Raw genomic sequence first — 60,948 nt, forward strand, 5'->3', positions numbered from 1 at the left:
AATCTTCTTCCTGTCTGGACAACATGACTTCCCAAGGACTTACAGGACTGAAACTTTATTCCCCTTATTCTCCTCTGTTCCCACTTTGGAGCCATCCATGACAAAGCCATGACATGACCAGAGGAAATTAGAAAGTTTCTGCAGGTGCCCGTGGACAGGGGCAGGTGGGGGGATCAGAAGGAGTCCGAGAAGGCTTCATATCTTACTCAAGCTGATTCTTGTCACAGAGGCAGCCTGAAACAGTAAAACACAAACAAACAAAAAAAGTCAAGCCATCAGAGAGGAGGAGATTCTGAGGTCCAGAGCTACTCCGTTATTAGACTCAAACCTCCAGTTTTCAGGAAGCTGTCACACATGACATGAAAGAGTGACGCTTTCCAGGATGGAAGAGAATTGCAACGGCAGATAAACAGTTGTCACATCAGTAGATGTACCAAGAAAGAAGGGAAGGCATGGCTCAGTGGTAGAGTGCCTGACCAATAAAGGAAGAAATAAATCACTAGGACCTCTATATTACAGCAACTCAGTGGTAGGTCTACTTGACAAAGACTTTAGGCATCTTTAAAATGCCTTAAGAACTAATGGAGGATATAAAAAAGTTTGGGGAATAATGTATGAATGAAATGAAAATGTCAATGAAGATGGGGGCTGGAGAGATGGCTCAGTGGTTAAGAGCATTGCCTGCTCTTCCAAAGGTCCTGAGTTCAATTCCCGGCAACCACATGGTGGCTCACAACCATCTGTAATGAGGTCTGGTACCCTCTTCTGGCCTGCAGGGATACACACAGATAGAATATTGTATACATAATAAATAAATAAATAAATATTTAAAAAAAAAGAAAATGTCAATGAAGAGCCAGAAATAACTAAAAATAAATGAAAAGATCTGAAAAGTACAGAACTGAAATAAAATTTTTTACTAGAGAGAGTCAGAGGCATATCTGCACAATTGGAAGAGAGAATCAGTGAACTTGAAGACAGAAGAAGGGAAATAGTCAACCTGTGGAAAGAGAATTCTTGAGAAAAGTGAACAAAGCCTAGGGGGCCCATGGAGCACCATTGAGATCAACAAAAGCTCTATAGGAGTCTCCTAAGAGGAGAGAGGGCGGGGAGTAGAGAGTTTGAAGAAATGATTTCTGAGGGAACCTCACAGATTTGATTAATGGCACGGATATAAACATCCAAGGAGCTCAAACTCCAAGCAGGATGAACTCAGAGAGGCCTACACTAAGACCCATCATAATTTAACCCCAAGGATCACATCTTGAAAGCCATAAAAAAAAAAAAGACTTGTCAAGTACAAAGGAGCCTTGACAAGTTTACTGGTAGATTTCTCATGGACAATTAAGTCCAGAGGCTGAGGGTCAATACAGTCAAAGTGCTGAGGTAAAACACTATCAGCCAAGAATCCTGTTTCTAGCAAATTGTTCTTTGAAAGTAAGGGAGAAACAGACCTTACTAGAGCAGCAACTGAACAAGTTCATCATCACTTCCCTTCCCCTGAGAAGAATGCTAAGGGAAGCCCAGAAGGCTAACATGAAGGATGACGGACAATAACTAAGCCAATCTCAGAAAAGGGAAATGCGGGCAACTGTTAAAAGCTAGTGTTACTGTAGCCGTGGAGGGAGCTCCAGTGTTTGTTTTCGAAAATTATTTGAAAAGCATTTTAAAGGAAGCAATTATTAGTTTAAGAGCTAGTATTTCTATTTTCATTTGTAATTTCAAAATTTCTTTGCTATATAATTTAAGAAACTAGTACATTAAAATGTTAGTTATGGGGATGGAAAGATGGCTCATCTGTTCAGAGCACTGACTGCTCTTCCAGAGGACCCAGCACCCACGTGGTAGTTCATTACAGTATGTAACTCCCGCTGCAGGGGATTGAACACCCTCTTTTGGCCTCCTTGGGCACCAGGCACACATGTGGCACATATAAATGCATGCTTGCAAAATACCTATCCACATAAAATAAAAATAAAAATTTAAATGTGTATTAGTTATGTTTTTTTTATTTTAAAGACTTATTTATTAATTATGTATACGGGGTTCTTCCTGCATGTATCCCTTCAGGCCAGAAGAGGGCACCAGATCTCATTACAGATGGTTGTGAGCCACAATGTGGTTGCTGGGAATTAAACTCAGAACCTCTGGAAGAGCAGGCAATGCTCTTAACCTCTGAGCCATCTCTCCAGCCCTAGTTATGTTTTGAAATGATAAATGGTCAGCCTTCTGTATTCACTTTTTCCTCATCTATAAATTCAATCAATCACAGATTGAAAATAAAATAGTGTCCATGCTAAATATTGGCAGACCTTTTACTCCCTGTCAGTGTCTTTAAATGTCATATAACAAGTATTTATATAGAATTTCCATTGTACTAAACATAAATACCAGTCTAAAGATGATTTCAAGTGTATAGGAGGATATACATAAGTTATATGCAAATACTGTGGCTTATTATATAAGGGAGATGTGCAGGCAGACAGTGCTGGAGACAGAGTTGAGAGTTCTATATCTTGATCTGTAGGCAACAGGAAGTGAACTGAGTCACTGGGTGTAGCTTGAGCATTAAAGACCTCAGAGCCCGCCCCCCCCCCCCCCACACAGTGACACTCTTTCTCCAACAAGGCCACACCTCCTAATAGCCACTCCCTATGAGCTTATGGGAGCCAATTACATTCAAACTACCACACTCCTGTATAGTCCTATTTCATCTTTTTTTGAGAGAGGATCGTGCTATGTAGGCCAGCTGGTCTTGAGCTCATGGCTTCTGTCTCAGACTCCCAAATGCTGGGATTACAAGTGTGTGTGCAATACCTGATACCTTCCACCCTTAGCATCGAATATGCTGTTTGCTGATGCTACTTATTTTTCAACTAAAATCCTATAACATCTGAAATCTGGAGTTCTTTCTGTGATTGAAGAAATTTTCCAGATGACAAGTTAGGACACAGTCTCCCCAGGAGACCGCCGCAGAGAGTCCAGAGGTTTTGCCGCACCCACAGAAGGGAAAAGGCTGCCCCTAGTCAGCTGGCACCTGGTGGAAAGTTATACTAGAATTCACTGTACCTGACTAACCCTGACCCACTCAGTCCACACCAACGCCCACGTGAAGGAGGATCAGGCTATAGGGAGCGGGTATGCCCGGGTCCCACACTGAGCCTCGGACCTGCCCACGGAGTAGTAAAGTGGGCGTGTGTCTCCCTCCTCCTATTCCCAGTGCAGGCCCTGGAGAGGGATGTGTAAAGAGACATGCTCCCTGGTGTTTCCAACCCACTCAAATGATCCAATCATGTGAACTCTGCCCCCAGACAAAAGGGAAAGGCTGGATGTCTGAATCCAGCCTAGAACTGAGCCCTGCAGCCAACAGAGTTGGAGAGCCACATTTCCCTGTGGGTGGGGTGATAACATGGAGGCCCCTGTTTCCTCAGGCAATTACCAGCTATGTGCACCCCACCCTGGGAGGGCAGCCATGTGTTTGTGGGGGTGTCTGTAAATGGTCCCCTGTTTCATTACAGGACATCAGGACACATGACGGCTGTCAAGATGCTCCAGGGTTCTTTTTCTGTGTTCCTGCTTGGGGGGCTCTTGGGAGTCCTTCACGCTCAGCAGCAGGAAGTCATCTCTCCTGAGATCTCCACCACCGACAGGAACAACAACTGTCCAGGTACCTGGGCGGGGCTCTGGAGTTCTGAGACAGATCTGTATTCATAGGGTGAGGGTGGGCTAGCCCCGACTTGGCAAGCCCTGATGGGTTTAACATTGTCGCGCCCCTTCCCCATGCCCCCAACTCCAGAGAAGGCCGACTGCCCTGTCAATGTCTACTTCGTGTTGGATACGTCAGAGAGCGTGGCCATGCAGTCCCCCACAGACAGCCTGCTCTATCATATGCAGCAGTTCGTACCGCAGTTCATCAGCCAGCTGCAGAATGAATTCTACCTGGACCAGGTGGCCCTGAGCTGGCGTTACGGTGGCCTGCACTTCTCAGACCAGGTGGAGGTGTTCAGCCCACCCGGCAGCGACCGGGCTTCCTTCACTAAGAGCCTCCAAGGCATCCGCTCCTTCCGCAGGGGCACCTTTACTGACTGTGCCCTGGCCAACATGACACAGCAGATCCGGCAGCACGGAAGCCGAGGGGTGGTCCACTTTGCTGTGGTCATCACCGACGGCCACGTCACAGGCAGTCCGTGTGGGGGCATCAAAATGCAGGCCGAGCGGGCCCGTGAGGAGGGCATCCGGCTCTTTGCTGTGGCCCCGAACAGGAACCTAAATGAGCAAGGCCTGCGGGACATTGCTAACCCCCCTCATGAGCTCTACCGCAACAACTACGCCACCATGAGACCCGACTCTACCGAGATTGACCAGGACACCATCAATCGCATCATCAAGGTCATGGTGAGCGCTGGGGCAGAGGTTAAGGATAGTGTCCACTCACTAGTGAGGCAGCAGTCAGAGTTCAGTGGATCCCCCTGTGAGTGAGGCAGTTGGTGGAAGTCAGGGTCAAGTCCTCTCATATCCACGATCCCCAACCAGACTCAGGAAGCATCTCACAGGTCCCCAGGCTCAGGCTAATCCAGTCTCTGTCTTTTCTGCAGAAACACGAAGCCTACGGAGAGGTGAGTTGTCCTGTCACTACAGCCCAGCTTATGCTGCCTGTTGGCAACCAAGACCGCTGACCCAGCAAAGGGCCAGGACCTGATTTCCCAGGACCTTGAGCAGACCAGAGCGGCAGAAGGACTGACGTCCACCTGCTCCATGGGGCCAGATACTCTTGAGCTTGCATGAAGCCCTATTCCATCCCCAATCCAATCCTGGCTGTTGAATCCCTAGAGGGCCAGTACTAGAGTTCTCTACCAAACACATGACTTCTGGAGAAGCTGAGGCATGTCCCAGACTGGGGGCTTTATCCAACCCAGACTGGAAGCCGTGTACCTGTCTCGGGGTCCTACAGCCTTGGGTACCCAAAGTCCCACCCCACTCCTTCTGTGGAAACAAGCCATCCTAGAGCAGCTTCTTCCAAGAACAGCAAATCAGTCCCTGTATACAGATGGGGCCTAGCCATGACCAGAGCTCGTTGGTCCTTGTTGCTGTCTGTCATTGCTTATCGCAGCCTCTCTTACCCCAAACCTGGCTAGATGATTTGACTAATCACTGGCCCCCACCTATCTAGTACCCTGTGTGTCTGGTCCTTCCTTCCACTCTGCTTGTCTGTATGGGTGTTTGGGAGCTTCCTCTGAGAGTCTGAGGTTATGCCTGTCCCCAGTCCATACCCAGCTGGGGACTTGACCCACCAACCTGACCTGCTGTTTGTCCGCCTCATTCCAGTGCTACAAAGTGAGCTGCCTGGAGATTCCTGGGCCCCATGGACCCAAGGGCTACCGAGGACAGAAGGTAAGAGGCCTGGAGAGCGTGTGGCCTGTGCTTCAGGAAGCCCCTGACCTGCGGGAATTCCACAATGAAGGCCAGCTGGCTGTGGATGACTCAGCACTTCCAAGCTTGGAAAACCTAAACTTCGGATTTTATCCATTCCTTTTCAAATGGTATTTTGAGAAAAGTAGGAAATGTTTAAGAAGTTTTTTTTAAAAAAAACTTAAAACTCATTTGTGAAGTAAGCAAGCAAGGTTCCTTTCTGTCAGTGGCGTGGTTGCTGATTGACAAGAGGCATCCACTTGGAGGTTTATTTGATTCTAGGCTTTGAGGACTCTGCTTTGAATGGCTACCTGGTATTTTCCTAACAACAGAGCTGTGTAAAATAAATCCCTTCCGATTTCACTACCTTAGCGTCTTTAACCAACAATTCACGTGTCAGAAAGCAGAGGGGTAGGAAGGAGATGACGCCAGTCACATGCAGAGGCTTAGAAAGGAGGTAGCACATCCTCCTTTCTAAGTGAGTGAGAGCCTCTACAGCAGCGGGTGGCTGGGTGAGGTGTCTCCTGCGCCAGCCACTCCTTGGTCTGGCTTCTTCCAGTCCTGACCGCAAGTCATGCCCACCCTGCTACGGGGCCACCTTACCACTTACACAGAAGTGATCCAGCCCCTTGGGTGACCCAGGGACTTCAGAGCAGAGCACAGCTGTGACCTGCAGGATATCTGACCCCTTGCTCTGCTTGATCTCCTCCATTCTCTTTCCTTTGCCTCTTGACTTCTTCTCTGTCCCTTTGCATTTAAAGTGGAAGGATATTAATAAGTTGGTGCCTTTATTTAGTGTTGTGTGTGTGTGTGTAAGGTTAAAACTTTAGCTCCCTGGGAGTCTAATTTTATGTAGTTTTCTGAAGCTCCAGTCTTTCTAGTTCTGTCAGTCCATGTCGTACCCATGCCAATTCCTTTTCGAGAGGAATTAATGTCCCATGAGTGCCATGCTGGCCTCTGGAGAGCCCAGGGTCAGCTGTGGTCCGGGCTATGGTACAGAGGTCCCAAGCCCCAGCATCCCCAGCTGAGAAGCTGCTCAGCCCCATTTGCAGTGTGGCTTTATGGAGAGCTGCCATCAAGACTCGGAGAAGAGTCAGCAAGAGCCTGGTGGGGACCACCGGGGCTCTCAGGGGCACCTGACCCTGTCCTAAGATGTTCCTACCTGGGGAGGGACCAACAGCTTCTGCCATACCACCTCTCGCAGATGACAGGATTCCTTTGCCTCAATTTACCCTTTACCCTGTCCTCTACTTTTAGGGTGCCAAGGGCAACATGGGAGAGCCCGGAGAGCCTGGACAAAAGGGACGACAGGTAAGGTCCACACATAGCCTCTGGCCCCTGACCCGACTCCCAACTACTCTCCCCACCTCCAGGGTTGGGGTCACACCCAAGGTTCATTGTTCCTTCTTCACAGGGAGACCCTGGCATCGAAGGCCCCATTGGATTCCCAGGACCCAAGGCAAGTTCCCTACCTAGGGCTAGGATGGGGGAAGGGAAGTGGAGGAAGGTCATTTTGGGTCAGTTCCCCACCCTGCCCTTGGGGACGTCCACAGCCCAGCCCCTGTTGCCGAAGAAGAGGAATTCCTCTACAGTTTGAAGATCACTCCAAAACTATGCATCCAGCTGGACCCCTCCTCTCTCAAGCATGCGTTCAGGACCCACATATGATCTCTAGGCATGACAGTCACTGCTGGGTCTCGGCTGTCCTTCGCCATCTGTCTCTTCAGGGTCCCACTGCACTTGCAGGCATGCCCTTGGTAACACACTGTCTTTTCCTTCTGCCCTTAGGGTGTGCCTGGCTTCAAGGGAGAGAAGGTAGGTTGGCATAGAGAGCTACTGTGCCCTGACAGCCCACAGCCTGTGGGCTCCTGGAGGCAGACCTAGGTTCCCCCACCCTGCCCGCCTGGAGGCAGACCTAGGTACCCCCCCTAACCTGGAGGCAGACCTAGGTTCCCCCCCCTGCCTGGAAGCAGACCTAGGTCCCCCCCCAACTGCCTGGAGGCAGATGGAGGTTTCCCCCCTGCCTGGAGGCAGACCTAGGTTTCTGGCCTCATGTTTGGGCTGGGGGCGGGGGTGGGAATCTACATTTGCACCCCAAAGACAACAGTGTCTGTGAAGCTTGGAAACTCACTAACACTTCACTTGCCTCCTGCACAGGGTGAATTTGGATCAGATGGTCGGAAGGTAAGCCTGAGGGGATGGGTGTGCCCTGTCATGCTGCTCGGAGGGAACACGGATTGGGGCTAACCAGTCCTTTCTCTGTCTTCTCTAGGGAGCCCCCGGCCTAGCTGGCAAGAATGGAACTGATGGACAGAAGGTAGAGTCCCCAGCCCCACCCTGACTGCTAGCCGCTGCCTTTCCCCACATGCTTATAAGTCTATTCGCACAGATACGTACTACACACCCACACACCCACACACACACACACTTGTGCGTGTGGTGAGGACAGTCCACACCCATGCCCTGGCCTGGTCCTGGGAGTCTGCCATGGAGACAGAATGCAGCAAAGTGGGAATCACCTCACCGTTCTGTGCTCTGACTAGGGTATAGCTGGAGCCATCACTGATGCGTGTAGACCCCCAGATCTACCCTCTGATATTCCCTCTTCTTCTTTCAGGGAAAACTGGGCCGCATTGGACCTCCAGGTTGCAAGGGAGACCCAGGAAGTCGGGTGGGTAACTTCACCATCCTCCCTGTCTATCACATGAAACGTCATTCAGGGGACATGGCTACCAGGCTGGACTGGAAGCAAGTCTTTGGATTCGCTCTTCTGCCCAACCTCTCCCTGCCTGGTCTTCACCCCAGTCTGGAGCTCTTCTAGTCTTGGGGTCCCAACCCACCCGCCCCCAGGAGCCTATGAGCCAACCCTTGGACATACACAATTTCCAGACCAGGTGGAGCTTGAGGTCCTAGGCTGGGAAGTTCTGAAACCTGGATGCCCATCAAGGGCAGTGTTAGGCATGGCTCCTGTGGAGCCAGGACCTCATAGCCTGAGTGAGCAGCATCTCTGGCGGCAGCTCTGTGTCAGTGTTCTTGACCCATGGGAAGCATAGTCCACTGTGGCAGCATTCAGAGAAGCCTTTCTCACCTCCCTCAGGGCCCCGATGGATACCCTGGAGAAGCCGGAAGCCCAGGCGAGCAAGGAGACCAAGGTGCCAAGGTAAGGACTTGGCTAATAGCTCTAGAACACACTGTCACCACCCTCAGGAATCCCTGCCTTGGGACTCCCTATGCCAGCTCACACTGGGGTGAGGGGACAGCCCAGGCTGTGAAGCCTAGCAGGGAGGTCCCATCCTCAGATTCACTATTCAAGAGCAGGGTCACCAGTCACCTGTGGCACAGCTTGCCCACCTCCCCTTCCAATCTGGCAGAGACCCTGTGTCTCCCACCCCCACACACTGCTCTTGGTAGCCTAGACCTTTAGCCACAGAATAGGCAGCCTTCCCTAGGAGACCAGACCATGCCCCTTCTGCCTGCTTCCTCCTTTGACTCCCCTCCCTAGCAATCCTGCCATCACCAGGTCCTCTCACACAGGGCCCCTTCCCCAGAGGGGGCAGCAGACTTTACACTGGGCTCATGGGCTGGTCTTTTGGGTACCATGGCAAGTTCTTCCCCCATTATGCCTGGCATTCTGCGTGCTCCAAGAATATGAGGGAATTTAGATGATCCTGCCCCACTGCCCAGTACCTGTCCATGCGAAAAGCTGATGTCATCCTCAACCCTTCCAGGGGGATGCTGGCCGCCCAGGACGCAGGGGACCACCAGGAGATCCTGGAGATAAGGGAAGCAAGGTGAGTTGCTGGCCTGCTCACTACCCTTGCCCAGGATGTGATCCACACGGTTCTATGCCCTCACACGTGTGGGGAGGGACGGTACAGAATGACTAAGGGAGACATCATGTCCCGGCCCTGGTGCATTCCTCAGCCATGCTCCCAGCCCTGCTGAATTGTCCCTGCCCCACACAGGGATACCAAGGCAACAACGGAGCTCCTGGAAGTCCCGGAGTGAAAGGAGGCAAGGGAGCACCTGGTCCCCGTGGACCAAAAGGAGAACCCGTGAGTTTACCCTAAGTCTCTCAGCCTGAACCAGGCCCCTGCTTTGGGCTCTTCTGGGGCACCACTTTGGGCAGCAAGGTTGATGAAGGGCCATTGGCAAATGGCACTGAGGATGGGCAGAACCCTCTGTTGCTCGTCAACCCTTTCACTACCATCCCAACAAAGCTTCCCCAGGGCTGAACATGGCATTGGGAACCCTATCCCAGGGCTGATCCTTAGAAGAGACAGTCTGAGGAGGCCTAGTCAGGGAATGATCAGGAATGACCATACTGGTTATCCAAGGCACATCTCAGCCATTGACCAGGACTTCTAGCCTGACCAGGAGCACCCCCACACCGAGCCCTGACTCCTCCAACTGGGACAAAGCTGGCACAGAAACAGTATGAAGACAGAGCCACAACCCCAAGCAGATATCATCGGGAGGCAACACCAGGCTCAGGGTCCCCAGCATCCTAGGGAGAGCAGGGCTACAGGTGACCCACGTGGCCCTCCCGGCCATCTCACTCCTCCCTTGTCCTCACGTCCATTCTCTGCAGGGGCGCAGGGGAGATCCTGGAACCAAGGGCGGCCCAGGCAGTGACGGTCCAAAGGGGGAGAAGGTGAGTTGCTCTGTAAGGACCCAAGGGGTCTGCTCTGGACTCTCCCCAGAAAGCTGAGGGGCTTTGGTCCCTGCACTGTCTGAGACAGGAAGAACCAGACAGGCGAGCTCCCACTCCTAGCTGTCTGTCGGGCTTCTGGAAGGGCGCCGCCCATCCTATATGTGCCCTATACAACTACTTAGGCTGCATACTGCTCCGTCTTCCAGCGTCTCCACGGCAGACATACACGTTCCCACAGCTCCAACTGCCACAGTGGAAGGTGGTGAAGGAGTTCTCCCCTGAGCTGGCTAGGGTCCCTTCGCCCCTGGAGTGGCCTCAGTAGGTCTGTGGAGATGAGGGGATATCAGGAGGAAGGACACTGCCATTCTGACACCGCCCTTCGCACACCAGTGTCTTTGTCCTAGTGGACTGAATAGCTCGTTCATCTAACCCCATCACCCCATCCCCCTAATACTGCCTCTGGAGAGGGGAACTCCGAGTTACTCCCTGGCAAAGCCTGACCAGACCTGTCTTCTCACAGGGAGACCCTGGTCCTGAGGGGCCCCGAGGCCTGGCTGGAGAAGTTGGCAGCAAAGGAGCCAAGGTATGTAAGGCAGAGGGTGGCAGATACCAGACAGAAGGGGGCTATCTCCAGGACAGGAGGAGCAAAGGCCAGGGTGGGGGAGGCCACACCCAGGACAGGGAGTAACAAAGGCCAGGCTGGAGGAAACTGTGCCCATAGTCTTCCTGCCCCACTTAACCTCGCAGATCCAGCCAAGGCAAGACCACTGGTGGGCAGTGGGCCCAGGGCAGGTTGGCCTCACCCTGAACCACGGGGTTGAGGCCAGGACTCTAGATGCACTATTAGACCGCAGCAACTCACTGTCTTCCCCTCATTGCATTTCTTCTTAGGGAGACAGAGGTTTACCTGGACCCAGAGGCCCCCAGGGCGCTATTGGGGAGCCTGGAAAACAGGTTGGTAGCAGGACACTAGAAGCCCTGAGGCCATGACAGCACCCTGCCCCCCAGCTCCCACCCACTCCTAACCCCATTCTTTTTTTTTTAAGATTTATTTATTTATTATATATACAACATTCCTTATAGATGGCTGTGAGCCACCATGTGGTTGCTGGGAATTGAACTCAGGACCTCTGGAAGAGCAGTCAGTGCTCTTAACCTCTGAGCCATCTCTCCAGCCCCGTCCTAACCCCATTCTTAATCCCTAACTTGTCCACCCACTTCAACCCTCCACCTGTCCCCTATCTTGTTCCATGACTCCCTACTCCCTACCCTTCCCCCAACCCTTTATCAAGTCCCCACTCTGCTCCCAGGCCCCTAGCCCACTCCCAACTCTGCCCCCAGGCCCCTAGCCCACTCCCCACTCTGCCCCAGACCTCCTACCCACTTCCCACCCTACTCCACAGTCCTACAAACCCATATTTACCTACTCCCCACTCATCTCAACCCCTAACCTCAGGCAAGGTGGTGGCCCTGGTGCCAAGACCTACCATCTTCTCCGAGCTGGTCAAAGCAGGTTAGGTCATCACCATTTCAGGTGACAAGGCCACCTCTGACTGCTCTCCTGCTCTCAGGGATCTCGAGGAGACCCTGGTGATGCTGGGCCCCGTGGAGATTCAGGACAGCCAGGTCCCAAGGTACGTCCCTTCCTCCGGTCGATATGGGATGGGGCCCAAAGCAATTGCCTGTGGAGGAACCCCAACAGAAAGGTTTCAGGAGAAGCTTGGAGGCCTGGAGGAAGAGCTTGGAGGCCTGGAGGAAGAGAGAGGCCTCCAGTGAGCCTCCTGTTCCCAGCTCCTAGTGAAACTGGAGAGAGCAGCAGGAGACCATGCAACCTGTCTTCTGCCCTCCCCAGCAATGACCTGCCTGAGAAGATGGCAGGGTCCTGAGGGACGGACAGCCATTTGGGTACTGCATGATCCTAGTGGCCTCTCTAGTGTGTGCCACAGCCCCTGGCTTATCTGGCATATCAATCACACACACTCCCGTCCAGAGGTGGACAAGCAAGGCGAGGCTCACACTTTGTATTTTTACCCTACTCAAGATACCCCCAGTCTTCATCTGCACTATTTGGAAACCACCTCCTCCTCAGTCATTTCAACTAATTCAACCTTCTCCTTCAGGGAGATCCTGGAAGGCCTGGATTCAGCTACCCAGGACCCCGAGGAACACCCGTGAGTCATGGCGTAGAAGAAGAACCCCCAGGAAAACCCTATGGACTGGGTCCCAAGGCTTCTGTGGTTCCCTTGATGTGGGGACTAGGAATAGGGAGGGGGCGGGGGCCACCTGTCACTTGGTGCAAAGGCAGATCCAGCCAGCACCCAGAGACACCAGGGGTTAGATATAGCTCAGGATTGGCTCAGCATGTGTGGGTTCTGTGGCCTTTACCTGAGGTGTGTGTGAGCTTCTATACAAATTCTGATATCCAAGAAATCATAAGGGGTGACCCCAGCTCCAGGGGATGGTGGGCTTCTCTGCCTGTACTTAGACTTGGGGTCTGTGACTGAGCCACCTGTCGGACCTTTGCTTGCTTCACAGGGTGAAAAAGGAGAGCCCGGCCCACCAGGCCCTGAGGTACTTGGGGGTCTTGTCCTGGTTAGCCTTTTCCTGGTGGGGTCGTGGAAGTCCTGCATGCCATGTCCACTTGGGAACCGTCTTTCGGGCATGTCCTTGATCCAAGACAGGTCACATGAGCCCTGGCTGGGCTTTAACTGGTGGTGGTTCCTGTGTTGTGTCCTTTTCCAAACAAAACCCAGGGCTTCCCTGAAAATGCCCAGAACTCTGAGTGTGGTTTGTGCTACCTCCGAGCTCCTGGAGGTCTGTGGAAGGTCCTGTCATGTGGGGTGGGTGGGTGTATGCCACCCACTGCCCACAACTAACATGTGTCCTGTGTCACAGGGAGGCCGAGGAGACTTTGGCCTGAAAGGAGCACCCGGAAGGAAGGGAGACAAAGGCGAGCCAGTGAGTGTCACCATCCTATGCCCAGGACAACAGGCTAGCGCATGAGGAGGGCCTAAGATTCCTGGGAAAACACCCAGCCTGTCTGCCACCAAGCCCTTTATGGGAACGGTCAGACTCAGAGGCCTCCTCTACTCTTCACCCCATCCTCAGCCAGCACCTCCTACTGGTCCTTTGGCACAAGCCTGGCCCATATCGTCTTCACTTCCATGTCCCTAGCACCCTTGGGTATCTAGATGGATGTATGGATGCAAGAGGAACAGTGAGGGCAAGATAGAACAAATAAGGACAGGTGGCAGATGATGGTGGATGGATGGATGGATGGATGGATGGATGATGGGTGGATGGGTGGATGGATGGGTGGATGGGTAGATGGGTGGATGGATGGATGGATGAATGGGTGGGTGGGTGGATGGATGGATGGGGTTGGCAGTTCAGTGGAGGGATGGTAGGCTGGTGGACAGGTAATGGATAAATGGGTAGGTAGATTAGGCACACAGAGTGACTAGACGACCCTGGGATGTAGCAGCGTGAGTTATCCTGTTACTATCTTTGAGGTCCTCAGTGGCCTTCTACTCTCTCTTGCCTACCAGGCTCTGATAACAGCAGCTCAGGACGTCCCTGGGGTGATATCAGATTCAGGATAAAATGGGTGATGCAGTCCTTCATGTCACTATACTCCCAGCAAAAGCCATTGACAGGGGAATCAATACTTCTATGGGGCAAAGAGACCTGCCAGGGCTATACTGAGCCTACTTCCCTATTCCCCACAGGCTGATCCTGGTCCCCCTGGTGAACCTGGACCTCGAGGACCAAGAGGCATCCCAGGACCTGAGGTAAGCCACCTCTATCCCTTAGGTCCATAGCTCCTGGGCCAGCCAGGCTGATGTACACAGAGCATCCTGGTTCTGCCCTTAGTGGGCCCATGAGTCGGTACACACTGAGTGGTGGCACCAGGAGCAACTTGAACCCATCAGTCTCACCTCTCACTGCTGTCCTTTGTCTTCTAGGGAGAACCTGGCCCTCCTGGAGACCCTGGTCTCACGGTAGGTATCACGTAGTGTGGAGTCAGGACCCTTGTTTGTAAGTGTCCTTCTCTCTTCTGAAAAGCAAAATCCAAGAGCATCAAGTATACGGGTTTGGCAGGGCAAAGTCAGAGGAGGAGCTCAGAGGGCAAAGTTAGCAGGCATCCAGGCAGAGGTCAAAACCAACAGGTTTGAGGTTGACCAGGGACAAGGTCAGAAGATGAATCAAGGCTGGCAGGAGGTTGAGAGGGCAAAGGTAGCAGTGATCAAGTTGGCAAGGACAAGACCATTGGGTAGGAGTTAGTGGCATGGGTAAGGTCATAGGGCAAAGCTGGAGATGTAGGTACCTCTACTCCACATATTGGCACAGACACCAGCAGACATGGGGTCAGGGACTCCTATGGAAGCTCTCATGTGATGGCAGGTGCTCCCTGCCTAAATGCACCCACTGGGGCTGTGTTGCAGGAATGTGACGTCATGACCTATGTGAGGGAAACCTGCGGGTGCTGCGGTGAGTTGGCCTAGTGCAAGAGTGCAGGAGGGATGGAGTGTATGGGGCGGGATCACTCAGGGTATCCCTGGCCCTGTACCCTAAGGGTCTTCGCACTCTCTACGCCTCACCCTGTCATCCCCCCCCCCACATACTTCCAGACTGTGAGAAGCGTTGTGGTGCCCTGGATGTGGTCTTCGTCATTGACAGCTCTGAGAGTATTGGCTACACCAACTTCACCTTGGAAAAGAACTTCGTCATCAATGTGGTCAACAGGCTGGGCGCCATTGCCAAGGACCCCAAGTCTGAAACAGGTCAGTGAAGACCATGAAGGACCCTGAGGCAGAAACCAGATCCCTGCCTCTAGCCAGGATCATGGCTTTGCCTGTGATTTCATTCAGGGTGGCTAAGCCCAGGTCACCAAGGTGGGAAAACAGGCTGGTAGACACTGTTCCCGTTTTTTGTACCCTTGTAGGCACACGCGTGGGTGTGGTGCAGTACAGCCACGAGGGCACTTTTGAGGCCATCCGGCTGGACGACGAACGAGTCAACTCCCTATCCAGTTTCAAGGAGGCTGTCAAAAACCTCGAGTGGATTGCCGGTGGCACCTGGACGCCCTCTGCCCTCAAGTTCGCCTACAATCAGCTCATCAAGGAGAGCCGGCGCCAGAAGACCCGGGTGTTCGCAGTGGTCATCACAGATGGGCGCCACGACCCCCGCGATGATGACCTCAATCTCCGGGCCCTGTGTGACCGAGATGTCACCGTGACAGCCATCGGCATTGGTGACATGTTCCACGAGACGCACGAGAGTGAAAACCTCTACTCCATCGCCTGTGACAAGCCACAGCAGGTGCGCAACATGACACTGTTCTCTGACCTGGTGGCTGAGAAGTTCATCGATGACATGGAAGATGTCCTTTGCCCAGGTGCGTGGTGACACCCGGTACCTTTTCCCCTAGCAGGCTAGTAGGTGACCACCGAGGGCCCAGCAGGAACTAATAGAGACCTGTTCTCTTTTCTCTCTTCTAGACCCCCAGATCGTGTGTCCAGAACTTCCCTGCCAAACAGGTAACACGGGTGCCTGAGACCCTAACCCCAGACAAGCAGAGCAGACCCAACATCCTTCCTGTTCTAATAGCCAGGGATGCAGCAAGGAACTGTGCAGCCTCAAGGGTGTACCATTGTGGAGGTGCTTCCTTGGGGAGAAACCCTTGAAGTTCACCCCTGGCATGGTAGAGTCAGGAGCTCAGGGTGAGGACTGGCTGCTGGGTGCATCTAGTGTCATTCTGAACTCCTGTATGGTACCATCTGGGCAGAGACTGCTGGCCTGGCTGTCCTTGATGCTTAGCCATTGGCCAAAAAGACATTTCAAGACAAAGGGAGTCTCATCCAAGAGTCTAAAGTCTCCCTACCACTGGGGACTCTTCTTTTGGTCCATGGGGGCCAGGCCCTGGACAGACTTAGCTGGAACCATCTATTTGCCAGGGCCTGGCAAGCTCTTGCCAAAAGATACAGCCCTAAAACTGATGGGCAGAATGGCTGGTGTAAGATGGGGGGGGGGGACAAGCATGCTGCTGCCCACCAGTAGTGGCTTTGCTTCTAACCCTGCGGCTGCCTTTGTGGCCTTCGTGGTAGGAGGCTGGAACCCAAGCTGCTACTCCCAAGGGAGCATAGAGGGGGTCCCTGATGTGCTGAGAGTCCCTGCCAATGCCTCCCCAGACACTGCTGCAGAATAACTGGGCAAGAGCCTCAGGGAGATGCCCTGGGGCCTCGGGAGCCTTGCAGTCTGCTCTACAAGCCTTGCCCCTCCCAGGAGCATTGAGTAGGGGGTGGGGTGGTTTTGATGGCCTAAGGCCCACACTATGCAGCTGCATCTCCTTGCAAAGTCTTGACTTTCTTGGCCCCTCCCAAAGACAAGGTGGCCACTGAGCATGTGCACAGGCCCTGAAACCACTCAACAGAAGGGACCATGTGGACTGGGAGTCAGGGTCTCACATTATTCAGCAGAGATCATTACCAAGAAAACACTCTCAGGGTATACCTTGGCCTTAGCCACCCCGGGGAGGATTGTGTGAGTCTCAGAGCACGGGCCTCAAGTTGCCGGTTCTGGTATCTGTCAAAGGCTAGGGCTCTGTCTGCAGGGAGACCCCCAACCCCAGCTCCTGGCACCTTGATTAGCTCCCAAGTGAACTATACCTTTGGTGTTGGACTGTAGCGCAGTGTTGTACAGGATATAAACCTTTAGTGAGGTTTGTGTAAGGGAGGCTGAAGTCATAGATGGCTCCATCCCCCACAAGGCAGAAGCCTGACCTTGGCCCCTGAGTCTTGCTCCTGATCTCAGTGGGAAACGTCCAGAGTGTGACAGCAGCTGTGTCTTTAGGGAGTAGAAAGTTCCCCCTTGTTGAGCTTCCTCATCAGGACAGGAGGTGTTGAATCTTGTCACGGGCTTGTTCGTTGGTGACTCGTCGTGAGGTTTCTTTAGCTTTGAAAGCGATGGTCGATGGTCGGTCATGTTGATTTTCTATTGTTGGGTGAGCCTTGTTCCTTGAGGCATAGCCCTGGCTCTTTGAAAGCGATGGTCGGTCATGTTGATTTTTTATTGTTGGCTGAGCCTTGTTCCTTGAAGCATAGCCCTGGCTCTTTGAAAGCGATGGTCAGTCATGTTGATTTTTTATTGTTGGCTGAGCCTTGTTCCTTGAGGCATAGCCCTGGCTCTTGGTCTACCTTGGTTTTGCCTGCTGAATGTGGTCAGTTCATGCCTTATAGAGGAGAGTTTGCTTCTGTGTTCAAAGAGCTGTCTCTCTGCATCTTCCTTTCTGGTGATGTCTGTGTCTGGCTTGTATAGAATGACCGTGGGTGACAGGGTGCAGTGGCCCAGGATGGGGGCCAGGATCAGACAGTTTCTACCTGTGGGCACACCAGTTCTGGAGGGTGGCAAGATCAGGAGGAAATGGGGATGGCAGCCTACACTAAGAGCTTAGGACCCCACATTTCCCAGCTCCCTAACCCCCTTCTACTGACCTTCTAAAGCACATCTGCATTCACTGCTATATGAAATTTCAAGGTGAATTATGGTGTCTGGGGACACAGTGACTGTAGACGGTGTCTTTACAAGTGAGGTCGTGGGTGAGCGTCCTTGTGAGCATTTCTGATGTGAATACAGTGTTAACAACACACTTCCAACTCTGACATAGCCCTGACCCTCTGAACCAAGTAGCCAGCCCTACCTCAGGCCAGGCATGGGGTCAGTCCTTAGGGACTGCTGAGAGTGTCTGACAAGCTCAAAACTGCAGGGAAAAAATTGGTAATGACCATAGCATCAAATACTGCAGTGAGACTTGAGCACTGGTTGTGAGAAAAGAAACAAGAGCCTTTAGAGAAGGAAGTGTCCTCAGGGAGGCCCCGGGGTCCTGGGGCCTAGTTCTGTGTTGGACACATTTGGGTTTCCTCGTGGCTCCTTGATTACCAGAGAAAAGGGAGTGAGTTTGGCCATGACATCCATTGAGTGATCCCTTCTCATCCAGCAGGCGCTGGAAGCCAGACAGAGGGAGGAGTAAGGGGGGAGGGTAAAAGAGGCAGGGAGAGGAAGATGCAACAAAGGAGAGAGGAAGGAACAAAGAAAGAAAAAAGAGAAATAGAGGCACAAAGGGAGGGGATAGGACAAAGGGACAGAAGCAGAAAGGGATGGAGAGAAAGAGGCAGATGGAGTCACAAAAAGAGAAGAGAAAATAAGAGACAGGGGAAGAAGGGGGAAGAGAGAGGGGGTGGCGAGGAAGAGAGGAGGGAGGAAGAGAGGCTCTTGCTCTCCCATGATGTCTGTACCACTATCCTGGACCCTCAAGGACAGGTCCTGGGATAGCAGATCATGTCTGGGACAAAGTGTCAGCAGTGTGGTTCTGTCTGTGGGCGCTTTCCGGAGCTGACTCATCTAGGGGTGCCGAGACAGAGCACTGAACTGGAGGAGCTTACAAGATTTGTGCACATCTCTCAGTTGGGTTTGGGTGCTAATGCTCCATGCTGAGTTTCCCTCGAGCTCTATGGACACCCCCAAACTGCTACAAGGCTAACTCTCCTGGGCTGTGTTGCTTGCTCTCAGCTTCTTTACCCCAGCAGGCCTCCCGCCTAGGTCAGATACCACACCTGCTCAGTCTCTCCCTGGCTCAGTCTCTTTGGTCCTAACTACTGTCTGTGGTCAGAGGCCTAAGGAGGGCTGGAGGCCAGCCATATCCACTGGAGCCCCTAAAGTCTTCTCTGGACACTCCCTTACAGATGAACCATGGCCTGGCAGCAAGCCCCCGGTCACCTTCCTCCGCACGGAAGAGGGTCCGGACCCTACCTTCCCCAAGACCATCCCCCTGATCCAGCAATTGCTAAACGCCACGGAGTTCACTCAGAACCCATCTGCCTACTCCCAACTGGTGGCTGTGATGGTCTACACCGCCGAGAGGGCCAAGTTCTCCACAGGGGTCGAGCGGCAGGACTGGATGCAACTGTTTATTGACACCTTTAAGCTGGTGCACAGGGATATCACAGGGGACCCAGAGAGTGCCCTGGCACTCTGCTAAAGCCCTGAGGTTTACCATGAGCAAACAGCCCGAGCTAACCCCTCAATTCTTACAGCTTCCCAGGGCTGCCACCATAAGCTTAGGCCTTAGGCAACGGGGACCTGCCCTCCTAGTCCTGAGGCCAGAGTCTAAGTCTTTACTGTTATTCTCTCTGGAGGGTCCCTCCTACTCCCTCCAGCCACTGGCAGAGCTGCCATCCTTAGCTTGTGGTCACACTACTCCACTGTCATTTCCGTCTTCCCATAGCCTCTCTTTGTGTCTGTGTCCCCTCCTCTTTTGTTCCCCTCGTTCCTCTTTTTTTTTTTTTTAACAAGGACATCAGTGATTGGATTGAAGGCCCACCTTAAACCCCAGAAGTTCACATCTGGCAAAGAACTGTAAAGGGCATTAATATTGAGGTTCTTGAGATGTAAACTTCTGGGAATCTTTCAGCTGAGCACATCGCCTCAGTCAACCTGAACTATCCTGTGTTTGAAAGCACAGATTGGGATGGGGTGCTATCTGAGTGCTTGGGGAGGTCTTCTCCTTTCCTGCTTCTGATTTGGTGTCCATGTATGTGTTTATAGCCTGCAAAAACCATAGGGATGTAACAAGGACCTTAAGGTACCTCCGCTTCTGTCACGCCCAGTAAATCAAAGTACCAAAGGTACCAGAGCAGGTCTACCACTGTGCCCCCAACACCTGCATGTCCAGCCAGGTCTCTGGATATAGGAAGGCATCTCAGTCACATTACCAAGAACCATAAAGGCATCCTCTCCCCGTGTGGGGTGAGACCTATCCTCCTGGGAGGGTGACATCCCCTCCTTGCTATGAGGTCACAGATAGAAGAAAGGACCCCCACAGACATGGAACGCAGAGATCCCTGAGTCCCCAAACTCACAATTACAAATGGATTTTCACCAGACTTTCCTGGTTTCCCCCAGGCCCTGTAGCTGTTGATGTTAAGAAAAAGTCCCCAAGCCAACCACCCCTACTGTATGTCTGCCTCGGAGTTTGCGGTAGTAGCTGTGAGGGTGCCTGTCAGTTATGAGGAGCTAAGAAATCCAGTTGTCTCCCAGAGACAACTTTCTAGACACTCTGAGAAGATTTGAGCAGATCCCAGGAATGGTGAAGGGTCAATAAATAAGTTATGTGACTAGCAAGCTCTGAAAGAAAGTCTGACCCTATCTGCAGGCATTTCCTGGCTCAGGGCTCAGTCTCAGGGGGAGTGTGAGCTGTGTTAAACATGTTATAAAAAGCTGAAACCTGTAACTTAATGCATTGCTGTGGTCAAATGGCAAGCTGGGCTAGTATACACAGGGATGGACCCTCATGCACCACTGGGGTTGGGTGGGGTGGGGGGTAAGCACTCTGGCAGCTGGGGCCTGCCTCATTTCTGTGGTCATACATGATTGGAGTCAGGCTATTCTCAATGCGATTCCCTGGGGTCCCAAATGGCTGGGTCATGGCAGTATGTACAGGTGAGCCGAGCTCATCTTCCTCTAGGGAGAGCCTAGATGGATGCCCAGTGAATAGGGAGCCAGGCCCTAGCCCGTGGTCTCTGACACATGCGTGGCGGTGTAAGTGTGGTCTCAGCTTCCATAGTACTGCGTGTCAGGGCTGGTGACCATCCCCTAGAGGAAAGCATCTCTTGGTGTCAGTGAGGCCATAAAGGGCCTACCTGTACTCCTTCAGCCATACCCTAGCAGCATACCAAAGCTACAGTGAGTGCCAGGACACATGGGCTCTTTCTCTTTCTGGGCAATGTGTGACTCAGACAGACAGCTCAGAAGTAAGTGGCCCCTGGGAGAGGGAGTCAGGTCCAGAGGCCCTATCATGCCTCCCAACAAAGATGGCCTTTATATGAGTAACTTTATCTTTGGCTGAGGGTGGTCTTTGGGCTGTTGAGGGTCCCAGAGGTAGCTGGTTTAGGATGAGACGTGCTTGGTGACAAAAGATGGATCTTCTGGCCTCTAGCCAGATCTCTAGTCCTCTAGTTTGGGACCACTTAAGAGACAGTCTCAGGGAAAGGCAAGTAGACTCCCAAAGGAGCCTGAGCCAATTACATCACCTGAGATGGCTCTGCTGAGGTCCATTGTGGCTGTGGGCAAAGCCCCAAAGTCCCATGATCTGGGATCCAGTGGGCAGAGTGTAGGCAGAGATGGGATGAGTCTGGAGCTGGCCACCCCTTGCCCGCCTGGGCCCACCTTACGTCTTCCCTGCAGAGCTATATGTGGCCCAGTGCACACAGCGCCCTGTGGACATTGTCTTCCTGCTGGATGGCTCGGAGCGGTTGGGCGAGCAGAATTTCCACAAGGCCCGGCGCTTCGTGGAGGAGGTATCGCGGCGCCTGACTCTGGCACGGAGGGACGATGACCCACTCAACGCCCGCATGGCCCTGTTGCAGTACGGCAGCCAGAATCAGCAGCAGGTGGCCTTCCCACTGACCTACAACCTGACCACCATCCATGAGGCACTGGAGAGAACTGACTACCTCAATTCCTTTTCTCACGTGGGTGCCGGCATCGTGCATGCCATCAACAATGTGGTGCAGGGTGCACGGGGCGGGGCGCGGCGTCACGCAGAGCTCTCCTTTGTCTTCCTCACCGACGGCGTCACGGGTAATGACAGCCTGGAGGAGTCGGTGCACTCCATGCGCAAGCAGAATGTGGTGCCCACCGTGATCGCTGTGGGCAGCGACGTGGACATGGATGTGCTTACCAAGATCAGCCTGGGTGACAGGGCGGCCATCTTCCGGGAGAAAGACTTTGACAGTCTGGCCCAGCCCAGCTTCTTTGACAGGTTCATCCGCTGGATCTGTTAGCGCCTGCCCACCGTGCCCACCCATCCTTCCTCCATCTCCTCTCTGTGGTGCTAACAGGACCCCAGCTGGGCCAGTCCATGCTGGACTGTACACTGGGTCTTCCTGGAGAGTGAAAGCCCTTCTCCCAAGGTCAGGACAGGAGGACTCTGGACCCAAGTCCCCTTGCCCTCTTCAGCTCCTTCGGTGTTCCCTCCCACTTCTCCATCCTACTATATCTTGCTCTCCAACATTGGAGGACCCCAGAGTTCTCCCGCTGCCTTTGCCCCTCCACTCCCCCCCCCTCCTTTTCATGCATCCCACATTCCCTTCCGAGGCTGTCTGCTGGCCTGCACCAGTCTTGCCCAGGGCCCTGCCCTTCTCTGCCCATTATTTCCTATATCAGATCAGACCTGAGAGCCCTGTGTCACACACCCATTGGCCCAATAAAGGTTTTAAACCTCCCTGCTGCTGCCAGATCCCCAGTGTCTGTGCCCAACCGGGCCTTACCCCAGGCATGTACCATGTACCACACTGGGCCTTCTCCTAACGCTAAGGGGACACTTGGGCTAGCTACATGCCCAACAGAATCCACCATTCCCTGGCTCCCAGCTCCAGTTGCCCTATCTTCATGGGGCAAGGACTCCCCAAAGGTGCTAACTGTCTACAGTGTCCCTAGTGAGGATTCAGCAAAGCCTCAACATGGACCCCACCCTGGCCAGTGAGCACTCAGCTAGATTTGCCACCCTGTGATTGTGAGCTGTCTCTTAGTCCCCAGTCAGGGCAAGATGCTAAGAGACTACCCCGTAGCTTGAGTGAGATACTCACAGAAGGACATATAATTAGTGAATTGTGGATGGACAAGATAAATAATCACCAAAAGTCAGCCTTACTTCAGGTGAGTGATTTCCCCTTCCTCATACCCTGAGGCCTTCCACACTTACAGCCATGGAGGCTCCACAGAGAACTGTGGTTTCTCCAGGACAGGTGGGTCCTGGGCTGTGTCCCACCTACATGACTGAGCATGGCACCTGAGTGGCCTAGAGTTTATTCTCTGCAGAGAGAGAGGGGCTGGCCTGGTGTTTGTGAGGCCCTGGGCTCGAACCCAGCACAGGAAGAAAAGACAAAAGAACTAGAAAGGGGAAGCTCATGGGGTCACAGACATGGAGGCCAGCAGTCCAGGTGTGAAGTTGGCAGGGCTGGGGGCCCTGCCTGCACCATGGAGGATCTGTCCTAGCTCTGAGGCCTGAGAGGTGGCACTCCCCTTGTCTTCGGAAGCCATCAGCACCACAGCAGGCCTCGTGAGATGTTCTCCCTGTGTCTGTCTGCCCAGATTCCCCGTTTTTCCATTGCTTTTCAGAACTGGATACATTTTTCCTGCGCCTCCTGGTTTACAACAGGAGCCGATAGGAAAGACAGTTCTACTTCACAGTATATGTAGGGAACTACTTCCAGCTCCGGGGACTTAGAAGGATTTTTTTCCCCCAAAAGTTGGACCAAGGAAAACTGGTGTTGACTCCTTGAGTTTTCCACTGGCTCTTCCCTCCTAATAGTAACAAGTTCTAATTAGTTATGCAGCTCTCGAGGCCGATTTTGCCTCTACTTTTGGTACTGTAGATCTAAAGCCCTGCTATTTCGATCAACAGCCTCTAATTCCACTTCAAAAGTGGGCTGCATTGGTGGAATCTTGGCATCTCCCTCTCTCCAACTTCTCCCATTCTGGCTCACTCTTCAGCCTTTTTCCTGCTCACAGCCATACTGACATCTAGTGTCCTCTGATAAGTTTGCCTGCTCCTGCCTAAGGACAAGGACTTGGCGTCTTTGAACTTATTTGTTTATCGCTATCAAAAGCAGCCACATCCTGTTGCATTCCTGGACGTGCAGTGAGCAACTCTCTCTGGGAGGGCAGTCGGGCTTATCTCCCTTTTGTGCATTTTTGTGCGTTTGGTGGACCCTTCCCATTTCTTTTGGTTTATCTTCACTAAGTACCTTATTTTTCAGTTGCTGAACACTTAGGCTTTGTGTATACTGAAACCGCTTGCTTTAAGAAATGTTTATAATCACATGACTCTCACTAGTGTGCTTGGCTACATCTGAGTGTTTCCTAATAACTTAGGCTTTGTAAGAAATGGATCTCAGTTGTGGTACTGCCAAAACTTGGCAATGTCCTCCTCAGGCAGCTGTTCCACAGTCTTCAGCTGCTGAGGAATTGCCACTGTCTCCCAGCTTTACTCCAGATTTCCCTTTTAAAAAAAAAAAAAAAAACTGCTAATCTTAGTGGGCCAGGGCCCTCTATATTCCAGGAAAACTTCTTCTCTTTGCAATGGGTGACATTTACAAAGACCTTCTCTCAGTGTTGGGCCATACTCTGAAGTACAGGCCTTTGGAAGTCAACACATGCATTTAGACATAAGCATCCCTGCTGTAACTCACACTCTCTAACGTCATGTCATGTCATCGACACTCCCCCGGTGCCATCTGGCCACACAGCCTGCAGCAGAAAGGCCCTAACCCTCTGTCTCCCTACAAAGAATCACACAGAGTCCTAGCAATAAGCCCTGCAAATAAGTCCCCACAATCAGAGTGTTCACCCAAGACCCTTATACATTTCATTAGCAATCCTAGAAGCTGGGAATGTGGGATGACATGGAGGACCCCTCCACTTTCCAGAGTGTGGACCACAGGACTATAACCAGGACCTCTCAGAGGAAAGGAACACCCTTCACTGTGACACCAGTTCCTACAGCTTCGGACCCAGGATGGTATGAAAGCCAATCTCACAGAAGGGATTTTCACATACTAATGATATGGGAAAGGGTTCTGTTTCAGTTGGGGTTTCCATTGCTTTGGAGAGACACCATGACCACAACAACTCTTATAAAGGAAAACATTTAACTGGGGTGGCAACTCACAGTTTCAGAGGTTTACTCCATTATCATGGTGGGACATGGCGGCATGCAAGCAGACCTGGTACTGGAGCTGGGAGTCCTCCATCTTAATCAGCAGGCAACAGGAAGTGAACTAAGACACTGGGATGACTTGAGCATATATGAGACCTCAAAGCCCACTTCCACAGTGACACACTTTCTCCAATAAGGCCATACCCACTCCAACAAAGCCACACCTCCTACAGTACCAGTCCCTTTGGACGCCATTTTCTTTCAAACCACCACAGGTTCCATTCACCAGTGTCTCTTCAACAGTCACCCCACACCAGTAAATGCTACAAAGCTCCCTCACCAACACCCCTACTCAATGTGCCCATACCATAGTTCCTTTACCAACATAGCATCACACTCTTCTTATTTTTTATTATTATTATTTCGGGGTGGGGGGCGCGGTTCAAGACAGGGTTTCTCTGTAGCTTTGGAGCCTGTCCTGGAACTCGCTCTTATAGACCAGGCTGGCCTCAAACTCACAGAGATCCACCTGTGTCTGCCTCCCGAGTGCTGGGATTAAAGGCGTGCGCCACCACCGCTCAGCAACATCACACTCTTACCAACATTCCATTGCAGCATCCCCTCACCTACATCTCCTTGCCAGTATTCTCCTGTCAACACTCCATAACAGTCATGCAGTCATCAGCATCCCATCTCTGATCTACAAGCCATCACTACATCAATAACCTTCTACCAACACCCACACCCCTTCATCCTCAACAACATTTGTTACACACAGCTCCAAAACAAAGTTCCCTCACCATTGTGCTCCTGCCAATGATCTCTCACAAGTGTCCTGTTACCAGATTCCCTCGCCATAGCACCCACAACATCCTCACCAAATCATACCTCCCAAATCCAGTGATGTCACTACCTCTAGACACAAGCTATCTGCTTTCCCCATACTAGCCTCCCTGCCACTGTCCCCTCCTCTAGACAGAAGCTATCTGCTTTCCCCATGCCAGCATCCCTGCCACTGTCCCCTCCTCACATTTCCTTACATCAAGGTTCTCTTAGCTCTGTCTACCAATTTCCCTTCACTGTCTTCCCCTTACAGTTATCCTCCTTCAACACTGTCTCTTCACTGCCTTCCCCACACCATCTTCCAATCATGGCTTTCCAATCGCTACCTTCCCTTGCCACCATCCCCTTCCCTTTATCAGAATCCTTTCACCACTTCCCCTCAAGATCCTCTCCCCATGACCTTCCCCCAACTATCTTCCCCCATCAACATCTCCTCTCTGATATTCCCCCCAAGAAAACCCCTCGCAAATATGACAAAACCATGATTTTTTTCACTGTTGTGGTCCTTCTGATGTCCTCTTGCTTATGTGCCTTTAGACCTCTATGTGTCCAGGAACCTGCACATCAATGGACAGCCCCTAAGTGTTGTAGCCTGTGAGACAAGCTCTCAAGACTACACCCAGGATTCAAGGAGAAAGTCCACAGTGTAGCGAAACAACGTAAAGTTTTTCTGTCTGAGGGGCACTGAATAAATTCATATCTGTGCTGTTCAAGTCATGCTATTTATTGTTCTGTCTATTCTTTTGCTATAGCTGTAATTCTACCTCTGCAGCTTCAGTTCTATCTAAGTTATAATTCCTACTAGTTCATAATTCCTTCTAAGTTCTAATTTTTTCTCTTTCTCCTCTGTCTTACACACGCACACACACACACACACACACACACATATTTATATTTATATTTACTGCAGGAGGCTTTTTGCAATAATAAAAAAATATAAAGCTACCTCTGAAGATCATAGCACATTCCTCAAATAAATGATAAGGAACAGAACCATTTACCATGGCAACGCAAGGTTTCAAGGTTCCTGGTGTAAGACTGTGACCAGAGGCTGGGGGCACAGTACCAGGTGAGACAAGCTGCAGAGAGATCTGTAAAGAGACTCAGGTCTTTACCAGCCAGACTTTAGCAAGCAAAGAATTGGCACAGTTTCTTAGGTTTCTTTGTGTTAACAACTTTGGTTAGGCATCTGTGGCTTTGTCCTTGTGTGTATCTGTAAAGTTTTTAACTTATGATCTGTTCACAGAAACATTCAGCCTAGTTTGAACTTGCTCTGAGGTAAAAACAAGTTAATTTTGTGGTTTGTCTTAGACTGGGGAGAAACTTGTTTTCTATGATAGTTTGTGTTAAAGGAACAAAGCAGGTTTTTAAGAGTCTGATAGTTCTCGTGGGACAATAAATCTAGTTCTGAATATATCATAGTATATTTTCTATATATCAAAATTATACAGATTAATGCAAAATCATCTTCCTGACCATCCATGGATATATGTGCCCATATGATTGTGATGTAATCATGAGATTACATATACACATTACATGAGATTACACATTATAGTGCAGGTATTGGGGAGATGCCATAGCTGTCTTTGTACATGTGTATTTACAGACAGAAGCAGTCAGTATTTATAGGTAATATTTTCATAAGCCTTGCCTATGAATTTCCCCCATCAGATTAGTTGATCCCCTGGTGAGTCAGCCTTAGGAATATCAGCTGTCATCTGTTTTAATTGCACAAGAGCTCTTGACACCTACACTCCTCCACCCCCAAAATACACACAGGAGCATTTTTGGAGATTCCCAGAATCCTATTTCATTCTATACGAGGCTATACCATACTAGGCTTCTCTCCACCATGGTGGGAACAGCCCATCTCCCACCCTGCTTTGGGTCCGTCATAGCCATTGTTCTAGTTGGTTTTCTTCCTATGCTGAATAACTAACAAAAAGCAATTTGGGAAGGGAAGAGTATGCTTGACTTATATTTTGATGTCACAATCCATCAATGAGGGAGGTTGTAGCAGGAGCTCAAGCAGAAACCATAGAGGGCTCACTCCCCCTGGCTCATACCCAGCCAGCTTTCTTATACAACCCATGACCACCTGCATAGGGGTGGCACCGCCCACAGTGGTCATGGTCTTCTCACATCAACCGACAATCAAGCAATTCCCCACAGACAAAGACACAGGCCAGTCAGATCTCAGCGTTCCTCAGCTAAGATTTCCTCTGACTCAGGTGACTCTTGGTTGTCAACAAACTAAGCAGGATGCCTCTTCATGAAAATGATAACACACCCAACTCCTCCGCCTACACACTACACACCCAGGAACACACGTGCTGGAAGGCAGAGTGTCAACCCAACCCTCTCTGCTGTCCTGCAGCCTCTCTGAGTTGCCACTCCATCTCTGGGTTACAGTGCTGGGGATGTGGCTAGGGTTAGGGCCCTAAGTCCAGGAGGCCTAGCAGAATCTCTTTGCCTGAGGAAGGGCTAAAGGAAGCTGTACCCTGGAGAAGTAAGTCTTCTGGGCCACTGTTGTGTGTCTCCTCAGTATGAAGTGCAAAGCCTGGGCCCGGGAACTGGATGGGATCAAGTTCTCTGTCCTCAATATACTTGGATATCAGGGAAAGAATAGAGAATCATCACCTGACTGCCCCACCCCAAGACATCCCCAACCCTGGGCAGGACACACATTTGAGACTAGCAGCTCAGACAGCCATGAAAGATCCCATGGGACAGAGCAATATACCAATATACCTCCAAATGTTCTTTGGGGGCAGCAAGGGGCAAACCCCCAGAGTCATCCTTGCTCTGTCTTGGACAGGAGCACAGGCATTTGTTATACATAAGTTAGCCAGGACCCCTCACTGGAACTGGGCTGCTCCCCCCCCAAGCACCTTGTTAGGTTCAGTCTAATTTGTAGGACTTCCCGCAATGAAGGATTCCACCCCTTTGCCTGCAACACATGTGAACCATCTGTTCATGTTGCTTCCCCTGGTCGATGACTCTTCCCAGAAACAAGTGACTTAAATTTTCAGATAGCAAATCTGTCCTAAAAGGCATTTAGATTTTCTGCCTCACTTAAGAAGAATGTACCCACAAGCTGTTTTCTTTTTATGTACTGTGTTGATAACTACAATCATACTTGGGAGACTTTCTCATCGAGTGGCTCATCTGAAAGTCATTGGGGTGAGGGTTTTTTTTTTTTTTTTTTTTTTTGGTTTTTCGAGACAGGGTTTCGCTGTGGCTTTGGAGCCTGTCCTGGAACTAGCTCTGTAGACCAGGCTGGTCTCGAACTCACAGAGATCCGCCTGCCTCTGCCTCCCGAGTGCTGGGATTAAAGGCATGCGCCACCACCGCCCGGCTGAGGGTTTTTATTAGTAATGGAGAATAGAGAGGAATAGTAGGAAATGCCCATGCTAGAGGCCATGGATAAGCAGTGCCCATGCCTGCCCGTGCTGCCACATCCCAGGACACAGAGAACTATGGAACATCTGAGGATGGAGGACGGGGAGAGCTCTGTGATGGTGACATGGAAGCTAGGAGCAGACTGTCCAGTGAAGGGAGAGAATGTCCTCATAGCCCTCAGGAGCCAGACTTTCCCCAGTGTGAGGGCTTGGAGCACTACAGTCTCTGCCCCTTGCTACATGGCTGCTCTTATGTCAACCTGACACAAACTAGAGTCACCAGCGAGGAAAGAACCTCAATTGAGAAAATGTTTCCATAAGATCCGACTGTAGGACATTTTCTTAAACACTCCATCTGGGAATCTGGAGCTGGGGCTTCATTACTCACAAACGAAGGAGTCCCCTGGTCCTGCTCCCGATTCCATTCTCAGCTTTGCCTTGCCCCCAAACCCAAGCACACCAGGCAGGTTTGTGTTCAGAATTTACTAGAAGCCACAGATAACAGAGGGTATCAGGCTAAATGCCTGCAGTAGACCACCGCCAATCAGACCCTACTCCCTACCCCAAACCACCTCCGTTGCATCTACAGCATCCTACACAAACAGTTGTATGTAGAGCCCCAACCTGACACTGCTGACGTCATGGCTGAATCTTCCCTCCAAGGAGGCTTGGGTCACTTAGGATAGGTAAAGACCCCTGGAAGTTGGACCATTCGTGGCGCAGGGGAAAGGGGGCATCTCTTTATTCCCTCCGTGCTTCTAGGCTATCCAACACGAGTGCAGCCTGGGTCTTGGCTTCCTGCAGAAGGCTGGAGATTCGATGGTGCATCTGACAGACATAGAGAGATATGTCACCCTACCCCCTCCGTGCTTGCTGTGACCTGCTGCTCCTAACAGAAAAATCCCAGGCTCCTACTGCCACCTCCCCATGGCATACCCACCTCACAGTGACTAGGGTCATCTTGAACAGCCACTCCTAGATGTATCAGTGTGGGTAGAAGTTTTGGGGACAGCCATACCCACTGACCCTCCACAAACTCCCATCCCGTTTCTTCTACTTCTGCCCAGACTGCTGAGGGGACAGCTGTATCCATAAGACTCAGAGGGCTCACTCACAGAGGTCATATTATCTAAAGTTGGTCAGGGAGGGGCTAGACCCCAAAGATGCCCAATTGCTAGCATTCTACTTAAGAACTGAGCCCTTAAAAAAGCTTTTTCAAAGTTGTCACAAATATCTAGGAGACAGATGCTTAAGAATGGCTGTCAGAGCTAGGGTATGGAACAGTGTGTCTGCTAATTGACAGAGGGTTCCTTTGAAGCAATAAAAATGTCCTGGAACTTGCTAGAATGATGGCTATACAATACTGAGAACGTGCAAAAATCCTACCGAATTCTATGTTTTAATATAGGAATTTGTATGTTTTGTGATTTTTACCTCAATAATACAATAAAATTGCCATGCAGCTGTTATAAATGCTGAGATTGGGTTCATTGTTTAAAGCCATTATTTTTCCAGTGCCTGGGGTGTTGGTGCTTGGGGGTCCCCAGCCTGGAATTGCCAAGCCTTCAATTCTACTATAAGAGCAGGGTAGGTGGTAAGGGCACTGGGGTACTATTTAGCAACTTTTCATCTCCTAGTCAGGTCTGGACCCATGGGAAGGGGGATGTCAATGTATGCCCGCAGACACCTGATCACCCTGTACCCATGGCTCCAGGAGAGACAGCAAGAGCCTGTTCCTTCAGGTGACCAGCAAGAGTCATCCCTGCCCACGGCAGACATTGCAGGTCCCTGGGTGGGGCCTGGCATCAAGTCTTGCCCCTGCCCACCTTCTCTTTAAATGCATCATCGGTCATGTCCTTCAGGTTGATGAGCACATTGAAGTACGCACCAAACACGCCTGTCTCCAAGGCTTTGGCTGCCACCTGAAGAGACACCGGTGAAAGGGGATGGTTCTGGACCCACAATGCCTCTGTGCCTCTTGAAAATATCAACAACCCTCCTGTTGAGACTGAGCAAGCTGACCCATCCTATGGGTTGACAGGCAAGGGCTTCATGCAGGGACCTGCATTCTTCAACCACTAAGCCTGACCCTACCCAGAGATCGGGCTACCATGGCCATGTTGGTCTGAGACCTGAACTGAGAAAAGGAACCCACTACTAATTTGAAAATGCGGCTCCTGGAGGCCTGAGGAGGCTATGAAGGTATAATTTAGAGGCTGTGGATCCCTCTGAACCTGCCCTCAGCGGTTATCTGCCTGCAAACTAGAGCCACTCCCAGTAGAGAGGATCAGTTCGCTGGGGCCTCCAGGCCATACTCTGAAATACACTGCATACTATAGGGTTCCTGGGTTAGTTGTAGGGGCCATAGGTCATGCCTCTGCTTTGTCCCATCCCCCATACAGGATGAGTGATGTCCACTTCCACAGGCTGGCTCAGGTATCTCCCCGTATCTCCCTGTACGTAAGCTCTGAAGATACCCAAGTTGCTGTTAACTGTGGAACAACATTGAACAAGAATGTGGATACCACCCTGAGCTGCTCTGACACCCTGGAACCCTCATACCTGCAGGTCAGACAAGCAGGCCAGGTTCCCACATAGGGCCAGCTCCTTCAGCACTGGCCACAGCTGGGACACAGTCTCTGCCAGCTTCAGTGGCACAGCAACCGCCTGTCTCAGCCCCTCCTGCAGAGCACAGGCCCGCCTAGAACCCAGGCGGCGATACGTGAGTTAGGGGTTGAGTGCATTCTGACCACAACCATCATGGTCCCTTCCCAAAGGCTGAGCGCACCGACTCAGGAGTGACAAAATGATCATTACTCACTACCCATGGTGCACCTGTGCCAACCCCCACCCCCAGACACTGAGACCCATGGCCCAGAGGGTCCAGCAGGCCCACCTGGCCAATACAGTGCTCACCTGTCCCTTTCTTCGGCTGTGTTCTTGGGCAGCTTTATTGCCTCCTATAGGGAAAAAAAAAAAAAAGACCAAAACACACATGGTGAGTGGCCACGAAGAACTGGCTGTGTCCCCTGGCCATGCTGGGATAGCAGTGAGGACTGTGTCCTGGGATGTGGCAGCATGGGCACTGCTTATCCATGGCCTCTAGCATGGGCATTTCCTACTGAAGCGCATCATATGCTACAGGCCACAGGCAGGGACACCTTCTGTGGGGATGATGTTTCTGTTGGTATCTGTGGTCTCCAGCACTTGGTGCCTGGGTCTGGGTGTCAAAGGTCCCCACAGCCACCTGGAGAAGACAGGTGAGTGGCGTTCTCTGGGGACCTTTAAAGGCTCCTGGATTCTTCCAGTCATCCTCCCTACAGTACCAAGTTCTGATGGTGTGAACGACTTTACCGTAGGCAGTCTAAACACACAAGGGCGGCGCTGACATTGGAAGCTCTAAGGCCTTTTCCACCACGGTGCCACATCCCTTGTCCCTGGCCATCTGTAGACCTGGCCTTTTTCCTGAATGGTGACAGGTAGCGTTTGTGATTTCATGAGAAGAGACTCTGTGTGTGGTGAGTGCTGCAGGTCTCAGCTTTCCATAACACCCTCCAATCTTGCAGGATGGGACAGGGCACGAGAAAGCTGGGTAGGTCGTACGCACACTGGTGTTGGTGTATTCACCCAGATCTCAACCAGTTATTATCGTGGCCCTTCTCTCAGCCAGGAGGGACAGCAGAGGCTAAGCAGACACTCTGCGTCCCCAGCCAGCTTGTCACTGTCATAACATGTACCTCTCCTCCCGCCTGGGGAATGTGGCACTTGACTTAGCCTCTTGTCTTTGCTGTGACCTCCCTGCTACATCCCACGTAATCAGTTCTGTTTCCTGATTTAGTGTAAGTTTTACCATGTTTTCATTTTTGATTGTTTTTTATGTTTCATTGTCTCCATGAGAAAAGTACATTATCTGTGACTTTCCTAAAATCCATCTTCTTGCTGCACATGAAAGACATTAATCAACACAAACTTCATCTCATATTATTTAAATCTTCTCCTATGCTTTGCTGTCTTCAGTTAATTTTCATTTATCTGACTTTCTCTTATAGTTGTGTTTTTTAACATATATCTTATTTCTTACTTCTAATATCTAATGTTAGGGTTGTCTCTGAATTGCTAATATTTATATCTAAACTAACATTTCCCTTTAAATGCCTGTCTCTCTTTGTCTTTATACCTCTGCCTGTGGCTGTGTATGTCTGTCTATGTCTCTGTGTGTTCACATGTCTCGGTTACTCTTCATCTCTGTCACTCTCCCCTTATCTCTCTGTCTCTACCTCCACCTCTCCGTGTCTCTGTATCTCTGTCTCTGTGTGTCTATTGCTGTGTGTGCAGTCACTGTATTTGATTCATGTGCATGTCTCTGTCTCTGTGTATATCCCTGTCTCTATCTCTGTGTATGTCTCTGTCTCTCTGTCTCCGTGTGTATCCCTGTCTCTGTCTCTGTGTATATCCCTGTCTCTGTGTATATCCCTGTCTCTGTGTATATCCCTGTCTCTGTGTCTCTGTATATCTCTCTTTATTTCTCTGTGTGTATCTCTCACTTCTAATCATTTCTTTCACCTTTTCAGCGTCTGGCCCTGCATCCTTGCCATGTCCGCTCATCTGACCACACCTGTAATTATTTCTCAAGATGGGTTTTCCATCTCCGAACTCTCCTGGTGGCACCTGTATGTTGTGGCTGAAGGGTTTTTTCTAGTCTAAGTCCTTAATCTTCATGGTTGTTCTGTTAAGGTTTCTATGACCTCAGAGCTCTAGCCTGCTAAAGAGGTCAGAACAGGGGGCTGCCCCGGCAGTTTGCCCCTCATCAGGGTATAGTGCTGACCTTCACGATGACCCAGGTGACCTACAGGCAAGAGGCTCCTTCCTGCAGGTCTCTAGAATCTGGGGTCCAGCTCTCACATATCTCTGGCCTGGAAGCCAAGATCCTGGCTGGCCAATCTGAGACGTGTCTGCTGTTACCTTCAATGTTACCAACTAGTATCCCTCCAGGATCCCCAACCCCAGGGCACCCCATTCTGGGGTCCTGCCCTCCTAAGTTCCCTTTCCTGGGGCAAGGTCTATGCTCTCCAGACCTAGACCCTCAAGGTTGCGAAAGCAGGGGCTCCTAAAAATATTGGCAGATCATGCCACCTTCTCAGTGTCTTGCCCCTGGCTCCAAATTTGCAGGTTACTAAGGCTAGCAAGTCCAGGCCTGGCCATTGAGCATGCTTACCAGACAGGCAGCAAAAGCCTGGGCATCAGCATCCACCAATGGGATTAGCTGGGCGGAGGCCGCATGGAATGGTGGGATCAGGCGCCGCATGGTGGAGTCCAGGTGATCAAACTGGCGCCGCCCGTAGGTCATCTGGCCCACCATAGAGGCCAGGGCTGCACCCTGGTAAGGGGCAAGCTGTGGGAGCTACCCGGGGGGCCTAGCCACCCCAAGCCAGAGCCCAACAGGGAACCCCAAGTGTAGGGAGATCAAGTGTGGAATCTCACCCTGCAGGGTCCCCCACTACAGAGTCCCCCACCCCTGAATCCCACTCTCCAGAATCCCCCACTATCAACCCGCGCCCGCCTGGGTCCTGCCATCTGTGGCTCTGCCCTCGGTGGGTTATCTCAGGTGCTCACCATGGCTGCAACAGCCGCTGCTACAGAGCCGCCACCTGGGGCAGCAGAGCGGGCGCCCACCTCCCGAACAAAATTGAGCAATGACTTGTTCATCAGGCTCTGCTCTGGTCCACTAGCTGGAACCAGGTACCTACCAATGGGAGCCGTTTAAAGAAGCGGAGACACACCCCTTTACCACCAGCCCCAAGCTGATAGGCTGGAGAGAAGAGCAGAAGGCGGGCCGGGAGGGGTCAGGACCAAAGCATGCAGAGAAGTTGGAGGATCAGGCACCTGGTTTAAGATTTGGTGACCAGAGATGTGAAGATGAGGAGGAAGTGGAAGAGGAGGGAAAGGAGTAAAAGAAGGAAAGGAGGGGCAGGGAGCGGGCAGGGTGGAAGAGTGGGGAAGAGATGCGAGGCCTCACTCAATGATCCTCTCCTTCGGGTCGAAGGGTGCCAGGGAATCCAGGCCCAGCCGGTTCACCACCTGCAGAGAGGACATCACACCCACTGCTCAGCTTGGCGCCACCTTAACAAGTTTTTCCCACCCTCCCTTCCCAGGAACCTTGCCAGTTCACTTCCTAACAGGTTGGTATACAGACAGAAACACTCCATGCTCCCAGGGCAAACAGGACAAAGAAAGGGTTGCCTGCCCTTCCCTCACAACAGAGCCTAGGTGGCCATGGGAAGGGCCAGCTAAGTCCTCTTCTTGGGATTAGATTCTAATTCAGAATCTAATAGATTCTTACAAACAGGGGCAACCTTGATTCCTCTGCACATTAATGTGAGGGAAACCGAGTTTCACCCAAATTCAGGATACAGTGAAAACAGTCCCATCTAAGATTCGAATTCATCTCAGCAAAACCATTCGACCCATTATGAAGCCATGCACCGGGGACAACACATTTCACTTTCTGAAAGCAGAAAGGGACACACACACACTCGAAGGACACAAGCAGGGTGCACTTCAAAGATGGTTCTGGGGGCGGGTAAAGGATGCCGCCTAAGAGTGGGGTCACAGAATCAGCAAGCAGTGAAGGATGGATACTCTAGGGAAGGACGGGTACTCTAGGGAAGGACGGGCACTCTAGGGAAGGACGGGTACTCTAGGGAAGGACGGGTACTCTAGGGAAGGACGGGTACTCTAGGGAAGGACGGGTACTCTAGGGAAGGACGGGTACTCTAGGGAAGGACGGACACTCTAGGGAAGGACGGACACTCTAGGGAAGGACGGGTACTCTAGGGAAGGACGGGTACTCTAGGGAAGGACGGATACTCTAGTGAAGGACCAGATACTCTAGGGAAGGACGGATACTCTCGGAAAGGATGGGAAAACAATATCGCTGGAGATGCGGCCACCCCCAGAGCAGATCCTGGGCTCAACAAGACGAGCAAATGTGCTGTAGCCAAGCAGAACTGTTTTCAGAGAGACTCATGTGTAGATGGGACCAGGGGAGAGACGCCTGGGACATATCTACCCAAATCCGTGGACTGTGTTTTACTGGGGTGTAAGGAACCCGACGGGGGTGGGGGCTGGCTTCAGAGAAGCAGCCAGCCTAGGAATTAAGAAGGCAGAGAACATAAAGTTTATGTAGTACCAGTTCCAGAGGAACCCTTCATGAGGTTCTACAGGGCCATGAAAGTGGAAAATCTTCTACCTACGAGTCAAGAGCTGGCCACAGGGCTTGCTCAGTAAAGTGCTTGCCATGCAAGGACAAAACCTTGAGTCAGGCCCCAGGACCCCTATCAAAATCAATTAATTGGTTAATAATTAATTAATTAAAAAATCCTGGCATGGTGGTAAGTCCATTACTTGTAATTTCAGTGCTGGGGAAGTGAAGACAGAAGAAGTAGCCTACTTGGTGAGTTCCAGTGAGAGACCCTATTTCAAAAAAAAAAAAAGATGGATGGCCCCTTAGAAATACACACACACACATGCATGCATCCACACACGCACGTGCACACACACACACACACACACACACGCCAATAAAACAAAGGAACTGAAGGAAGAAGAGGGTATTGGATTTGGGGTGGGCCCATCTGGAAGCATGAGCTTGCTCCTGGAGCAGCTGAAGGCCTACAGCCCCCATGCCTCCCTTGGCATCTCACTCCCAAAGGAGCACAGCCCACCAGCCGTATCCGGTGCTCCTCCTCCAGAACAAACAACTTCTCCTTGTCGCAGTAGAAGGCCGCGGCGTCCAGCAAGGCCTTCAGAGGCACCAGGCCCACCAGCTGCGAGCCCACCACTGGGAGGTTCAGCTCCTGTGAGACAGGGGCAGTGAGGTCAGCGGCTGGGGGTTTCCCAGTGTGAGAAGGGTGGGGGCAGCTGCTCTTCTACCCACCTGAGCCTCTCTGCAGGCCTCCTCGTAGACTGTGTGCAGAGCTGTGACCTCAAAGTCCAGGAGGTTTGTGGACACCTGAGCCAGGTTCTTTTCATCCAGGTACCAACCGATGCCCTGAACCTTTTTCAGACGTCCTGGCTATGAAGAGATGCATTCCCCAGCCTGGGCTAAGAATCTGGGCTCTGAATGGCCCCTGCCCAGCCTTCATCATGCCTAGCTCTGAGAGCCTCTTGTGCTTGTGTCCCCTAGCCAGATGAGTCAGGCGAGGTGGCCCCCCGATAGCTGGGTTGGCACTGTGACTTTCCTTGCTCGATCATCCTTGGTCTGGCTAGAGAGACGAGGCAAAACCTCACCCACCACATGAAAACTGAGACCAGGTTTGGTGCAGGTCTTTGATCAAACCATGTCTGAGAGACCTAGGGACACTGATGTGGGAAGCCAGGGAAAGTCCCAACTCCCCTTGTCATCCATACCTTACCTGCTTGTCACTCTGATCATCTCTTTGATGATCTAAGAGAGGCAGACACTCTGACCTCATCTTTGGAACAGACATAATGGACTCGAGGGTCCCTGTGCTTTGTGTTGTACTTACAGGCTGCTGGTTCTGCAGGCAGCTAGGCTCCTGGAGCCTCCCTGTCTAGCAAGATGTGAGGCTGGGACAGATGGGAAGATGACTTCCTGTATCTGATACGGACTCTGAGAAGTGATGCTCAAGCTAGCTGACAGTTTCTATGCAGACCTGGCAGGGCAGCCTTCACAACACATAAAGCTTTACTGAGGCATTGTGGGGAGGGGGGCATATTTAGAGCAACTAAAGAGATGTGAAGACATCTCGGGCAACTGAGGCAGTTGTCAACACAGAAGCCTGACCCTGTCTGCTTCTGTGGAAAAGTCTGTTAAAATAAGGGCAGCTGGGGTTGCCGGAGAGAGATGGCTCAGTGGTTAAGAACGCTTGCTGCTTTTCCAGAGGACCTGGGTTCCCAGCATCTACATAATGACTTCTAACCATTAACTTCAGTCCCAAGGGACCCAGCACCCTCTTCTGGCACATATGCAGGCAAAACACATACAATTTTTAAAGGGGATCCTCAGATTCAAACACTGAACTCTGAGGCTGAGCCCCGCCCCCCAGGGCTGTGACACTAAAGGGAACAGTTTCCCCGGGATTCCAAGGAAGACCCCTGGGGCATAGGGCAGCAAGCCAGAGGCTACCCACCTGGTCTTTCCCGCGGCCCTGCTCCCGCAGGTTGAGAGCAATGCGATGGGCCTGTTCCTTGGTGCTGAGCAGGTTGATGTTGAATGCAATGAGGAATTTCCGCGCACCTGTGACAGTGGCACCCCAACTGGGGACAAAGGAGCTAGGGCCGAAGTCAGGCACCCACTCTGCCTGTTTGAGCTGCAGGAACATTCGTGTGGGGTGAGGTGGAGGGGCCCCAGGCCTGCCCACTCTCCCCAGGGGGAAAAAAACGGCAGGGAGACCACCCTCTCACACCCAGGCACCTATTGGGGCAGCACCTTCTCAGGCAGGGCCTCATACTCTCCAGCCCGGATAGCCGGCAGGGTCTGCCGACTGGGTGTCTGCGCTGCCTCACCATAGAGGTACACTGCAAAGGAACCCAAGTGGTCAGATGCTTAGCCAGGCAGAATCCAGTATATCCTCGGTCCCACAGGGGCCCAGGCAGGGCGGGTCCTTCCAACTTCAACTGGGGGTAGATCTTCCTTAGCTGGTTCTCTCTGAGGAGCCCCCGCCTTCTCCACACTCTTGGAGTGGGTACAGTGGTGAGGATGGCATAGCATAGACCTCCTACCCACGCAAAACCAGTGCCCCTGAAGAGGGCATGCTTATAGGGGTTAGGGTAGGATATGTGGGGAGTGATGATGGATACACTCGGTTTTTTTTTTTTAATGTGTTTTTACCATGTGGTGAACCTGTTCTCATAGGAGAAAAAAGCAGAACTTGCCATACACATGGGCCTTAGTCTCAGATGTTAGCTTGTGTTCATGGCAACAACAGGGCCTGGTGGGGCCCCACCCTGTGCTGCCATATGGATGGTCTATCCTGGTGTCTCCCCACCCTGTGCTGCCATATGGATGGTCTATCCTGGTGTCTCCCCATCCTGTGCTGCAGTATGGACAGTCTATCCTGGTGTCCCCCACCCTGTGCTGCCATATGGACAGTATATCCTGGTGTCCCCCACCCTGTGCTGCCATATGGATGGTCTATCCTGGTGTCTCCCCATCCTGTGCTGCAGTATGGACAGTCTATCCTGGTGTCCCCCACCCTGTGCTGCCATATGGACAGTATATCCTGGTGTCCCCCACCCTGTGCTGCCATATGGATGGTCTATCCTGGGGTCTCCCCACCCTGTGCTGCAATATGGACAGTATATCCTGGTGGGGCCCCACCCTGTGCTGCCATATGGATGGTCTATCCTGGTGTCTCCCCACAACACCATGTTGTGTTTGTTTCTAGTTTGTCTCCTATCATTTTCTTCATCTAATTCCCCAAATGAAATCTTCCCCTCATTTTTCATGTCTATATGGTATGCATTTGTGTATGCAAGCCTATGCCTTTGTATGAGCTCATTACATGTGTGCAGATGCCTGGGGAGGCCCAGGGTTGGTCATTCTTCTTCAGTGTCGTTCTTTGAGAATTCCCTGGCATGCTAATAAGTTTCTTCTTACATAGCTGGGATGACAGGTGGGTCATCACACCCATTGCATGTATGGAGGTTTCTAGAAATCTGAACTCTGGTCCTCATGTTTGAGTGGCAGGTGCTTAGACCAGTGAGCCATCTCTCCAGCCCTGAATTCTTTCTATTTAGTAGGCATGGACTTTTTAGTCTCCAGGCTCAGCAAGCTAAACTGTGGTCAAATAATGTCTGTTATGGAGTAACCTTTTTGTACACTGTGAAGATACATCTTTGCTAAGGTGCCTTCTGATTGGTTTAATAAAAGGTTGACTGGCCAATAGCTAGGCAGGAAGAGGTTAGGTGGGAAAGCCAAACTGAGAGGGTGCTGGGAAGAAGGGTAGCGTGACAAGGAGTCACCAGCAAGATGGAGACAAACATGCTATGCTGAAAAAGGGTGCCGCCATGTGGTAGAGCACAGATAAGAAATGTGGGTTAAGTTGTAAAGGCCAGATAGTAACAAGCCTAAGTTATCAGTGGAGCATTTATAACAGTAACAAGTCTGTGTGGTTATTTGGTTATAGGCTGCTGGGAAAGAGATGGCTGATGACACAGAAAAGTCTGCCTATAAATATCCACTGCCCAACAAGCAGGATGGGACATGCATCCACACACTGCTGTGGTTGTGATTTCTGCTCGCGTTTGTTTCATAATCTAAGAAGCTGCGGCTGGTGGCTTGCTCACAGAACTTTCTTTTCCTTCCTTCCTTCGTTCCTTTTTTCCTTCCTTTCTTCCTTCCTTTCTTTTTTGGTAGTGATCTGCATTCTTTTTTGTTTTTGTTTGTTTCTTTTTAATATTTATTAATTTATTGAGATAGGGTCTATGTAGCCCAGGCTGTCCTGAAACTCTCTATTGTAGAGCAAGCTGGCCTTGAACTCACAGAGATCTGCCTGCCTCTGCCTCGCCTCCTGAGCACTGGGATTAATGTGTGTACCTCAATGCTAGGTATAATCTGCATCCTTAGAAGGTGTCAAGGACAGAGAACCAGAGCACGTGTCAGAGACTGGAATCCAGAACCTGGTCGATCCTTCCAGGACACTCACCTGGTACATTGAGCTCCTCTGCCAGCCGCTGGCCAAAGGCCTTAGCACAGAGCACACACTCGTCCATGCTGACGCCCCTCACCGGGATGAAGGGGCAAACATCCAGAGCACCCATGCGAGGGTGCTCTCCTGCAGGAAACGGGGCAGGCCATCACCCTTACAGATATCCACACTGATCACAGAAAACCACCAGCTTCAAGTGGTTGGCAGCAGCAGTTCCTCCCAGGCTGGACTATTAGGAATGCCACAGAACATGGGGACAATTGTTGCTATGGCTGGCATAGAAGGTCTTTAAAGCCCTGGAGAAGGGGTAGGGCTTGCATAAGCTGGCCCTTTATAATAATTTTTAAAACATCCCACAAAGCAAAGGCCTTCAGTGAGACCTTGCCAGGCTGAAAGTATCTGATCATAAGCCAGTTCTACCTTCTCTGGCAGCAGAGAATCCACACCACATCTAGAATACTGTGCCTGGCTCCTCCTACTCTTGACCAGCCTGTTATCTCCTCCTTACCGTGACCTCTGAAAACAGCTCTCCGAGAATGGACAGAGGCCTTGGCTTTTTGCCGAGCTCTTTGTGTCCACCAACCTTTGACCATACCCACCCTGCCGTTGTGTTTGGTTTTGAGGCAGTTGACAAATTTGCTTCCTAGTACCGTGTCCTCTTCTGTCTCCCTGAGGCCTCCGTCTAGTCAAGACCTTGTCTTGAGTGAGCCCCTGTAGATTCACTGAACCCCACTGAACCCCACTCTAGGGGGTTGCTGATCTCCATAGCCTGTGTCCTAGGGCCATCTCCCCACCTTTCCACCAATCCACTCCTGCAAATAGGGAACACCATGTAGCCCTGATGCTAGTCCTAGGGGAGCCTCCAAGGAGAAGCCTGCCCACAGACCTGTTGCACTTACACCCATGTCCACGCCCTGAGCCTGCCCCACTCCCAGGATACCGTGGCACAAACTCAGCCTGGGAACTGAGACATGGGAGGCCTGGCCCAGCTCAAGTCCTCACCCTTGTGCTTGCTCATGTCGATGAGCTGTGAGGCCACGCGGGCAGCATTGAGAGCTCCCTCGACCACACACTCTGGCCGCCCCACGAAAGTATAGACAGTGCGGTTGGTGGAGGGTCCAGCATCAACATCCAGTAGCACACAGCCTGGGGTCTGGGAGATGGCTCGGGAAATGGCATCAATCACCTGGAGATAGAGGCCCAACACCATGCCCCTCGGTCCCTACTTGGAGAGGTTGTAGCCCCATACCCAAATGTGATCTCAAGAAGGAGGTTTGAGGGATCCCCCAAAGAACTAAGCTTCAGTCCCAGAACCCACAAGGCACAATAGGAAGGCCCCCGTGGTAGTGACTATGGCCACCCCAGGTTCAGGGTGGCCCAGAAAAATAATTGGCCTGCTATCACACCCAGACTCTCAGAGGGGGTGAACAGAGTGACAGCCTTCCAGTGGGAACAGCAGGGTTGGGACCGTTTGCTAACATGGGAAGGAACCCTGATGAGTGCAGAACCTGCCAGGTCAGGAGCTGGGCTCAGATTTCAAACCCTATCCTCAGGACCCCTCTGGCCTCAATTTCCCCATCAGGTAAGAGGGCCAATAATAGTGCCTACTTCACAAGGCTCCATGGGTGAGGAAAGAGTTAATACATATGGGAATGACCTTTCCTGTGACCTCAAATAACTCTGTCCTCTGCCTCTGTATTCAAGGGACTTCACTGTCAGATAGAAACACTGAGGTCACAGGATCCATGACCCCCACCAGGAGCATTCCAAAATCCCCAGACCCACTTGCCAGTTCTCCAGAGTCCCCCCAAATCCATGGAACATTCCAGAGCTGACCGTGTTGGCTCCTTGGAGGGGGGCAGTAGGCTGTGGCTCTGCCCATCCTGGAAAGGCAACCTCCTCCCACCCCAAACTCACTCCCTTCCTGTGACCAAAACACCCACACATCCTGCCAGCCCAAAGGAGCCTCACCTCCTGGTTGTTCCCCTCTGAGAAATTGGGGACACATTCCACCAACTGGGACATCGTCAGCCCTGGGTCCAGTCGCTCTTCTCAAAAGGCAGTAGAGGTGTGTGGAGTGACGTCCCTTTGGTGGCCCTGGGGCCTTTATACCTCCTCACAGCTAGTTTCTTATTAACCAGGGACCGCGCAAAGGGAGCTGGAGAGTGGAGGGTGCTCCCCAGTTAAGTACATGCTCTCCAGGATGGGTTCTCCAAAAGTCACATGATCAGGGTCAGAGGGGCACATGCTGAGAACTCTCGGGGGCCTAGAGGGGCAGAGTTAAAGCTAGGGCATCAGGCCAACCTGGGTTCAAGGCCCAGCTTGATCCAGGGCTGACTGTTGACCATCCAGATGACAGTTTTGCCCTCAAAATGTGGCCTTTCCAGAGGAGGACCCATGGGACTTCTGGGTTGCTATCTTTTCATAGAGGACCTGATTCTCAGGGATACAGGGGGAGAGGCCATGTGTGAAGCCTAGCATAAAGCCTGGTCCTCCACAGAAGTCGACTTAACTCAGAGAGGCAGGAGAGAGTGTCGGGTGAGAGCGAGAATGTGTGGAACCATGGGAATGTGTGTGTGTGTGTATATGTGCAATCCATGGAGTAGGTGTACATATGGGTGAATGGAGTGGCTATGGGTGTGAGTGTATATAGGAATATATGTGAATCTGTAGTGGTTGGTGTGACTGTGCAGATAACTATTAGAATATACACATATTCTGTAAGGATAATGGCATAGATGTGGATGTTGGTGTTTGCAAGTGGATGATGTTAATGCGTGTCGACCATGATACAGGAAAGATGGATACTGGTGTTGTACGTAGGCACTGATGTGAACAAACCTGTGGGGGGAGGGGCTGTATCTGTGTGTGTGTATCTGTGTGTATATGTATGTATATATGTGTGTATGTTTGTGCATGTATGTGTGTTATGTGTACGTGTGTATATGTGTGTGTATGTGTGTATATGTGTATTGTGTATGTATGTGTGTATGTATGTGTGTATGTATGTGTGTGTGCATGTGTGTATGCATGTATATATGTGTGTGTCCTAGTTTGCTTTTCTGTTGCTATGGTAAAACACTCTAACCAAAAGTAAGTCAGGGAAGAAAAGGTTTATTTCCGCTTACACTTCCAGGCCTTAGGCCATCCTTGAGGGAAGTCAAGGCAGGCATTCAAGAGGCAATGAAGCAGACACCATGGAGGAACATCGTTTAGTGGTTTGCTTCCTGGCTCACTCCTAGAGTCCTGCCTAAGGAATAGTTCTGCCCATAATAGACTGGACCCCCCTGTAGCAATCAAGAACCAAGCCAGCCAGGCGGTGGTGGCACATACCTTTAATCCCAGCACTCAGGAGGCAGAGGCAGGCGGATCTCTGTGAGTTCAAGGTCAACCTGATCTACAGAGCTAGTCCCAGGACAGTCAGAGCTACACAAAGAAACCCTGTCTTGAAACACAAACGAACAAAAAACAAAACAAAAACCAAGCCAATTCCTGGAGCTAAAGAAATGGTTCAGTAGTTAAGAGTATTGTTCTTGCCGAGAACCCAGGTTCAATTCCCAGCACCCACATGGCAGCTTATAGCCATCTGTAATTCCAGTTTCAGGGGATCTGACACCCTCTTCTGACCTCCATGGGCACTGGGCACACATATATTCCACAAATGTATATGCAGGCAAAATATCCACACATAAAATAAATCTAAAAAACAATTAAGAAGACAATTGCCCACAGACATGGCCACAGACCAGTCTGACCTGGGCAATCAGCCATTCACTTGAGGTTCTCGGTTCCCAGGAGACTCTAGGTTCCATCAAGTCAATAATAAAAACTAACCAGCACAATGTATATGTTGTTGTGTGTAAGCATGCCTGTGGGCACTGGGATTAGTGTTCATGTACAGACGTTAATGCTTGCATCTATGTGGGTATTGCTATGTATCTATGTATTCAGGTATTTGTATATGAGTGAATGTTGGGGTGTGTGTGTGTGTGTGTGTGTGTGTGTGTTGGTATATGTATAGATATTTGAACACACACACATGTGTACTTGTTGAATGTACATGGGCTGTTGGGGCAAGTGTTAGGTAGGAGTAAACATGTGGTAACCTGGTGTGAAAGTGGCGGGTGATGCTGCCGCATATGATTTGCTAAACACATATATTTGTGTTCCCAGGGAAGGGCATGTTTTTCTCACTACTGATTCTGGAGCCAAAACTTCTTACGTATACAGGTAGAGCACTGCATACATAAAGAGGCTGGTGTATCCCTTCCATATGGGGTCCATGGATCTGGACACAAATGAATACCCCTGTGCCAGAGACAGAACCCTTCTCAGGTACTGTACGTACCCACATGATGGAGGAAGGTCATTGGCTAATAAAGGAACTGCCTTGGCCCATTTTATTGGTTAGAGGATAGGTGGGAGGAGTAAACAGAACAAAATGCTGGGAGGAAGAGGAAGTGAGGTCAGAGACTCACAGCTCTCCTCTCGGGAACAGACGCCTGAGAGAGACGCCATGCCCTGCTCCCGGGATGAAGCTCCGACCCAGGATGGACATAGGCTAGAATCTTCCTGGTAAGCGCACCTTGGGGTGCCATACACAGATGATTAGAGATGGGCTAAATTAATATGTGAGAATTAGCCTAGAAGAGAATGGGCCAAGCAGTGTTTAAATGAATACAGTTTGTGTGTTGTTATTTCGGGCATAAGCTAGCCGAGCGGGCGGCTGGGGTGCTGGGGTGCTGGGGAAGAGGCCCCGCCGCCCCTAATACTACACCCACATACTTCACAAAGATGCCCCAGACTCCACAAAACCTTTGGGGGTATCAGAGTGTCAAGATACATCAGCTCACAGTGTTGATGGGCCCGGAGGAAGTGATGCATGTGGACTTGGGGACTCAATCTCCCCTGTTGAAGGTACCACAAAGCAGTACCACAAAGCTGGAACAAGCAGAAGTGAAATGCTGGGCCCAGACACAAATGCAGACCAGAAATCCATTGCCCATGCAGAAGTGTCCCGAATCATTCATGCAGGCATTGCCCCTGGGCAGGTAGAGCATGACTCCACCCCTCCAATGTGGGCACAGGAAACCAGTCACAACCTGTACCCATCTCCGGGGGACTCAGCCAAATTATACCACTGTCAGAGCTTGCCTGAACCCCCCCCCCCACACACACACGCACACACCTAAACCACTGCCGCATCTCCTTTCATGCAGGAACATCCTCAAGCCTTCTAAACAATGCACCAGGTATTGCATTTGGGGAGGGCTTATGTTGAGTACTGAGCCCTGATCTCTTAGCACCCTCCCAAGCCTGGGCCCACCATGTGAGCCGAGGATAGTCAAGCGGACACACAGCAGCCTGGAACCACTCAGAGCTGACCTCAAGAGCTTGGGTTTGGAATGTTCCTAAAAGCTCATCATTGAAAGCCTGGTCCTGATGATAGTGACGTTAGAAGAAAGGTCTTTGGGAGCATGATTGGATCATGAGGTCTCGGGTCTCTTGGATGGATTATTAAGTCATTGATGAGTTTGTATTGAATGGTCTATTGGGAGCTGGTGGAAGCTGTAGGAGGTGGAGGCCTGGCCGGAAGAGGTAGATCCTGGGAGTTTGTCCCTGAAGAGGGTATAACTTGTCCCATATCCATGTTCTCTCTGCTTCCTGGACACTGACATGAGCAGCTCTGTCTCACCGTGTACCCCCTACCCTGATATTTTGCTCCATCATAGGTACAGATATAATGGAGTCAGCCAAACATGGCCTGAAGCCTCTGAAATGTGAGCTAAAGATATCAGCCCAGCCCCAGGTGTTGCTCATCAACACCGATCCACGGCTCTTGCGGGCCAGAAGAGACCAAAACACCTCACCACGCCCTCAAAGAGCCAGAGGTAAGGCAAACAAATAAATAAGCTTTTAATAAAGCAACAGGTGCCCCACAGCGGTGAGCAGCCCGACCTGCTGGCTGCCCGGGGCAAGCGCAGACGTGGAGGAGGCCTCTCCCCACTGTAGCTGAGCAGACAGCTTTCCATGCGGGAGGACGCAGGGGGCCCCCGGGTTTGGAATAAACACGTTTATTGCAGGAAGGGTGAGACGAGTGGCTCACCAGGCGAAGAGTGGCTTGCTGTCCTCCTTGGAGAGCTCACACAGGCAGTTCAGCAGTAGCAGGGAGTCACCCAGGAACTTGGGGGGCACAATATCAATGACTAGCTTGCGCAGCGCAGCGGGGCTGCTGTGCAGTGGGTTGGCCCGCAAGTCCGGACGCTGCTTCAGGATGCCGTAGGTATTGATGAGAAACTCGCTGAACACCGGGTGCACTTCGCGGCTGTAGCCCAGCTTCTCCAGTCGCGCTGTCAGGGTCAGATAGCGATGCGTCAACTCTCGCAGCTTCTTCTCATCCACGGAGCCGTCTAGGGACTTGATAGATGTCTGAGGGGCACAGAGTAGTAGAGACAAGGGACCAGGTCAGAGAAGTCTCTGACCCTAGTGGAGGTAGGCGGGACAGGGCAGACTTGTGGGCTTAGAGGGGAAATGGAGGCCCTGGGCCCCTTTCAGCACTTTAGAAGGATGAGCCCTTAGGGGGTTTGCACTTGGACCCACAAAGAGTCAAGGGTCTTCAAGCACTCGCCAGCACCAGGATATGACCCCAGTACCAGCCCTGACCTGGGCCAACAAAGACAGTGTACCTGTTTGATCTTCTCAGGGATGTTGGATACTGTGAAGCCATAGAGACGCGTCACCCCTGGGAACACATAGGCCAGGATACGACGGTCAAGCTGGAACGCGATCTCCCCGACAATGCGGCCATCCTTCTCCGCACCCGCAAAACTCTGGATTTCTGGATGAGACAGGTGCCATCCTGACCATTTCAGGGTACCAAGATACCTTTGCCCCCCACTGCCAGAGTAAATAAAAGTCTTTAAAGCTAAGATGTTTGGAGCCAGAGAGGGGACTGTCTCCTCTCTCAATCTCCCTTTCTTCTCTTTCTCTCTCTCTCTCTCTCTCTCTCTCTCTCTCTCTCTCTCTCTCTCTTCTCTGCATGTTTTCCTGGGATGGGACCTGGGCACAGTGGTTCCATTCTCTGCCTAAGATTTCAATGTGGACCTGAACACAGTGGGGTCCCTGGGGAGGATAGCACCAGGGTCTATCCAGGTAGAATGGGGTGCTCCCTGTTGTTTCCAAATGCTATTCTGTCACCCCACCAACTCAGCTTTGTCTGTGGACTGTAGAGCATCACAGCCTAGCTCTGGAAAGGGCCAGATTCTAGGGGTCCACAACATCACCCTCAAAGACTGGCTGGTGTCTAAAGTTCATTATCAACCCAATCTTGCCTATGTCTGTGGAGAGGATAATGGGCAGATTGAGGATTCTCTTCTTGGAACACTTGGATCACTCTTCACCCTGGCATACCCCCCCCAAAAAAAACAGCCCCCAAATAACCCCTCTGCCTAAAGCAGCCTCTGGTGTCATAGAAATCATTATTAAACAATGTAGTATTATATCAACAGCCTTTTGAAACCTTAGGCTCTTTGAGAAATGAACCTCTTCTGACTTTGAGAGAAAACTCCGGTATCTACAGGATGGCGTATTGACCAGTCACTCTGAGGGGGTCAGCTCTATGCCCCCTCTCTGTCCAGTTCCTACATGACAGAGCAGAGCAGCACAGGTAACTTGACCTGGGGGGTCCCCACCCCATATCCCACATGCTGCTCTTATTTAGAATCATCTCTCCTGAGCTTCACACGCCCATCCTGACAGAAGACATGGGACAGCATGCTCACACCTAGGCACCTTCCAGACCAGCCCTGGGACACAAGCCCTGACTGGGTGTCAGTTTGGTGAGGTCCTATGGGTCCAACCCAAAGACTGCAACTATAACAATCACATGGCTGAGGAAGCCTAGGACCTGTGCTCACCGCAGTAGCTCAGCATCCATACACAAGATGCTGATAACCACACTGAGAAGTGGGCCCTGGACCTGCTGCTGGTGCCTTGTGTCCTTGAGCATTGTTGGTATGTTCACATCAGTCTGAGACCCTGAAGGACTTGCTGACCTCCTTACAGCCATGATGGAATGAAGGGGCAGACCCAGAGCAAGCTCTGCCAATGCCCTTGGTCAAGCAGTTGTCCATCAGGTGTCAGGTCCTAAGCCAGGGGCTGGGATACACATTGACCAGGACAATGCTGCCAAAAATCATGTATACCTGTGAATACCGGTTCCTCTGGTAAGTGAAACAACCAGAGAGAAGCTTGAATAGACAGGAGAAACAGGAACTCTGACCCAGGTTCACAGAATAGGGGACAGGGCAGATGAGGGGCCAGGCCATTCACTGCTCTGTATAGCAGGGTACTTGGAAGTAGGATCAGCTGGTACCCTCCTTGCAAGACCAGCCTCTCCCAAAGCTAGATAGTCTATGTACTTCCCAAGTGTGCTCTGGAGAGCTCGTCACTGCCAGTCAGTGTAGAGAGGCCAAGGGCGCACGTTCTGGCCGCCTGCACAGACTCTCAAGCAGTAGGACACTGCTTGAGTCAACGACTTTGGGTTCACGGTACCTGCAGAACTATACTCTCCCCACAGCCTGCTCTGGTTATGAAAACAACCAGAGGGCACAGACCAGGAAAGAGAGTGAACTTTGCTTTTCTCTGTGCCCTGGCTCAGTCTAGTTGGAAGAAGAGAGCTTTTTCAGAGAGAGTGATACTCCTGACAGGGAATGTCCTTCCAAGCATGGCAGACCAGCAAGCAGCACTGTTTTCATTTCTTAACCTTGACAGAGTTGACTCATCCATATGAGAATCCTTTGAGGGAGCCTCAGTGTTGGGGGCTATGACCCCCAGACCCCGAATCTCCTGTAAACAACTTGCTATGCTTGCAGCTTCTCTGAGCAGAACAACTTGTTTTCCTGTGTTTGCAGCTGCTCTGAGCACGAGACCCTCAGGCATTCCTGATGGCAGGAGAGCGGTTTCTGGTGGGTTTGACTGGGGCGTGGCTATCAGTTAAGGATCCCTATATAAGCTGCCCTGGATCACAATAAAGGGGGCATTCTTGGGGAATTCAAGGATGACCCATGTCGCCGGGTATCTTTGTGTATTTAAATCTCCAGCCTCTTTCTCTGCTCATGAACCATTGGGACTTCACGCTTACACAGCAGACACTTTACCAACTGAGTCATCTTCCCAGCCCCTGCATTTCTTATGCTGGGGTCTCTCTCCTCTGTATCCCACAAGCATTAATTAGGCAGATGAAACATATTCTACCTAGAATTCTAGGACTCATTCCTAGACCTACCTAGAATTTCAAAATCTGCCTGTACATCAAGGAAAAAAGTCAATATAATTGATGTATCTCTAGCTAGAGATATTAGAGTAGAATAAAATACAAAAATAGCTGTGATTGAAAATTAGAAATGATACCACTCTAACGACACACAGGGGATAATAAGAAAATATTAGGAATAGCTTTACACACAAAAAAGTAGCAACCTTTGAAACAGAACACGTCATCAGAAATATACAAACTACCAAATCTCATGCAAAAACAAATAGATAACTACAGAATATACTTATTCAGCAAAATGTATTTGTAGTTACAAAACTTTATTTTTTTTTATTCATTTATTATGTATACAATATTCTGTCTGTGTGTATGCCTGCAGGCCAGAAGAGGGCACCAGAGCCCATTACAGATGGCTGTGGTTGCTGGGAATTGAACTCAGGACCTTTGGAAGAGCAGGTAATGCCCTTAACCTCTGAGCCATCTCTCCAGCCCCTACAAAACATTCTTACAGGAACTGAAGGACAGCACAGAAGTTAAGAGCGCTTGTTCCTCTTAGAGGACTTGGGTTTGGTTCCCAGCACCCACATGGTGGTTTGGTTGTGATCTTTAACTCTAGTTCCAAGGAATCCGAGTCCCTCTCCTGGCTGCACAGGCACTGTACATGTAGTCAGTACACAGAGATACATACAGGCAAAACATGAATACACATAAAACACAAATAAATCTTTAAAAAAAAGATCATTAGAAATAAATTTCAATGCATTGGCACAGGAGACCACTTCCTAAATATAACCCCAGTAGCACAGACACTGAGAGAAATAATTAATAAATGGGACCTCCTGAAACTGAAAAGCTTCTGTAAAGCAAAGGACATAGTCAACAAGACAAAACAACAGCCTACAGAATGGGAAAAGATCTTCACTAACCCCACATCAGACAGGTCTGATCTCTAAAATATACAAAGAACTCAAGAAATTGGTCATCAAAAGAACAAATAATCCAATAAAACAATGGAGTACTGATCTAAACAGAGAACTCTCAACAGAGGAATATAAAATGGCTGAAAGACACTAAAGGAAATGCCCAACATCCTTAGTCATCAGAGAAACGCAAATCAAAACAACTCTGAGATTCCATCTTACACCTGTAAGAATGACCAAGATCAAAAACACTGGTGACAACTTATGCTGGAGAGGTTGTGGGGATAAGGGAACACTTCTGCATTGCTGGTGGGAACGCAACCTGGTACAGCCCCTTTGGATATCAGTATGGCGATTTTTCAGAAAATTAGGAAACAACCTTCCTCAAGACCCAGTAATACCACTTTTGGGTATATATCCAAAGGATGCTCAATCGTGCCACAAGGACATGTGCTCAACTATGTTCATAGCAGCATTGTTTGTCATAGCCAGAACCTGGAAACAACCTAAATGCCCCTCGACCAAATAATGGATAAGGAAAATGTGGTACATTTACACAATGGAGTACTACATGGCAGAAAAAAATAATGACATCTTGAATTTTGCAGGAAAATGGATGGAGCTAGAAAACATCATTTTGAGTGAGATAATCCAAACCCAGAAAGACAATTATCATATGTACTCACTCATAAGTGGTTTTTAAACATAAAGCAAAGAAAACCAACCTACAAATCACAATCTCAGAGAACCTAGACAACAATGAGGACCCTAAGAGAGACATACATGGATCTAATCTACATGGGAAATAGTAAAAGATATGATATTCTGAGTAAATTGGGAGCATGGGGACCATGGAGAGGGTTGAAAGGGAGGGGAGAGGCAGGGAGGGAAGCAGAGAAAAATGTATAGCTCAATAAAATCAATAAGAAAAGAAAGAAATTTCAAGGTCAAGGTGGTTTCAGTGGTGAATTCTGACAAACATCTAAGAAATAAATAAAAACTGGGCAGTGGTTGTAAATGCTTTAATCTCAGTACTCAAGAGGCAGGTGGATCTCTGAGTTCGAGGCCAGAGCAAGTTCCAAGACAGCTGGGGCTACACAGAGAAACCCTGTCTCAAAAAAAGCAAGGCAGGGGGAGAATAAAGAAAGAAATAAGACAAACAAGACATAAATTCTTCCAGCTAAATAAGAAGACAGTAACACTGTCTATCACATTCTTTGGGGCCAACAATTTATACCAAATCAGAAAATTGTATTAGAAGAAAATTGAAGAATGGTATTTCACATGAATAGCACACAATCTTAAAAAAAAAATAGCAAGCAGAATTCAACAAAGTAAAATATATCAACATCAAATAAGGTTTATCTCATGAATGAAAGGTTAGTTTAACATTAAAAAATTAGTCAATATGATTTACCATAAGCAATGGTATGAATGGGATCTCCAAAGGTCCACACGCCAAGTTTTGGCTTGAGGGTGGGTACTATGGGCCTTTAAAGGAGTGAAGCCTGGTGGTAGGTCCTTAGCACACTGAATGTGGGCACTCACATGGCACTGTGGGACTTGAGCCCCCTGTCCTTAGCTCACTGTCTGCCCTCACATGGCACTGTGGGACTTGAGCCCCCTGTCCTTAGCTCACTGTCTGCCCTCACACGGCACTGTGGGACTTGAGCCCCCTGTCCTTTCTCTCCACTTCTCACCTGTGCCTCCCACACCAGAAGCACAAATGAAAGGGGGCACCTTGATCTTCGACTTGGGTCTCCCAAGCCATGAGCCAAAAAAAAAAAAAAGCTCTCTTCATAAGTAGCTTGCTTCTTGCTTCCAGTGTCCCCTCACAATATACAATATTAAAATATCTTAACGCATCACAAAAAATATTCATCTCAATAAATGCTGAAAAAGTATTTAACAAAATTCTACCATGTGCTTGTGATAAATCAACAAACTAGAAAGCAAAGGGAATTTCTTTAGCCTAATAAGAGGCATCTACAAGAACCTTAACTGGTGTCAAACTTCATAGGTAACACATGGAAGTTCCCTAACTAGAAAAAGACCAAGATGACATTGTCTTCATTCCCACGCCACACTGGTTTACAGACCTAGCCAGTGTAATAGAATAAGAAAAAGGAATTAAAGGCAAAGTTAGAAATAAAACAATGAGCTTGTCTTCCTTCGCAAGTGACATAATTGGGCAAGGTATATAGTTCAGGAGTAAACAGGGTGCTTGCCTAGCATGCTGGGAAACCTGGGTTCAGTTCCTGTATTGCAAACAGCAACAACAACAACAACAAACACAGAAGGAATCTATCAAAACAGTTACGAGTTTGGTAAGTATTTAGGACACAAATTGTATTTATCATTGCTCTCCAGAGAAATAGAACCACTGGGAGTATGTGTGTGTGTATGTATGTGTGTGTATGTATGCGTGTGTGTGTGTGTGTGTGTGTGTGTACGCGTGTGTGTATGCAGAGGGATTCATTATAAGGGATTCACAGGATTATGAAACCCCACAGATCTTGAGAGCTGCAGTTGGCAAATGGAAAGTCAGGAGACCTGATGATGTAGATAAAATTCCTACCCAAAGGCTAGTGTCATAGAGCCCAAAAAGAATTGATATTTAAGATCCAGATCTGAAAGCAGAATTCTCAGGGGATCTCTTCAAGGCCTTCAACTAATTCAAAGACTACCTACAGTAAGGATGGAGATTCACTTTTTCTAGTCTACCAATTTCAATATTAATCTCATAAAAAATCTTTACTAGCATACCCAGGATAATGGATGGCTAAATGACTAGGTGCCCTAGCCCAAGAGGCTGCTATATAACACATAAATTAACCATCACAAAGGTCAATATACAGGTATATAGTAACTATAGGAATATATAGAGGTATTTTCATGTATAAGAGATGTAAAATGTTGTTAATAACATTTACGGCCAGTACATGATGCTGCACACCTTTAATACCAGCACTTGGGATGCAGAGACAGGCGGATCTCTGTGAGTTCAAGGTCAGCCTGGTCTACATCGTGAGTTCCAGGACAGTTGAAGATGTTTAGAAAGACTCTGTATCAAAAGCAAACAAATGAATAAGTAAACAACATTTACACACCTCAATTAATATAAACATACAGTGTGCATTTAAAAATTCAAGTGGCCAACTCTTGGTATAGATAGAAGTAAAATTATACAGAATGAGCAGGTTGTGTTTATTTATATATTTAGGAACACACACACACATGTATCAACAACTAAAGAAAAAGGAGCCATCATGAATTTGAGAGAAGGGGTACATAGGAGGGGTTGGAGAGAGAAAAGAGAAGGGGAAATCATACAATCATGTTCAAAAATTATTAAATAAAAACTAAAATATGTCAATTTCTCAAAGCTGCTGTTTGTCTAAAAATTAATTGGTCTAGCAATTCAAGATCCTTCCAGCCAAGAAGAATTCTAAAAGAGAATCTATAACCTCGTGTTTAACAAGGACTTACGAAATTGAACACAGAAAGTACGAACTGCAAAAGAAAACTATCAGGAAGTTGACTTGACTATGTTCAGTAGTTTCCTCCTTCCCCGAACGAACCAGTAAACAGTGGAGAACACGCAGGCTGGGAGGCACACCCCCCCCCCAAAAGGACTTATATCCAGAATCACATACACAGATTTTGCAACTAAATATAAGGACAAGCAACTCCATTTTTTTCCCAAGAGGCCAGGACAGACAGACACAAGCCTGGTTCCCTGGCCCTCCCTGGCTTTCCTCCCTGCTCATCACTACTGGGGAAGCTAGCCTCAGCCAAGTCTCCTGAACATGGTTTTCCCCACCCAGGGCCACCTGTGTGTACCATACCATTGAGGTAATAGGTCCGCCTGCTCCTATCCCCAGTGGGCAGGTTACTCTCCGAGAAGCACACCTTCTTAGGCCGCGCGATTTCCCTGGGCTCGAGCAGGGTTTTGTCAGCCAGGGAATCCTGCAAGGGGCTCAGGAGTGGCGAGAGCTTCCTGTCGGCAATGCGTGAGTGCAGTTCTGGAGGGCTGAGGAAGGCCTTGAAAGGGACCTGAGAGGAGGTGGCACAGCCCGGGGAGGCGTCGTCCTCACTGGAGAGTGGGGCATGTGAGCACAGCAGGTCCTCCAGGGAAGAGGTCTGTAGTTGAGAGGGTGTGTCAGGGACACTGGCAAACCTTCCGAAATCTGGACCTGGGGAGGAGAAGAAAAGAGCAGTAAGTCAGACTGGAGGTACTCAGGCATGGCTGGAAGCAGAGATGCGGATGGAAACTCTCGCTCCCAACCCAGAGCTCTGGCGCCTTCTTAGCATTTCACCCTGAGACGGAGGGAGCCCCGTCCCATTAACTCAACAGCAAGCACGCGGGCCTTGCTGTGCTCACAACCAGATCCACGGGAGTGACGCCTGCGTGGTTTTTAAATCCATCAAAAATGGTCTCATCCTCCAAGTTTTCCTGCAACGTAAAATTTAGCCATACCCAGCCGCTTGTGAACCATCTGGTTCCTCTGCCTCCTGGCCCATGCCGCTTGCCCAGTGACTTTTCACCCCTTTCCAGTCTAAAAGCGAAGCTGTGGTTAGGGGTGGTGGCTCAGTGGTAGGGGACTTGTTTAGCTGGACTAGGCTCTGAGTTCAAAGCTCAGTACTTGAAAAAAACAAAAAGGGCAAAGCTGTGGCCCTCCTCTCGGGATGTGCCCCCTTGCTCTTGGTGAGCCCTTCTGCGGCCACGCCTGAGCGCAGGTGGGTGCAATTGGACTGCCCTTGTTTCCCACACGCCTCTTCAGTCCAGTCTTTGACTTGGGAAGTTCTCATCTAACCAGAGCTTGTTCTTAGCAAGAAAGTAAGCGTACTGAGAAAGTGATTTTTAAGAGCCTATCAAAAGTTCTGTCTTAAAATGTACACATGCAGGAACCAACTACTCTGTCCCCAAAGTGTTTTCTAAGAAGCTAACACAACTACTCACCAGCAAGATACTGCACCTCCTGTCTGCCCTGGGAGATCCCTTGGCCCTTGAAGGCCTCACAGCCTCTACCCAGACACTCCGCAAAGCACCAAAGAGCCTTATGGGCAATTGGACCCCACTAGAAATGTTGGCAGGGGAGCTTCTCTTGGAAATGGATGTAAAATGGCTCTGTAAGAAGCAGAAAACCGTGCCTCTGGAGGCAGAGGCAGGCAGATCTCTGTGAGTTCGAGGCCAGCCTGGTTACAGAGCAACCTCCAGGACAGGCTCCAAAACTACAGAGAAAGCCTGTTTCAAAAGTAAATAAATTAAAAAAAAATAAAAATAATAAAAATTAAAAAAAGGCAGAAAACCAAAACTCAAGGGAGGCAGAGGCAGGTGGATCTCTGTGAGTTTGAGACCAGCCTGGTCTACAAGAGCTAGTTCCAGGACAGGCTCCAAAACCACAGAGAAACCCTGTCTCGAAAAAGCAAAAAAAAAAAAAACCCAAAACTCAAAATTCTGAGAAAAGGGTCTCTTCAACACATAGTTCTGGGAACTGCATTTCACATGCGGGACCTGGTCAGGTAGCACGAGGCTTGTCAGTCTCCAACAGTGGTCAGCAACAACGAGACACAGGGACTAGTACCTCCACAGCCACCACAACACACAGTGTCACAAATTTCACACATTCGCTGCAGGACGTCACACGCGACCCAGTTGCATGAGCACAGTCCCACCAACAAAGGTTCTGTTTCTCGGCCACTTGTCAGCAACCCCATCTCCATCCCAGCTCCAGCTCCCACGGAAGTCCCCTGTCTAGCCAAGTTCCCTCTTCAAGGCTCTGCTTTGGACTCAGTGATGGAGATGTGGTGAAGGGCTCCTCTAACCCTCTAGGCTTTGTGCCTACCCGACCCCAGTGTGCTCCAAAATGCCTTTCCAGTGCTGGCTGGGCTCAGAGGACAGAGGCAGACATCCAAAGTGGACCCTAAGAAGTCACTACCCCAAACACAGGTCCTCAAAGTCTCCCTTTCGACAGGTTCACCGCTAACCTCCAAGACACCCCGCACGAGTGGGCTACAGCTTGGCCAACTCCAAAGTTTGCCACCAGGCTGTTTGTCTCCCTAAGGACTTGGGGAGTTGGAACGTATCTCTAGCCTCCCACTCTGGCTAAGTGGTATGAACAGCGATCACTTCCTTAAGGAAGCCAAACCTACTGGATCATTATAGTTCTCAGGCATCAGTGATGGGGGTCCTCTGTCCACTGCCCACCACTCCGACCAAAGTCCCAGGTCGCATCTGCCAAACACACTCCAAATTCAACTACTATGTATGAAAAGAGAATTTTTTTTTTTTACCAAACCTTTTAGAACACAACCAACTACGTTCTGCAGAAACTGATCACCAGCCCCACACATGCTTTTCCCTCTTTTCTGTTAAAAAAAAAAAGTCATAGGGTTAAGTTGATATTATTTGGTGAACAAATGGTTGCCAATCTTTGCCACCCACTCACACCCAAGAGTTGACAGCAGAGTCTCCCTCTGGGGTGGGAGCTGAACCCCCCTCCTGGAGCCAGGTTCAATCAAGGGACTCTTTAAACCCATGGCAAATGAATGGATGAGACACATTCAGCTCGACCAACGGGCACCTGTCTCACGGCAAGACAAGAATATGGCACCAGTTGCCACAAAGCAGAGAAAGAAACACACAAAGCAGGATAAAAACACCCAGCTAAGCCCAATGAAACGGAAATGACTTCAGCAGGCCTGGAGCCACGCATTCACACCCTGCCTGTTTTAATCCAGGTTACAGTGTCTTGAGAAGACATGACCAGCGGGCATATCTACCAGCTGACATTCCCGCTCCACCATTCAGGCGTAGACTGAGTCCCTGAGAGAAGGGCTTTCCCTGGGACATGCCACACAACAGGTTACTTGACCCAAGAGGTTGGAAGGTGCCCCATGAACAGGCCTGCACCTCACCTCCATTCCCAGGGGAGCAGGCTTCAGGGTAGTTAGGGGCCTTGGGAAAGAGCAGGTCCCGGCCCCCTCGGCTACAACTCTCTTGGCAGCTCTCACTGAGAAGTCGCTTCAGCATCTGGTTCTCCTTCAGGAGGCGCACCTGCTTCTTCAGGTCTGCGTTCTCACTCATGAGTCTGTTCATCAGCTCACTGCCCTCTGCCATAGCGTCCTAGATTGTTTACATGTGGGCCTGTGGCCCCATGGAGATGGAAATACAGAGTCCGCAGACCCCACAGAAACAACCGAAGACCTCGGAGTTCCACGCTGCCTGGCCTTCCACAGCCTTGTGATGTCGCTACCCTTAAAGAGACAGCGCCACAAGGCCAGCACCCTTCTTCCTCTGGTCCTCAGTCACCTCCCCAGACAATACCAACCTGGGCATGGTGATACACTCAGGAACCAGATGCATACAGAGGATGTAGGCAAGCACTTCAAACCACAGAGGGATTGAACGTGTCAATAACACAGACAGGGTCTATGGAATGTGAAGGCAAGAGAAGGACCTCCCAAAAGACAGCCTAGACAGTGAAGATGGCATGCATGTACCAAGACCCCCAAGGTTAGACCTCGACAGCACCTTCCAGAAGCAGCCAGAACAGGCCATGGGAGGGTCATACTGTCCACACTATGTGAAGACTACAGGCCACAGTGGAGACTTGGCTATCATCTCAGTGACTGCTCTTCCTATGGCATGTGCCAATGAGGTTACCCTGTCATTTCCTGACTCCATGGGATCACAGGCCAGTGGGCTCACAGAATATACAGGGACATATGACATGCTGGTTTTGAGTCACTCTCAGAACCTATATAAGAAATAAAAGGGCCATGAGAGCAGAGGAGATGACTGGCTTTGGGCAGGACCCCACGATTGCCCCACAGTCCCAGGGGAGCCCTGGCAGGACTAGAGGCAGAGGCCACTTACTGATCATGTTATCACATTTCCCTCACGAAAAGGCTAAAGGCAGCACATTGGAGTCCATCACAGACACTGAGCACTGAGTGTCTGTCTCCATGACAACTACTCAACAAAGATGAGGACCTATGGACCAGAGATCACGAGACTGGGGATTAACGTAACTGTCTAGAAACTCATCCAGGTACCCTGCTTTTCCTATTGCGTGGAGGAAAAAAAACTCTATTTTTGAATCGGAAGGTCTTCCTGTACTGGCCACTCAGAGACGCCAGTGGTTGTTGCCCAGTCCCACTTGATGAGAAAGAATGCTAACTTGAAAACCCCAATCCAACATCTACCAGGTCCTTCTCAGCCAATGTTGGGCTTTCCCATCAATATCTGGGGCATTCTGTACAGACATTAACGTGGTCCCCAGGTAAAACTCTATTCAACCCAGGCAGGCATGTTAGTATAGTATTTCAAGTACAGCAAACACAAATTTTTGTGAAGAAAAGAGATTCTAAACATTACTTTCTGGATCAATTGGTCTCTCACCTCAGGCAAGGTCAATGAGAACCTGAATGGAACCACTAAGGGCTTTTGGTAACCTTCAAAGACCGAGACCAGAGAAAGTAAACGCCTGGGTCAGAAACCAGGCATTCCCAGGTCCCAGGTTCTGGCATCCGGTGCTTGAGCGGCTTCCCCTCCACTGCTGCTGCTCCTCTTGTTTGTTTGTTTGGGGTTTGGGTTTGTTGTTGTTGTTGTCTTTTGGTTTTTTTTATTTTGTTTGCTTTTGTTTTCTGAGACAGGGTTTTCTGTGTAGCCCTGGCTGTCCTGGGCTCTGTAGATCAGGTTATCCTCAAACTTGGAGTTCTCCCTGCATCTGGCTCCCAAGTGCTGGGATTAAAGGCGTGTGCCATCACTACCCGGTCCCCTCCACTAGTGTCTAACTGCACTAAAATGCCACCTCTTTCCTAAGCAAGGAAAACACATTTAGTCACCAGCCTGTCAACATCCTGTTTATTTACTTATCATGATGCACTGTCATTATTCCCTTAAGTTCAGTTTCACATATGTGACAGGACTTAATCTGAATCACCTTTTCTTATATTTTTTATTTATTTATTATCAATTTATTATCAAGGTGTCTTGCCTGCATGCATGACTGTATACCTCATGCAGGCCAGAAAAGTTGTCTTAGATCCTCTGGAACTGGGGTTACAGAAAGTTGTAAGATACCAGGCAGCTGGGTGGTGGTCGCACATGCTTTTAATCCCAGCACTAGGGAGGCAGAGGCAGGCGGAGCTCTCTGAGTTCGAGGCCAGCCTGGTCTACAAGAGCTAGTTCCAGGACAGGCTCCAAAGCTACAGCGAAACCCTGTCTCAAAAAACAAAAAACAAACAAACAAAAAGACACCATGCAGGTGGTGGGACTCAAACCCAGGTCCTCTGGGAAAGCATCAATGCTTTTATCCACTGAGCCACCTTTCCAGCCCCTAAAAGCCTATTGCATTTCCATCTACTTATTCTGTATTTGTGTGTGGGTGCACATACATGTCATAACACACATGTGGCAGACTCAGGACAACTTCCAAGGGCCAGTTGTTCTCTTTGTATCCTGCTTGTTCTGGAATCAAACTTATGACCTTATGGGGTCGTAAGGTTGGCAGCAGCTGTCTTTACCCAGAGGCCTCTCGGCCTCGTGGTAATGTCTTGATCTGGTTTTGTATTATACTATCAAGTTACAAAATGAGTTGCCAAGTGTCCCAACTCTGGCATTCTGGTATTCATGTTAAATTATTTCAATTATTAATTTATTTTCTTAAATGTTTGATAGAATTTAGTAGTAAAACTATAGGCCTAGATTTATTCTGGGGATATTTTAAACTTATAATTCAATCTTTTTTTTTATTATGTATACAATATTCTGTCTGCGTGTATTCCTGCAGGCCAGAAGAGGGCACCAGACCTAATTACAGATGGTTATGAGCCACCATGTGGTTGCCAGGAATTGAACTCAGGACCTTTGGAAGAGCAGACGATGCTCTTAACCGCTGAGCCATCTCTCCAGCCCTTATAATTCAATCTTTATGTCATCACTACAGGTGTTCAACTGTGAAGAAAACCAACTTTGAAATGGTGAAATTCCTGACTCATCAAGTTATTTCTGCTTTAGTACATATGAGATAATTCACTGTTGTTAAT

General features: G+C 50.1%; 3 protein-coding genes across 5 annotated transcripts in view; 1 reads left to right on the forward strand and 2 right to left on the reverse strand.

Moving 5' to 3' along the window:
* Col6a2 (collagen type VI alpha 2 chain) overlaps positions 1–22,338 on the forward strand; it is a 25,883-nt gene extending 3,545 nt beyond the window's left edge. Inside the window, exons 2-28 of the mRNA XM_041634908.1 lie at positions 3,519–3,667; positions 3,797–4,395; positions 4,596–4,616; positions 5,326–5,391; positions 6,667–6,720; positions 6,824–6,868; positions 7,198–7,224; positions 7,567–7,593; positions 7,682–7,726; positions 8,027–8,080; positions 8,507–8,569; positions 9,138–9,200; positions 9,375–9,464; positions 10,001–10,063; positions 10,584–10,646; positions 10,955–11,017; positions 11,635–11,697; positions 12,184–12,234; positions 12,599–12,634; positions 12,959–13,021; positions 13,792–13,854; positions 14,029–14,064; positions 14,509–14,554; positions 14,695–14,847; positions 15,009–15,461; positions 15,565–15,603; positions 21,305–22,338. Coding sequence (XP_041490842.1) covers positions 3,519–3,667; positions 3,797–4,395; positions 4,596–4,616; positions 5,326–5,391; positions 6,667–6,720; positions 6,824–6,868; positions 7,198–7,224; positions 7,567–7,593; positions 7,682–7,726; positions 8,027–8,080; positions 8,507–8,569; positions 9,138–9,200; positions 9,375–9,464; positions 10,001–10,063; positions 10,584–10,646; positions 10,955–11,017; positions 11,635–11,697; positions 12,184–12,234; positions 12,599–12,634; positions 12,959–13,021; positions 13,792–13,854; positions 14,029–14,064; positions 14,509–14,554; positions 14,695–14,847; positions 15,009–15,461; positions 15,565–15,603; positions 21,305–21,903 — 3,094 coding nt within the window. The 3' untranslated portion in view covers positions 21,904–22,338. The remainder of the gene's footprint in view (positions 1–3,518; positions 3,668–3,796; positions 4,396–4,595; positions 4,617–5,325; positions 5,392–6,666; positions 6,721–6,823; positions 6,869–7,197; positions 7,225–7,566; positions 7,594–7,681; positions 7,727–8,026; positions 8,081–8,506; positions 8,570–9,137; positions 9,201–9,374; positions 9,465–10,000; positions 10,064–10,583; positions 10,647–10,954; positions 11,018–11,634; positions 11,698–12,183; positions 12,235–12,598; positions 12,635–12,958; positions 13,022–13,791; positions 13,855–14,028; positions 14,065–14,508; positions 14,555–14,694; positions 14,848–15,008; positions 15,462–15,564; positions 15,604–21,304) is intronic.
* A 7,156-nt stretch (positions 22,339–29,494) lies between these two features.
* Ftcd (formimidoyltransferase cyclodeaminase) lies at positions 29,495–42,790 on the reverse strand. Of its 3 annotated transcripts, XM_041634988.1 has the most exons (14): positions 42,670–42,781; positions 41,701–41,884; positions 40,696–40,824; positions 38,478–38,566; positions 38,179–38,358; positions 36,963–37,100; positions 36,751–36,882; positions 35,043–35,104; positions 34,640–34,769; positions 34,242–34,403; positions 31,943–31,986; positions 31,589–31,727; positions 30,853–30,948; positions 29,495–29,854 (listed from the first exon to the last, which is right to left on the reverse strand). In XM_041634988.1, exons 1-14 carry the CDS (start codon positions 42,721–42,723, stop codon positions 29,768–29,770), a joined length of 1,626 nt encoding a protein of 541 aa, XP_041490922.1. In that variant the 5' UTR covers positions 42,724–42,781; the 3' UTR covers positions 29,495–29,767. The 3 variants fall into 3 exon arrangements, with proteins under 3 accessions (XP_041490922.1, XP_041490924.1, XP_041490923.1); XM_041634990.1 differs by lacking the exon at positions 41,701–41,884 and having other exon boundaries at positions 42,670–42,790; XM_041634989.1 differs by lacking the exon at positions 30,853–30,948.
* A 4,010-nt stretch (positions 42,791–46,800) lies between these two features.
* Spatc1l (spermatogenesis and centriole associated 1 like) lies at positions 46,801–58,015 on the reverse strand. The gene is made up of 4 exons (XM_041634880.1): positions 57,814–58,015; positions 54,741–55,088; positions 47,385–47,536; positions 46,801–47,127 (listed from the first exon to the last, which is right to left on the reverse strand). Exons 1-4 carry the CDS (start codon positions 58,013–58,015, stop codon positions 46,801–46,803), a joined length of 1,029 nt encoding a protein of 342 aa, XP_041490814.1.
* Between the last annotated feature and the right edge of the window lie 2,933 nt (positions 58,016–60,948).

This window comes from Microtus oregoni, unplaced genomic scaffold, assembly GCF_018167655.1.
Source record: "Microtus oregoni isolate MIOR12 unplaced genomic scaffold, Mior012 000046F_ref0000063, whole genome shotgun sequence".
Taxonomy (NCBI): Eukaryota; Metazoa; Chordata; class Mammalia; order Rodentia; family Cricetidae; genus Microtus; species Microtus oregoni.

Excerpts from the sequence above, each read along its gene's own strand:
- Ftcd (XM_041634988.1), bottom strand. The coding sequence starts at position 42,723 with ATGTCCCAGTTGGTGGAATGTGTCCCCAATTTCTCAGAGGGGAACAAC. Across the intron at positions 34,770-35,042 it reads CCGAAGGAGAGGATCATTGA|GTACCTGGTTCCAGCTAGTG; the intron begins GTGAGGCCTCGC and ends TCCCATTGGTAG. Across the intron at positions 29,855-30,852 it reads ATGATGCATTTAAAGAGAAG|ATGCACCATCGAATCTCCAG; the intron begins GTGGGCAGGGGC and ends TATGTCTGTCAG.
- Spatc1l (XM_041634880.1), bottom strand. The coding sequence starts at position 58,015 with ATGGCAGAGGGCAGTGAGCTGATGAACAGACTCATGAGTGAGAACGCA. Across the intron at positions 55,089-57,813 it reads CTGCTCCCCTGGGAATGGAG|GTCCAGATTTCGGAAGGTTT; the intron begins GTGAGGTGCAGG and ends TCTCCTCCCCAG. Across the intron at positions 47,537-54,740 it reads GCGGACCTATTACCTCAATG|AAATCCAGAGTTTTGCGGGT; the intron begins GTATGGTACACA and ends TGTCTCATCCAG.